The sequence below is a fragment of the Amblyomma mixtum genome, chromosome 2, assembly GCF_055824585.1.
Source record: "Amblyomma mixtum isolate Tamu chromosome 2, ASM5582458v1, whole genome shotgun sequence".
In the NCBI taxonomy this organism is placed as follows: Eukaryota; Metazoa; Arthropoda; class Arachnida; order Ixodida; family Ixodidae; genus Amblyomma; species Amblyomma mixtum.
In genome coordinates, this window is record NC_143013.1 from 111910331 (window position 1) to 111982419 (window position 72089).

Consider the following 72089-nt stretch of genomic DNA (forward strand, 5'->3'; position numbering starts at 1 on the left):
TCCCCTTGTACCAAATTCCACGTATCTACCAGCAACTGATCGTTGTGCTTGACTTGTTTAAGAATGAATTCGCCCAATTCAAGTTTGGTTAATTTGCTAGGCACTTCAACCGACAGTTCCTCGCATATCAACAGCAAGTCCGACTTGTACAACCTCATTAGGTCCATGACAACGCTTTCTCCGCTCTGGCTCTGCTAACCCAACAATGCCTTGAGAATAACCCCTCTCAAACGACAAAGCCCTGATTCCCAGTCAAGATTATTCTCTGAATCTTAAAGCCTGGCGAATCCCATAGCAAAAGCCAAAACGCTCACCCGTGGAGAAAGTAAGATGTCGCACGGTTCATCCCAGCTGCTGCCAACCAGTGTTGGGACCGGGGCCACAGGCCCACCGCTGGAACCAGTGTTAAAGATGGGGCTTCTATCCCACCGCTGGAACCAGTGTCGGAGACGGAGGGTTCCTGGAGAAGACTAACTCGTTTAGCCTCGCCGGTACCGGCTCCGAATGACGATGTCGGACTGCGTTATCGAGGAAACTGTACAGAAGGGTTTATTCTACATATTTACAGATGAGAATCGAATCGAATGCGAATGCAATGCTATGCTCCGATCACACAACAACATCCCGTTAAATACGGTTCGCGTTCCCCAAATCCCTGACTAGGGAACTTAGGTCGAATAACGCTGTCCAATCGGATGGGCCATTGATGACGCTGGCGGTACCACCCCCGGCACGGGGCGGTGCTGAAGCTCTCTCGCTCTGTCACAGCTTGGGGGATGAGAAGGGGAAGACAGTCATCAAACACAGATGCGTCACCTTGACCACTGCCGCAAGTGTTCTGTGCGTTGCCTCCGTGGGAAAGCAGAATCCCGCAGTCTCCTCGCAGGTGGTTTAACCTTCTCGAACTCCCCCGCCGGATGGCCGAAGCACGAGACCCCTTCGACACAGCGTCTTTCAATTAGCAGCCTCGCTCAGCGTGACCTTGCGTACCATCATCCCGTTCGGTGAGCCGAAGGCCGACTCGGCCAACGTATACCGCTGCTTCCGCCGTGCTTCATGTGCATCTCTGCTTCCAGCGTTGTTGCTGCTGTGCCAAGTTCTCGCCACATCGTTGCCTAACGACGACACTCGTTTGACAGTAATTTCTCCCAGGCCCGTGGGAGACAGCGTCCTTCGATCGGTTCGGAGGTTCGGTGATTTGGAGAGCAACAACCCCCGTCCGTCGTCGTCTATGCTTCTGCCGCCGGCGCCAGGTCTCGTTGTCCACTCTTAACAATGTATATTTTGTTGCGCGCTCAAACAAACATCAGTTTGTAAGCCCCGTTTTGAGTTTCTTTTCTTTTCTACCACTTTATTTTCGGGTGAGAATATAAATAGGGGAAGGAAGAAATCCCTTCTTTTTCACCGTGGTGTAAAGTAGCGACAGATATAACACGACCCCCTTGTTCTCCCCTGATCTCGAGAGAGTGCACCCCCATGAACACTTCTGGAAGGTAACCTCATGCCACTTTAAAAAAGCATGTTAAACGAGCATTTTCTGGGTACACAGTCCGCATTTGCTGATGAAGATCTCAATGAATCTCCTGGAGGCATGTGCGGGAATTATCGTTTAGTAGAATAGGTGAATATCTCGGATGTGCTCTGCATTTCTCTCCTTATTGTTTGAATTAATTTATGAAAGTTTAAGGAAAACAACTGCTGGCGGTTGAGCAAAGCTGGACATGAAATTTTGTGCGAAATTACGGTTTATGCAGGTGAACACCACCGCTACGCACCTCAAAGCGCGACTGAGGTGTCCACTGACCAGTGAGCCAGTTGTGCTTGCTACTCAGAGGCTGCACACACGCGGCACACATCCGTGCATCCTAAGAGTGCTGCTACAAATGTTTTCACACTAAAAGAGGTGACGAACGTATTGATTAGCGTATTAATTTATTGCTTCCGTATCAAAATGAACAGCACTATAACCCCCGAAATACAAACAGGCTTTGAAACTTCCAAACTCCCAGGAAAAATATATGAATAAACGCTTTGCAGCTAATAGTCGCCTTCACCGTCGGGGCACAGATCCCGGCTGTGGGTTGGAACAATGACACCACAAGTGTCGACAAAGTGGTCGATGCAGTCTTGCGGCACGTTGTCCTTCACTTCCAGTCGAGCCCATAGAGTGCACACTGCAAAAAAGAGGTAGGGTTTTATCACATAGGGTTTTATCGCGGTGATAGCAAATTTCTCTCCTGCACTGGCTGAAAAAGCTGATTCGTTAGCGCCGCCGCGGGTTAGAAACACAGTTGCGGCAATATTTACTTAACTCTGCATCCTGAAAGTCAGGCACGCCATACGATTCTTGCTTGGGTTTTACCCCGTAAAGTTGTGTTTTCATACTAAACGGGCAGTAGCTAAACGTATTGCGTCGTGCTTCCTCAGATGTGTTATTAGCAAAACGTTTCTGATGCGTATTTTTTTATTCATTTTTTGTATATGAATATTTCACCCTTACTTCTGATCAATGTGTCAGTACACTTAGTTCTGTTTAAGCCCAATTTTTTCAATGCCGCCTCCTCAATGTTATGTTTGTGAGAGCAACATGGGCTCTCATTTGAAGGAGAATGAATACAAATACACTGGTTCTTCAATTCGACGGCTGGATGAAACTGCGTGGAAGCGTTAATGAATCATGCGTGCATAGATCTGTGTTTTTGTGTTCCCATTTTCGTAACCCTGCGAGCATAGTTTCACGCCATAAACAGTACGTGACAGAAAACATTATTTTATGTACGCATATTTGACAAAAAAACTACCGCGACTGTCTGCAAGACGTTGAAGTAACGAGTGTAAGCTGTTTGGTTTACTAGAATTGATATGAATGAGATTAAAGGTAGGTACACCAATGTAAATGCGAATTTGTACGCTTATTTCCCCATATGATAAACGCACTCAGAAACATTTCACTTGTACATATTGCACGCGGCAGGTAGTTGTTTTTACAATGGTATTGTAGAAGGCGCTACAAGTCTCAAGGACGGGCGCTGACTACCAACTGTTTATTGCGTGAAAAAACCAGCAGAGATTTATACTATTTCCTGGACCACGTGATACACTGTCAGCCACGGGACACAGCGAAGGAACGCCTCACACGTTTGGCGAGTCATAACACAGCTCGACAGAACTCATGAAAAGTGCATGCACTATCAAACTATAGCATTACCAAACTAATGATAAAAGGACTAACAGATACAAAGATGTGCATGACCCAGCTACAGCCTATGACAACTACAGCTCAGATAGGCAAGAAAATGAGTACTTCAAAGCAAAGCGGAATTTTTGGGCTACATAAAAACATTTAATAGAGCGAGAAGGCGTAAAAGCATGAGAAAAGCATGAGAAAAAATGGCGATGAAAAAAACGGGCATGAAAAATAAAAGTTGGTAGGCAATAGGCACAGTCAGCAGACTAAAAGCGAAAACAAGAAACCGACACCAACAAATAACACGGTAAAAGTAACAATCGTTAAAAAGAGAAACTAAAAGAAAAAAGAAAAAACATGAACCACCACCGGCCAAGCAATTAAGACGGTAAAACCACTAAAAGTCTTTAAAAGACAGAGAAGCAAAGTTCCGCATAAGGTCAACAAACAAAACAACGCAAAATAAAACACAATAAGGTGAGGTGCGGGGACAAACGTTTGTCAGGGTGTCTAGCAGTTAAAACGGAAGAATCGCGTCCGTTCCAGAAAGGACCTTTCTTTCTCCTCTAAACAGACAGAAGAGCTGCTGATGCACGCGTCCCCAGCCTTTTCAATCAAAAAACCTTCAATAACCTCCCTTTCTATTCTACTCCTTGCGGTCGCCAGAAACTTGGTGTCTAAAAACATAGGTCGACAATCGCGACGGGGTTGATTACAGTGTAGTGCCATGTGGCTCCCAGACTTGTTTTTTACGTTGAGGAAGTGTTCGCTTGCTCTGTCATTGAAGCAGCATCCAGTCTGGCCGATGTATACTTTACCGCAAGTGAGGGGAATCTGGTAGACAACTGCGGATCGAAATTCGGTGTACTGACGGGAATGTTTTACGGTGCAGGTCGCCCGCTTCTTCCGGTTTACCATCGGACACACTCTTGCCAACTTACATGGGGCAGAAAACACAACGTTCTCATCGTACCTGGCTGCAACCTTTTTAACATTGTGCGATAGCTTACGGATATAAGGAATTACGGCAACACGTTTCCTTTCCCTGGGCTCCCTCCCTCCTTCTCCTAGCTTCATTTTCTGGAGTAAGGCTTCGCACAGGCCTGCTATGATTAAAGGTGAGTAGCCAGCTAAAAGAAGGCGCTCAATCTGGTTATCAAAGCTGTATTCAGCCATGTGCTCGCAACGTTTTGTTAGTGACGCATGAAGTGCGCTAGTTGCGACTGCCCGCTTGACAAGTTTGGAATGCGCACTGTCGAAGGGGAGTAAGCCTTCCTTCGATCTAACGTTGTACGACCAACACACTCGCTCACCACTAAAAGCCAGCAACAGATCTAAAAACTGGATCCTGTTCTCTTTTGGCATTTCCCACGTGAAGTTCATTCGACCAGAAGAGTCCTTCAACACTCCGACGATGTCCTTGGCGGCTTGAGGCATGTCAATAGCCGCTGCACTGTCTAACACGATGAGGAAATCGTCCACGTAACGATAGATCTTGACGATGTGCTTGTCATGTAAACATTCTTGAACTGCCCTGTCCATGGTGGACAAGAAAATATCCGAGAGCACCGGGGCAACGGACGAACCAATACAGATTCCCGATTTTTGTATCAGGAGCTGGTCTTTGTACGACACTACTGTGGATTGCAGGTAAAACTGAAGTAGGGTGATGAACCTGTCTTGACCTATTCCGGTTGCATTCTGAAAGCTGACGGCTCTGATCTCGTCTACCCTTTGGATAACAGCTGTGAAAAGTCCTTCATGGGGAATGGAGTAAAAAAGGTCGTCTGCGTCAATTGAAAAGGCCGTAGCAGCATCTTGCAATCCTTGGCGCAGGTCCTCGACAACTTCCAAAGAGCAGCGTACTTGAAACGGGTCAGCTCCAGTCAAACGGTTCAAGCTCTCGCGAAGAAAATGTCCAAGGTGTTCCTGCCAGGTGCCTTTTTCCGAAACTATAGTTCGTAGCGGACAATCAGGCTTGTGAGTCTTGCCCGAGAAGAACATTTCAAGGCATCCACTTTTTGCGTTTTCCACTTTTTTCGCTACTGTTTCCAAATGAAATAATTCTTTTAAAAGACGGATCGCAGCTGATTTCTTCCTTGCCACTCGAGACTTTACGGTCTTAAAATTCTTTGCTATGGCAGCCAGTGCCTTCTCATTAAAAACACTACTCGGCATTACAACAAATCTGCCTTCTTTGTCTGACTGCATCCAATTTAGGTTGTTTTCTTCCATAAATTTCGTGACTTTTACAGCCATGACTCACGTTTTTGATGACGCATTCCACACCGACTCCGATGAGCCGTTTCTTGTCCTGGGTGTGCGTTCAGTCTGCCACCTCCCTAACCATTGCCAACAACCGGGAAGGAGTAGCAGTAGGTTTGGTTTGGTTTATGGGGTTTAACGTCCCAAAGCAACTAAGGCTATGAGAGACGCCGTAGTGGAGGGCTCCGGAAATTTCGACCACCTGGGGTTGGAGTAGCAGTAGGTTGATAGGAGTACTTAGGCCCTTTCTGTAGATAATTCCTGATGTCCTCTGGAAGTCTGGAATATCCGATAACGGTGACTTCATTTCGTTGGACGATCTTCTCTTTGCGCCGAGCAGGGAGGCTGAGGCGTGCTCGCTGCCACAGAAGCTCTGTGCTTTGGGCTGCGAGCCTCTTGTAGTCCTGCAATTTCCTGGCTCCGCCACGGAAATTGTTCATGCCCCTTTTTTTCATCGCCATTTTCTCATGCGTTTCTCATGCTTTTGCGCCTTCTCGCTCTCTTAAATGTTTTTATGTAGCCCAAAAATTCCGCTTTGCTTTGAAGTACTCATTTTCTTGCCTATCTGAGCTGTAGTTGTCATAGGCTGTAGCTGGGTCATGCACATCTTTGTATCTGTTAGTCCTTTTATCATTAGTTTGGTAATGCTATAGTTTGATAGTGCATGCACTTTTCATGAGTTCTGTCGAGCTGTGTTATGACTCGCCAAACGTGTGAGGCGTTCTTTCGCTGTGTCCCGTGGCTGACATTGTATCACGTGGTCCAGGAAATAGTATAAGTCTGTGCTGGTTTTTTCACGCAATACACAGTTGGTAGTCAGCGCCCGTCCTGTGCTTTTCGTGTTCCTTCTGTCCTCGTTCTGTAGCGCTGTTGTGAATCTGTTTATCAAGCATGAGCCAACTAGCCACACCAGAATCCTCTGTGATTTCAGGATGGTAGGGGACCTCACGAATCGCGAAACGTGATGTGCAAAAGCTAAGGCTCCTCAAATACCAATAGAGAAATGCCACCACAAATGCGTATGAAACTCACTTAAAATGTTTACTTTTTGGGAGAGCGCAAAGTAGCACATAAAAATATCTAGGTGCTCATTATTATGCCTCCAAACCAGCCGGACAGGTCAAATGCATTAATGACGAACGCCTTCATGTGTGCCAATATTTGTTCCCAAATTCTTGTATCTGAGGCTATATTTCGTTGTAAATTAAACAATAAAGAGGAAACTAGCACTGTTTCTTTTTAGCTGCGTACAGCAAGCGTCGAAAACAACTACAAATGTATAATGTGGTGGCAACCTTATATTTATACACTGAAGTCTAAGCTCAGGGTGACGTCTCGAGTTACTGTTGCGTTCGCTGTTGCCGTCAGAACGCGAAAATGCCGTTGTCTGTGTGTCGTAAGCCTCCACCCTAAAGAGCGTCCACCCGCCCGTCCGCATAACTGCAGTCTCCTGAAGGCTTCCTAGTAGCGCCCTCTCGCCAAGCCCGCCGTGAGACCTCTTCACACGCCAGACGCCAATGCGGTCTGGACGCAATGAGGAAACAATCCTTTTAAAAGCGAAAATTTTAAAACGAAATGTACAGCCAGTAGTGATAACGCAGGTTTATCGCGTGATATTGTATGATCTCCCGTCATTATCGTTTCACGCATCAACCTTTACTCATAATTTCAGCTGTATCAACAGGGTAAGTACGCATGGATAATAGCGTGAAGACTGTATGTAATTTGGTCGGCTTTAAAGATGGAACTTGAGGTTTCTTTATCATTTCCTCTGGATAACTGGTGAAATAAACGTTCTTGGTCGCATTTTTCTGGAAGGTGATTTTTTGAACAATAAGCACATCTTACGATATTTCTCCTCTTGCAACTCCAGGTTCGCCACAACGCAGTTCTGATAGTCAGTGTAGTAGTAAATAACCTCCCTCGGAGTGGGATCTGAAAGATTCCAAAGTGCCACACAGTTTAGATATTACCATCCGAGCGGTTTCTATTCATCATGTTCACAGAGAAACTTTATGAGAAGTTGAACTGTTTTTTTTTTTTACAGAAGCAAAGTCCGGAACCAACGTCACGCTGCGACTTTCCAAAGGTGGATCACTTTCCACTCGTCTTTTTTACAGAAGGCTATGTTTTCAAGGCGTCGGTCGACAGAATATTCTTAGGTAGTGTTGAGAGAAGAATCGCACGCAATTTGCAGCATTTCTCCAGCGAATTACAAAAATTGTGTATTATAGTTCCACAGAGGCACCGCCAGTATTGATAACTGCGCAACCATCGACGCTCCCGCTAAAAATTTGTTCTGGCCCTCAAGCACTGCATCGGATAAACAGAACTGTTTGGGAGTCATATGTATCACAGTATTGGTAGAGCACAAATTCACTTCACTTCAATTCACTTTATTCACCTTTTGTTGCATCAGGGGTGGGTAAATATATGCATCAACAAGTACAAGTCGTTCTCTTGAAATATAAGTGCATGCAGTCTGTGTAAATACAGATGGGAATGTGATGGCAGCAGTATCGGTGGCAAGGACATTCCAGTCCACAACAGTTCGCAAAAAAAAACGAGCTTGAGAAAGTTGCAGTACGGGACACAGGCCAGGCAGTCTGAAACGGGCGAGCAGTGCGGTGAGATATGCGGTTCGGATGAGTAATATAGGGTGGATGATTTAGAGAGCTATGAAAAAACTTACGTAGCAAACAGAGGCTTGCAATACGGCAACGGGTTGCGATGCTTTCAAGACCGGAATGCGTTTTCAGAGCTGAAACGCTGCTTGTATATCAATATGCAGAGTGAACGAAACGAATGGCGCGGTTTTGAACTGATTCGAGTGCATTTGTTAGGTACACATGGTGTGAGTTCCAGATAGGACTTGTGTACTTCACTTGTGGCGGCGCATGACGAGGATGACGTTTCATGAATCCTAGACTTCTGTTAGCAGATGATATGAATGCGGTGATGCGGGTCCGCCAAGAGAGATCGCTCCAGAATGTGACACCAAGATACCTAAACGTTTAAACGCTGTCTATAAATGAGTTAGTAACTGCATAGGAAAAAATAAGAAAGAACTGCTGACGATGAAAGGAGTCGAGTTTTCAATTGTTAGCATTTAGCAACATTAACCAGAGGTCACACCATTTATGGACGCTGTTAAGGTCAATTTCAAGGGCCATTTGATCGGAAACGTTAGTAACAGTGCGATTGCTTACGCAGTCATCGGCAAAGATGCGAATTATAGATGACACCTGTGAAGCTAGATCATTAATGTATATCATATAATATAAACAAAAGCGGGCTGAGCACATATCCCTGAGGGACACCAGATTTAACAGCGAGAGCGCTTGAGCGGTGGTTGATAACAGAAACGAACTGAAAGCGGTTAGTTAGAAATTCTTTAACCCATTCCGGGATATTAGGGTGTAAATTTAAAAGGGCGAGTTTTAATTTTAGGCGCGGGTGAGGTACCTTGTCAAATGCTTTCGCGATATCTAAAAATAATGCATCGGTCGGTAGATTACGGCCAGGACAGCAAGCACATCGTGATTGAAGATCGCCAGTTGGGTTTCGCAGGAGAGCCCTCTACGAAACCCGTGGTGAGCCGGATAAAGGAAGCTGTTCGAAGGTAGAAAGTTTGATATGGGAAAAGATGGCATGTTCCATGGCTTAACAAGGCACGCTGGTCAAGGAGATGCGACGATAATTTAGCGGAGAATCCTTTTGACCTGACGTCACCACATCACCCACTTTAGCGTGCGTTCCCAGACACCGTTAGAGTGTGCGTGTGTGTGTGTGTGGGGGGGGGGGGGGGTGTAACGGTCTCCGACACAAAGGAGATGCCCTCGGCTCAGCGTGGCAAGCTCAGCGGAGACCAGCTACCAAGTGACAAGGAGGTAGGTCGCTTGTTGCCCAGCTTTCGACGGTTGCGAGCAAGAGATGCGAATTATACATGGACCCAAACAAAGCAAAGTTTATGCAGCAAAGAGACGATACAAATGATTTCGCAGTCGCTCGTACGAGTACACACAAAGTGATTAATAGAACAATGCCACTCGTGCAAAGTTGCACTCGAGAGAGGTTACAATAGAAATGAATTATTGCACGCAAAGTGCGCTAACAAAAAAGAGAGGCAGACAAACAAAACACAATGTTCACATTGTTCACGCGAATCACGGGTTACTGTTGGGGACCCGGTAGCAGATTCCGACTGGAACGGTTGCCTGTGGAGCTCAACATTTTAACCACAGTATTTATAGACGTGAAGTAATGTTAACAAGGGAGCATGAAATATGATACAGAAATTCAGAAATAGTTAAACCATTTTTAACGAAACGAATGTTCAATCCTTTGTATAAAGGCGACCTGTCTAAATATCTTGTCCGTAAAAAATTTCCAGTTAAACTTTGTGTTTACTCACTTTCTGAATTTAAAAGCATTAGCATATTTCACCTAACTACGCTTGAAAAATCTGTTCAGAAAGATTGCACTTTGAGAACAGCTGCTTCTCACAGCTTGAAACCTACTGCTTAGCTATTAGGAAGTAGGCGGAGCTCTCTAGCTACAAAAGATTACTATGAATGCAGTTGCTGACATTGCTGTTTGCTGTTAGCCTGAATCTGCCCTATTACCTCTTCCGGTCGGCTTTTCCCCAAGTGGTATGGGCATCGAACGCTGCACATAGTGTGATCGACTTCTACTTGGAATACTACCGGAGAATGACTCTTGTGTCGGAACGAGCGCTAAAGACATACTGAAAACATACTAAAAAAGCAGGTTCGTGGGCCGACTTTATGCACTTCTAGGTTATGGATATGTAGCGTTTCCGCTCGTTGCAACGGGATGCTAACCATTGCATTCGAGTGTTGCGAAATAGCGTAAACCCTACACTTATAATCTTCTTTCGCTAGCCAGGGTATTTACGCTGTGGCTGCACAGGTAGCCCATAGGGAATTTGGGTTGTGCTTTGCAGCTGACATTAACAAAATGCAAAATTCTCAGAAAACACCGCTTTACCACGACGCTGCGCTTGTGTCGTCTAAATCTCTGGGTCATTTAGTTGTGTATTTGAGCTGTGTATTATTTAGCAGTAAAAACTTCCCCTGTTTTCTTGCTCTTTATATTTTCATAAAGGAGACGAGCGGAGTCATGCCAAGCGCCTCAGTAGACGGATAAGTTTGGAGGAACTGGCCTTGCAGTTTGGCGGTTGCAGAAAAAATGAAGCTATGCACAAGCATGCTCATTCAGCCGGTGCCTTCATGATGGATACCTAACGTCCGTGGTCCCCGCAGGAATTTCAGAAAATGGGCTCAATGACCTTGGCGAACTTGTACGCTACAAGTTGCTCCCACAAGGCAGCCGTGAAGGGGCACAGGATTTCTTCACGTGCTAACAAAAGTTCAGTAGCATGAATTTGGAATACCTGCCTTGTCGGGTCGGGTGCAACATAACACCTTCGTGCTTGCACCCTCTTGTAGTTGGCCAACGTACCGTCTGTTGTTTCCGGTGAACGCAAACATTACTCAATGCATCAGCACTGCTGCAGCGGGGAAGTACATTATATACACCTCAATCAGCACGAATTATGGTATAAATTGCTGCCTTCGCCTTTTAAACTAATTTTCATAAGACAATAATGCAGTAATAATGATAAAAACAAGAAATTCCGTCTCTTTTATTTTTCTTTCGTATTGTCAGCAAATCAGGAATTAAAAGAGAGTGTTCATTTTGTTTTATTCCTCTTCAGCACGGCAATATGTCGGCAGTCAGTCATTGATAAAACTTTAATATCGGTACTGGGAGTGATGGGTTCTTTCGACGCCACCAGGGGGCCCTCAGTCGGTGCTGAAGGCGACCTGGCCTGAACTTGTACTTCCGTTTGAGAGCTGCGCAGCAGCGTCTCCCACTTTAGCCAACCTACATGCATCTGCTGTTCTCAGGCCGGTGGGTCTGCGGGGCAGTCCTGAAAGATTTGTTTCATAGTGGCTCTCGCAACATTTTGGACAGTCGGGTTTGAATTCGTCTGGGTCGATGTGGTGCATTCTTACCATGTTTGGGAGAGCATTGGTTTGCAGTTGTCTCCATCTAACCTGTTGAGCTTTGGGGAAACTCTCTGTGGCAAGAATACTTCTCCAGGCTCTAAGGCGTTTTAAAACCAATTTCTTGAAACCTACCCATGCCTGGCGGCAGCTAGCGGTACACCACGCCAAGAGGCCACTTCGCAGCCTTCCTCGTCGCAGGTGCATCTCTCTGCGTCAAGGCTTTTGATGTTCACGCGCCAGTCATCGTAAAGACGGGAATTTTTTTCCATTCTCTTGTCTGCTGAATCGTACACGACAGCTGACTACAAGCGCTTTGCGCTGCCGAATGCAGTTCAGACTTTGTCTCTGAAGCCGGTAAGCTCGTTAACGGATCGCTTGGAGTTGATTTGTATACGCTGCAAGGAAACCTGGGGCTTAACTTTTTCGGAGAAACATGGTGGGGTGTCACTTATCGGCCTCCCTATCACCGCCAGCTAGCCGTCAGTTCCTATACCTGTTGTCTTTAATAAAAATTCTAGACATCACCGACCATAAAACAAAATGCTGCATTCAACCGTCCCACTGAAGTAACCAGTAGGCACTGAAGAAACACCTGGACATTCATAGTCTGTGCAGCAGACGAATGTTGGAGGCGACAGGCGGAATCCATTTCTTGGTTGCTGGGGACAGCGTCGTTTCGTCCTGGGCGCCTGCATGATTTCATGTAGCACCTGGAGTGGGGGGGTTTTACCTACGAGGGAGAGGCTGCAGCGATGAGGTGTTGTGCGGTCTGCCCTAACTGCCCGCTACAGGAGTGAAACCGACACACAGTAAAGAAATGTGTGGTCACCTATGTTTTTGGGAGAGCGGTGCATGTGGGCTTTCGAGGCCTTGGAGTTAACCGGCTTATAGGAAACAGCCGTTGCCGTCATGGCGGCTTTGCCCGACTCTACGTACTCGCGGGAGCTTTCGTGCTCTGGCGCAACCGCTGTGCGGCTGTTGCCTCAGGTCACCGTTCGCTTGCGTTATTTCCAATCATAGAGAACCATCGTGGAGAGCTTCTGTACTTCCTTACCGATGGGCTCTTTTTTCCTTGGGGAAGAAGAATTTCTCCGAAATTGGTCGTGGCCTTTCTTGTTCGCATTGGATTGTCATGTCGGTTTCTTTTTCAGCCGAAGTGGTTTGTTTAACCTGGCAAATTGTTTGGCGCGAAGTAGGGATAGTCTCAACTCACTGTACCCCGTTCTCATAGTCGAAGCATGTGCCAACATAAATGTGCAGAATATACGCATCACAATGATAGTACAATGCATCACTGTAAATATGTCTTTAAGTTAAAAGACACGTTGTTATGCATGCCATCATTGTAGATATGGATGTATTTTCAGTTCATTATATCTCCGATCCCACTGTATATAATTTTCATGTTTCTGTCATCTCTCTACATTAGGAATACAGTGGTCCATTTTCGGTTCTACAAGTGTGTTTTTGTTATGGTGGCAGTTGCGATATGCGTCCTGTCTAGTGCTCGATATGTTTCCCGTCGTGTCTCCTGGGGCTCCTTGTGAACGTCAGATAAACTTTTTTTAACGAGTCTCTCTTATGCGCCGGAGCTTGCGGTGCGTCTTTTAAACATGCGGCTACCTGTTTACGCGCGTAGGGAGTCACTACGAATTAGCCGGTGCAAATTGAGCTGCACCCTTCTTGTTTCCATCACCTTACTCTCCTTCTCTACTTCCCACCTTGCACTTCCGCCTTTTTGCCTTTGAACGCAAGCCTCTCCTCTGCCTTTTCCTCCTCACCCGCCCTTCGCTTTCATCCTACTTTCAAGCAACGCCACGTACTTCGTTTTGCTATAGACCAGAGCACGAAATATATTTAAGCGCTGCCATTAAAAAAGCGCAGTGACGTCATCTGTTGAAAGCGGATTTCCGTGCTGCCATGAGATGCGACATGGCACCGGGCCACACGGGAGCGGCGGCTAAACGTCACTGTAGACGCTCTAAGACGCCCATCCTATGAAGTTCGTCAAAGACATAATTGTCAGCGTTCGAGTTTATTATTATGCTACTTTCAGCCAAGCTGTTGTGTCCACTGGTGATTGATGTTTAAGGCCCCTTGTCCCCCACTGGGGTAAATACCTCCGGTAAGTGCAAGAACTCGCGTGCTATTTTCTCAAACTATGTGTACGTAGAAGTCCGCTGAACGATGAGGCGCCCCTCATAGGTCGAGTCGTTTCGGGTCGTTAAATCCCTTAAAAACAAGCCAAACGATGAGACAGGGTTCAAGAATGCAGCGAGCATTGCTACGAACTGTTAATCTGCATGCCTGCCGTTTGCGCGATAATGCGGGCATACGCGAAAAAAGAGAAGATCTGACATAGATTTGTCGACCCACTATCTCAAACCCTAGCTTCGAGGTTAGCACTTATTGCGCGCTATCAATTACGAACGCGCTTAGCCGCTATATTACGCCGCCAAGCTTCGCATCTAGGCATTTGCGGCAATCTTTTATCGGCGTTATTATAACGCTGATAGACGGAAGTGATTTCTCGACTTTCCACGATACCTACGTCCCCATATCTACACCTCTTTTCACGCTGACACGCGAAGCGGTCACGCAGGAGCATTCAAGACGTACACTCGCGTCGAGTTAAGATATTACTGTAGCGGTAACTTTATCCTCATGTAAGCCCGCTCGTGTCTGGCCTGCCAACGCCGTCAGTAAGTACCTCATCAAGCCACAGGCGAGTTGCAGCCTCGACCGTCTCAGCTTCCCGTGTTAGAGCGCATTGAAATCGATTTATACGCCCGTTTTTCGTACACCGATGCTGACAAACGTTGGGTCATTGTTGGCGTTGATCACCTGTCAAGGTGTGCTGACACCGCCGCGTTCCAGGCTGCTACAGCTTCAGATGTGGCGTCCTGCATTTGCAGCGCTTCATTCTTCGACGCAGCAATTTTCGTCAACTACCCGGTGGCAAGTGACGCGTGTTCTTGTCTGACGTCGTTAGAGCTCTGGTAACGAGTGCAATATAATTAATCAGACTTTTACCGCCTTCCGTCTTAAACTGGCTGAAAGTAACGATTTAATCGCACTCTGTTTGACATAGTGGCCATGTACTATCGGGGACAAAAGTGGTATACCTCACACGGCAGAAACCGGAGCAACAGAAAACTGTGTTGCAACGCCATCTGCAGGCTGCATCTGGGATCGAGACAGCCAATGCGTTACCTTTATTATCAGCAGGCATGTCGCTTGGCTCGTTTCAATGTGACGTGCTGTAGCTCGCCGATAGAACATCAATGCCAGTCGCCAGAACTGGGACCTCGTTCTCCCCTGTGTTACTTACGCCTTCAACTCTCTTTCCTAATCACCCACGGTTTCTCTTCGTTTTTCCCGCTTTACGACCGGCATCCATGTGTTCCCATCGAAACAGTTCTTCCATACCACCCAGCCGCGTCTACGTGTACAGCGTTGCCTGAAGCTACCCATCACGCAGATGTCTGCCGCCGGATTGGACGGTTGCGCCGTGACAGCGCCATGATTACGATCAGCATGAACTCCTTTATGTCCTATAATTAGGTGAATAGAAAATATATGCATGGAAACGCTGCGCCAATGTTTTCTTTATAGTAAGGCGGCCAGCTCAAAAGGTTACCGATTATTTCCACGAACCTTTGTATTGTTTTCTTTGCTGATTCCTCCAAGCTGCCGGCACGCCGCCTTATCACTTTGTAGTGCAAGATGCTACCATATTTATCTCGATTGATCGCATCGAGGCGGAGCCGATTCTACGTTCTTCCAAAGTGTTCTAGTAACTTTGCACGCCGAATCTGGAAACTACGATATCAGCTTTAAATCTTTAAATAGAGCACGGCCGATAGCGGCGGGCATTCTGTTCGACGATCGCCGAGCACGCATGTTGCTACAACATCGCCGAGTCATTCAGTGCACGTTAAATAACTTCAGGCGGTCTATGTGGGTGCAAGTCAGCCTAATAAATAGTTTCGTTTGAAAGCCATTTCTATCTCTCTTCCTGCACGCCGGACTGCCGTCACCAATACGCGACAATATTTTCAAATAATATTAGGGACAGCGCAGCTATCTATGGATCGAAAAATGATTTGTGAAGTTTTAGGAGAGAGAAAACAGTAGCTATAGATTGCAGTACGGCTCTAGCGATTGGTGTCACAGCGTAAAGCGCAAGGAGGACATTGATAAAGGCACGACTAGAAATTCGACCATCAGAATCATCGATGGTCGGCTAATAGAGGCAGGAACTGATGTTTCTAAGAAATTCAAACGTAGAAGATTTCAGAGAACGAGATTTCTTGGCATAGATGGAGCATGGCTGCTGCATGCCTCTGCTCAGCAGAAGTCCCGAGGGTAGGCTATAACCCAGGAGTGAAAGTAACCTCGATGGTGCGGGTGAGAAAACAGTGCTAAGGTTTTTCTTTCTTCTCGGTCATAAATCAGCGCTGATTCAAGTACATCGCGCAGCAAAAAGAATGCAGCACTCACCAACTTCAGATGTAAGCATCATCGTGCCAGGTTCATCTTCAGCCTTGACATGGATGGAAATCTGTTTCCTGCACAAACATGACCCAAGTTTTTTTGCGCAGGAAAACTGGCGTTTTCGACGAACATTCAGAAAAATGCAGGAGCATGCTACGTATGCAATATTAAAAAAAGGTGGAATGGTCTGTAGGTAAATAAAAGGTCTCTGCGTTTGTTACAAGAAAATAAAACGTATTTATATTATCTCCTGTTGTCACATGCGTCATATCACGAAAAAAGAGCATTGGGTTTAACGTACCGTTATCACATTCCGGAGCCTTTTGCTTCAAAGTTAAATTTTCAAAAGTTCAAAGTTAAGTTAAAGTTTTCTATATATGGCAGTAACCTGCTAATGCTAAACCACCGCATTGAGCTCTCAATTTCTATGTCTGTTGAGAATGCTTATTTGTGCATAGCAGTGTCTACTTATTCTTACTCATAAAAGGTAAGCCCTTACTGTACTTTTGTCCTCGTTCTAGTTGCTGTCCCTAGCAATTACCTTTTTATCATCAACAACAAGGTGTCACTTAAAGCGCTTTGCCTAGTCAATGTGCGAAATATTCATTTGCAGTAGCACTTTCGTTGTGTCAAACTACCATGTCCAGGGAATTTCGGGGCCTATTACACCACTAGGGCAAAATTTACTGGCTTCCAATTCAAGGCAACAATTATTACCCTGATGTCGGCAACAGGAAGGTGTAGTTCACCGTCTTTGAGTCCGGGTCAATAAACGTCCTTTTAGCTGCGAGGCACTCGAGGATGGTGTCGTTGTCTGAATCCGATATGGCAACCACGTAGTCAAAAATACGCCATACCTGCAATGCACAACATATTCCCGCTATTTCAACATGCTACGTGTTGGGCATCATTGTCCACTGAAGCTTGTTGCTGAAAAAGCTGTTGCTGCCTGCCGCATGTTTTAAGCACACAATGAACATACTATGAGATTAGAAAGAACCATCCTATATAAACGTTTAAATTCAGCTAAGACAGAAGATTACTAGTCGGCTTCACAGCAGGTCTGCCAGCCGACACCTGCTGTAGAGCGCAGTGTGGGACACGGCAGGTACGGTTAAATTGATTTTTAAGAGCGTTAACTTTTACTGATCACGTTTCGAGATTTCGTAGGGTCGGCTACCAACCCGAGATCACAGCGCCATCTGTAGCAACAACTACTCATCATGTTTCGAGATTTTCTGGGGTCTGCTACCCGTTTGAGATCGCAGTGAGGTCTGCTACCGCCCTGAGATCACAGCGCCATCTGTGGAAGCAAATAGAAAACTGCACATCTCGCTTTGAGACTTGTATAGCGCCAACCACAATAGCATTGTAGAAACAACCACCTCCTGCGTGCCGGTGATGACGTCATGGTCCAATATGGTGGATAGATGGTTTGGTTTATGGGGTTTAACATCCCAAAGCGACTCAGGCTATGAAAGACGCCGTAGTGAAGGGCTCCGAAAATTTCGACCACCTGAGGTTCTTTAACGTGCGCTGACATCCCACAGTACACGGGCCTCTAGAATTTCGCCTCCATAGAAATTCGACCGCCGCGGCCGGGATCGAACCAGCGTCTTTCGGGTCAGACGCGGATTCGATCCCGGCCGCGGCGGTCGAATTTCTTTGGACGCGAAATTGTAGAGGCGCGTGAACTGTGCGATGTCAGTGCTGGATAGAGGTAGAACTATATGACGATGGAAGGGTTATGGAAGAAGACAGTACTCCTAACCAATCAAGTGAAGAATTTGATGAAGGTGCCTTTGAAGATGTTAATCAGTGATCTGTGCAATAGCTGGCTGCAATAGGTAAAAGTGAAATGTTTGTGGGCGTGTTTATCACATGGGAAATAAACGTACAAATTCTCATTTCCAGGCGTGTAACTCCCTTTAATCTCTTCCATATCTATTCTAGGAAACCAAACAGCTAACGCTCGCTACTTCAACTTCTTCCAGACCGCGGTGACCTTTTCAGATGGTTAAAGGATATGCTATGAACAAACAGCTGCGTTGTGAATTTTGATAGGAATGACAGTAATGAGTTCAGAAGATCACCATTTCTACAACAGAGGCAAATGTATTGGCCGCCACTATCACTATGTGAAAGTGACGCATCCGGGAGAGCTAAATTAAACAGCATGTTCCGTGCGTATCTCGTGGACAGTGAAGCAGGGAAAGTGAAAGCTGTTTTAATGCGCGGAGCATTGGATGGCTATGTATCCGGTTTCATGTCATCACGAGCTTGTCTGCACGATTACATCCGAAAGGATGGATTTAAACGAAAAAAAGCGGAACCACCAAATAGAGCATCAAAAAATCTCGTACGTGAAAAAGAGGGATCGAAGTGGATTAATCAATTATTTAATAAGAGCCAGAAATGTAAAAAACGTGGACCGAGCTTGTCCGTACGATTACTTCCGAACGAATGGGCTTAAGCGAAACATAATGGTACCATCAGATAGAGCCTCAAAAAATGAACGTACGGGAAATAGGGAGGCGTTAAGACGGGTAAGTTAGTTAATTAATTAGAGCCAAAAATGTAAAAAAACTGGGCTGATCCTGTCCGCACAATCACGTCCAAATGAATGTGTTTAAACGAAAAAGAATATTGGTACCATGGGAGAGAGCATCAAAACGTTTGGCAGGAGAAATTGGGGGGGGGGGGGGGTTGACGTGGGTTGATTAGTTAATTAATTAGAGCCAGAAATGTCCAAGAATTGGGCCGAGCTTGTTCGCACAATTATGTTCGAACGAATGGGTTTATGCGATAAGAATGATGCCATCTGATAGAACATCAAAAAATCTTTTACGGGATATCGGAGGTTCAGGTGGGTTAATTAGTTAATTAGAGCAAAAAATGTCCCAAAAGTGCGCAGGGTGTGAGCAAAAGCGGCGCCGAATTTGAAAACGCCGGAACTTTGGCACCGCGTGGCCGGAAGTATGGGCGGAGCCAACGCGTGACACCAAATTTGAAAACGAAGCGTGGCGCGAAGTTTGAAAACTCAGATGGGCCATTGATGGGTCTTGATTTAGTAAGACAACGAATTTTGTTATCGATACCCTATCGATAAGATATTGATAAGTGATCGATAAGTGATCGACTTCTGGTTTAAGGGCATCGACTTTTGTTAACAAGTCTCAATAGATGTGAAAAGCGTGGAAGTCTTAAGTCGACGTCTTGCTCTGACGTCTTGCTGTGGTGTATAAGGTGTGTTGTAATAAGGTGTGTTGTAATAAGGTGTAACGTCATGCTTACGCATTTCTCCAATGCGGTTGTCGCAGTGATCTCTAACGTTTGTTATTCAATATACTTTATTGCGGAACTAAGAAGGGTAGCATTCTCGGCAAAGTGCGCCAAAACGACACAGGCTATTGTTAAAGAGCGGAAATCGCTGTAGATCTTGGAAAGTACAGGGAAGGATGGAATCACCAGGAAAAACTGGTAGCGCTTTAGCGTAGTTAAACCGAGTGGAGGTGGAAAAGAATTTATTTAGCTTTATGGGCTCAAGGCTTTGCTTTGCTAGAGATCGGCACGTCTGGCGGCGATATCAGACTAACGTTAAGCTGTGATCCAGGTTAAGCGAATGTTATCGGTTCGCGCCGCACATGGAAGTTGAAGAAGACGACGATGTGCAATGCAGAGGACGACAGTGTGTTGTAGTTTAGTATGAGTTATGGTTGGCGGCGGCGATAGCATTATGCTCGCATGCAGTGGCCAGCTAAGCTGATCGGTCCGCGCCGCAGCGGGTTCCAATACTAGTTGCTGTAATATTTATTTTATTTCTTTATTTTCTCAAGGGTAAGGTTTCAGACATGAATCCGCTTTTGCAACTTACGTCGCGAAGTAGAGTTTTCGTTCTTGAAGCCATGCCATTTTACCCACTCGCCTTCAAAACTGTTCCATATGCACGTGACCATTATTCATGGTCAGCCATGGAAGAAACGTTGCGTAATGCCCGCAACGGAAAGGCTACGCTCCCAGCTGCCCAACGAGACAACCCTTGAAGAAGTTGAATTCCAATGTTAGGCTACAAACATGAGCTGCCACTAACGTTAACTCCTTTTGAAGTCCTCTTCGCATGAATGCAAACCTGAGGTAGTGTCCTCAGATTAGAAGTACATTCATGAACTCGGCACGGTGCGAGGAGAAGACTGCCCGGGCCCGCCGCTGAATATATGAGAACCACAGAAAGATCCTCCGAAGGCCGGTCGAGGACCCATACATTTACGGGAGTTTATTGATGCTGTCCCAAATTTTGCTCCGAAGCGGCGGTAGGTGACCTGAGACGAAACGGTTCCGACCATGCACAGACCTTCCCATAGGAGAAGAGCAATTAGGTGGAGGTCATGGCGTCACTTTTTGAGAAGCAGCCGGGGAGCCGGAAGTTGGGGCACTTGTCCTTCTCCGCTTTGTCCTTCGCCTTTTCAACACCGCGCGTCCTTATTCCTCCGCGCGGCGCTCGGGTGAAGCGAGTTGATGGTTCAGTTCAAGCCGCTGCAGTGGCTTAGTAACGGGACGCTCGGCTGCTGAGCCGGAGTACCCGAGTCCAAACCCGGCCCCTCTAGACGCTTTTCGATGGAGGCGAAACGCAAAGACGCCTGCGTGATGTGCGATGTCTCTGCTCGTTAAAGATGTCGAGGTAGCCTAAATTGTTCCAGGGCCCTCCACTACGACACAACTTTCCCTCTTCTTTCATTCCCACCAATCTCCCTTCCGCGACGGCACCGCTGAGGTATCCACCGAGAAGCGAAACCGTCAGCAAACCTTTCATTTCATCAGAACCTAATTCATTTTGCTCACTTTACAGCGTATCACGACAAAGAGGAACTTTTCTTGACATGAAAGGAAGAGTCTTGCGCCTGTAGCTTTGTTCGACGGCGGCGACTGGGCGTTCGAGCGTTATCATGCTCTACTTCGGTATTTAGGCTGCAAATCGCGCACGCGATCTATGGATCCGGACCACTTTATAGCAGCAATTACTTCCGCTTGCTTCCTGCTATATGCCAAGGGTACCATGATATAGGGCCAAAAATATCATGTTCTCGTTCTCTTTAAAGGTTTTCCAAGATAAGCTGACGGCAGCAGTAAGGCAGCGATGACACCAGTACTGTAACATAATCCTGACTCTACGGAGCAGCCGGAGCTGACGGACCTACCGCATGAAATGTCTGACACTTCTGTCTGAGCCCACATCGGCAAACAGCTGGGCCTGTCATCTCTCGCTTGTAGCAATTAATCTTCTAAGATTGTTCATGCGCTGGGGCCGGAAGACCAGCTGCATAGGTGTCGCCTCATGCGGACGATTTCACTTGGCGGGAGCAGTGTGGCGGTTGCAAAACCGCTAACTCTACAACATCTTGGCTTTACAGGTTTCAGCACGCAGCTTCCCTCAGTATTGCTTTCCTTCTTTTTTCCGGCCGTCACTGCAGCTTCTTCTCGTTTTACGGAGCCAACTGTTGTGGAAGCGGCAAAATGGGTTGACCTTTTTGAATATGACTTTAAATGTGGTTCGGGCAGTGTTATTGAGAAAGTAACAAACGGTGCTCTATCTGAGGTGAATGCCCAGTCTGATTTCTTTATCAGTACATTAAAGAAGGGCGTCGATGACCTGGAGGATAGGCTTAGCTTTTTGAATAATTCAGTTGAGGATGTATAAAACTGTAATGAGCAATACAAAATAGCAAACGAAACTGTAGCTGGTTTTATGAGGCCTTGGAAGAACGAGTGGCTGACTTGGAACAGCATTTACCCAACAGCAGCGCCGGAATCAAGGGGGTTCCCGTCACTCTAGGCGAAGACTGCATGGTAATTATTTTGCCCATTTCTTCTAAAATTGAGTGTCTTGTCTCTGTCGCTGATGTTTGTGTTTTCCATCGTGTTTCATGTAAACAGGATTCAAAAATTCCGATAGCACAACTTTATTCCCGAACCCTTAAAAATGAATTCTTTCCTAAGGCGCATAAAGTTAAACTGCAGATAGCAGACATCGGCTTCGGCAGTACAAATAGCGAGCCTTACTGTGTTAATGACCCCCAAACTCTTGGAAACAAGCAGTTGTTCGGAAAAACATTAAAACTAATGAAAGGAGAGGAGTGTAAACTTCTCTGGAGTGAGAAATGTATGATAATACGAAGGCAGTCCCTAGCCGATGTGTTTATCGTATTTTGAGTGAAGCTGGCTTGAGTGCTTTTGGTTAGGTTGCTCTACAACTTCATCGCTCATTATGAATAACAATTCTGCTAATAAAATTAGCTCTCTCTTTGAAACTCTTATCATTCTGCAATGCATTTTAATAGAGTTGCCGGAAGAAATTTTAAGACTTTGAGTCGCTGTTATGAACAAGTACTATGTGCATTTGAATCTAGGCCTATAGGCTTTTCTTTAAACACGAGATATGGAACATTTAGGTTGGCTTGGATTCGAGGATTTAGTCGGTTTCATAAAATACGCCACCGGGACATAAAAATGAACAAAAAATCTTTGGCTTAGCGTGGTTAAGCCCGGTAATTGCAAAAGCAATATCCGTACGTACGCCATGGTACAACTCGTAGTGTAGCTGGTGCTTGTGGTTAGACTTGTAGTGATGCATCGGTTATACAATGCAATCCAAATCAATCCAATGCAATCCAATCCAATGCTATCCAAACCAATCCAATCCAATCCAATCCATTCCAATCAAATTCAATCCACTCAAATCCAATCCAATGCAATCCAATCCAATCGAATCTAAACCAATCCAATTCATTCCACTGCACTCCACTCCAAACCAATCCAATGCCATCAAATCAATTCCAATCCAATCCAATTCATTCCACTCCACTCCAGTCCAATCCCATCCAATCCAATCCAATGCAGTCCATTCCAATCCAATTCAATCCACTCCAATCCAATTCAATCCACTCCAATCCAATGCAATCCAATGCAAACCAATCCAATCTCATCGAATCCAATGCAATCCATTCCAATTCAATCCACTGCAATCCAATCCAATCCACTCCAATCCAATCCAATGCAATCCAATCCAATCCAATCCCATCCCATCCAATCCAATCCAATCCAATCCAATTCATTCCAATCCAATCCAGTCCAGTCCAATCCAGTCCAATCCAATCCAATGCAATCTAATCTAATCCAATCTAATCAAATGTAATGCAATCAAGGTCAAATGAAGGTCAATGATAGCTCCACCGCCGCGCTCGACGGGCTGTAGTGTAGCTCTAGTAATATGCTTCGCATAAAAAGAGCACGCAAGTGGCGGCCATATGAAACACCAGCAGGAGACGGCGCTCTAGTCGTTACTATCCGTAGCCGATTATGTACACACGATCATTAACTGCCCTTTCGACCTCATTTTCTCCTCGTGTGGCAGCGGGGACACGTTCCGCGGCAATGCAAATTTTTCATGTTTTTCACCGACACTATGGCACCAAGTTGACGGTATCATTATAGTGCCGTCTTCAAGCAAAAAGTTGCATTCGCTGCAGAGCAGTCTCCAAACCTGCAGGCAGGACGGGACTTCGGCGTGGACGGAAAGAATGTTCGCCGTTGCGGTGGCGTTGGAGTGGGGGGAAAGAAGAGGGAAGCGTGAACTTTTTGCTTCCGCCGCAACGAGGAAGACTACTTTCACGGCCCCGAATAAAGGTCAAAATCTCGAAGTTGAATAAGAACTGGTAGAGTTCATGAAATCGTGGTGGTGAGCGGTACTTCCAGTGGCCACAGAAGTGCCTGAGGCCAAAGCGAGAGAAGCTGGCAAGACAGCGATACATTCAATGGGACCAGTGAAACGCTCGAGCTAACTCCAAACAGGCCGCATCAAGCGCTTGTGGCTAGCAGTTGTACCTGTTCTCGGGGACAGCATACCGTGGCCATGCAGGGGATGCTACGAGCGCGCGCCGCAAGCGTAACACCTGTCTCTTTCCTTCGTGGCTGTGCGATAACTGATAAGAGCGCACCAGTAGAAGCCTCGCACCTCGCTCTCGTGGTTTCCGCCCCATAGCTACAGAAGGATTTGCCCGAATATCGCTGGATCACTGCAGCCCGGCATGACACACCAAAAAGCTTGATGACACAGATTGCACAGAAGATTAAGCGCTGTAACAAAAGGACAGTGATAAGAAGGTCAGCAATGGCGAGGCCACGTAAGAGTGAGCAGGCTCGTGGAAACTGCGCGTTGTCCCTACTCTCTCTTAATAATTTTTTTCGGCCGGCTTACTTTAGGGGAATGTTTTTTTTTTACTTCACCGTCAACTTTCTGTGTCGGCTTAGAATGGTGGCCGGCCTAGATTCGAGTACATACGGTATATAGCCATTCTACATTATTTGTACCTCCGCAACCTGGCGTGGTGATGCAGATGAAAATCTTTACTGCTCCTGTTCACGCAGTCCAGAATATCGTCGACGTGCTTCATCTCAATATGGTGGATCAGCCACCTCCATTATGCAAGGAATGAACTATAAAAACAGGATAGATTTGATATGAATGCCCTTGACTGTGAGGGAGTATGGACTGCAGTTAGGCAATCTGCTAACAATAGTCAAACCAAAAATATTGAAATCGGCTTCATTAATCGATCCCCACACTTCCCATTTTCTGCGCTCTGTGAACAATCATTATTTACGACATTCCTACTACTGATCAAAATTTCGCTTGATTCACATTAATATTGTTACGTGGCAGGTGGCGTTCATACCACGCAGAACACACTCGTGCACTCACGCTGAACACAACACAAGCACAGGGCGCACCGGATGCCAAAACACAGGCCACTGCACAGGATTCGGAGCCCGAGCACGCGCCAAGCGCCCTCTCTCTTCGTCTGCCTCATCTTCTCTGAGTCGACCCGCAGCAATATGAATTTACAGACCCTACATCAAACACTGCAAAGCCAATATGTTGACTACTACCAAGAATATAGGCTGGAACTTTTAATTCACCCCACCACCGCGGCGCTGCTAATGGTTCAGGACTGCTTATCGATCATGTTTTAATAATCTTGTCTCTTCTCCTTTAGCTTTTATTCTCCATACTGATACTACTAAGCACTTGGCTTTCATAACTGTCCATGCATTACTTAGAGTTCATTAATTAAAAGTGTTTTCTTGGTCCCATGAAACTCATTAAGTCAATATCAGATACATACTGGTCAAGTGCAAATTCTTTAAATGACGCTCAGGTGGATTACAATGATTTATGTAGTATTGTTACAAACTTCTTATCGTCTTCCATAACGCTTGTTTCATGCCGCAAGAAATACTCTGCCCCACAGAATTCTTGGCTTACACCGGTCTTATTTAACAGCCTACGAAATAAATATATTTTATCAAAAAATAAAAGTTATTCATCATTGGAATGAGAAATCGCTGTAGCTGGTAATGTAAGACGATGAACCCGGTGTTTAAACTTTCAGAACAAAAGACTACGAAAATGAAATTCTCTCCAAGCCTATAACGGGAACAAGCAAGGCTTTAATTCTTTCCTCAAGAAGATTTCAAGTATTCCTATTTCCAATATACCCCATTATGGAACTACCTGCTCTGTAGCCACATCATCCCGAACGCATTCAGGCCATTTTTGTCGCCTTTACAGCAACCTCATCTTGAGCACCTCCTGATTTGCGCCGTCATTGCTAACAATCATCTTAGTGCAAAAGTGCTACTTAACATGGTTGAAACCAAAATTCCTCCGTGAAGCCTCGCAGTAACTCTGGCAAGCTCGGGTCAGTTTGGAAGAGCGTCACGACAGGTCTAACCAATGGGAAAGGACTTTGGGGGTAACCTTGGCCAGTTCAAGATCCCGTGCTTTTGCACCTCTCAAGGAAAGGTGCCGGATGTCTACTCGGTTTAACTAGGTTAAAACCCTGCTTCCTTTTGTAATATCCCATAGCATCACACGGAATAGAAAGCGTGATCACGAACCTCAAACTGCGGGTGTAGGTCCTGATATCGTACATGGTGGTCACATTGAAATAACTGTCAATGTTAGTGCAGGCGTCCTAACATATTCGATAAATTTTTGTTTTCCAAACTGGTGCCTTCTTCTAAGAATTGAATAGAAAAAAAATATTCCCTTATTTAATAAAGGTTAGTCTCTGTTGTCTAACTATCGTCCATTTCATTACTTCCTTTCTTCAGTAAAGGAAGTGATCACCGCAGGATGTCGGATTCCTTTTGAAAACCGTTTGTTTTTTGCACTCGAAACAGTTCGAATTTAGAGGTGGAAAATACTAATTTCGCTTTAATTTTCGGCACTGATAAACCAAAACTAGAAATCCACGAAAGTAGCTGAGGGTTTGGTATGTCTTGCTTTAGAAGAACTGGATGGGTATTCCTTGGTTTTCATACAGCGTTTGACGCGTGTAACCAACTTTCGTATTACGTTAAACAAGGGAACACTTTAAATCTCGTTCGCAGTTACTTATCCGATCGTAAGCTGATTGTTAGTATGTCTGGTATCCTCCCTGAGGAGATTATTATTTTAATGAAATTAAAATTCGTTTATTCTTAATGTTTATCAACGATCTATTTAATTGTCAAGAGGGTTTCAAATTGGGTTAAGTGATAGCTAACAAGGCCACACATAATTGTGTTTTTGAAAAAGACCCAATAAACTATGGCAAGCAGGTAAGCACACCGGCCAGTCGCACGCGCTGCTTTTCTTGTTTGCTTGTTATTGCTTCAAAATGGCGCATTACCCAGAGCGCATTCCGACTTCCTCCTGCCGGTCGCTGTCGATGCCGGCTATGCATATTGCTTGTTCAATTGTTAACTTCTTAACTATCACCGTTACGCTCTGTAATTACTGAGAGGCGTGTGGCCCGCCGTAAATAATACCAATATCAGTTTTTAGAATTTAGATAGCAAGGTTACATTCGGCGCTGTGGCCCAACAAATTTTGGCTACACCGCGCCAAAATACATGCGCTTTCGAGAAGCCTACAGGCAAAGCAACTCCTCCAGCGCACGTAACTTGTGGTAAATGTGATAATGTAAATATTATTTCTTGTGTTCACTGGCTTCCTCTTCGCTGTGTACAGAGCCAGAATAAATGTTTCTGACCGTGAATTAAGTCGTCGATGCACTACTTTCACTACTATAGATTTAGAGTACTAAATGTGATGTAAAACACAAGGTCATCCACACAATTTTGTTTAAACAGGGCGTGCAGGCCACACAGAGTAATGACATGCTTTCAACAAGATGCGGAAAGCTAGGAGAAAGTCGCATCTCGCATAAAAGGAAGACAAAAGTTGCAATTTAATCTTAGTTCCAGCAGCAACAGCCGGCGTTTAACATGGTTGTGGAAGGTGGTGTGTGCTACAAAAGTTAGATGTGCGTACCATGCATTCACGTTTAATCTGAATATGCAGCTGGAGTGAAAAATAAGAATTAGAAATTCTGACAATTAGTCAGAGATGATACCTTAACGCAGTCCACTGGCTCACGAGGCAAATTCAGGAGACCGCCCGGTGGTCCTAGCTTCCCGATAGTTACGCCAGCCAGACTAACCATGATCAAAGCGAATGCCTGTAGCTCTCCCATTGCCGTCGCTGAAGAGGACCCACTCAGCAAATAACCACAAGGCCGCCTCTGGGTTCATAAAAGAACGTCGCGGCGCTTAGTGTAAGTGAAACAAGAACATATTATTCTCTATTCGCTACTCTCATTTTCCATCCCTTCGTCACCGAGGCATGTCAGTACCAAAAAATGACAGCTTGATTTGAATGTGTCTCCTCGTCGGGAAGACCGCAAGTAAAATTAATACATAAATAAATAAAACAGATAAATACCGTAGCGACGTTTATCAGAAGAGGGTACGCATCAGCTGCGACATTCAATTTTTTTTGCCCTTTAGAAGGTATCCTATGTACATTGCAGAGAGATTAAATAGGTAACTTTCCACGTCCCCTTCAACCCCATAGCCCATCGGTAGTGGTGCTTTTCTCATGGAAAAAGGCAGCAAGTATAAAAAAGAAACAGTGTAGCACGACCGTCCCCGGGGCTCATCACTGTTGTGATAGGTGCGTTTCAGGACTGTGCTTTGCATTAGCTGCATGACAGCCGTCATTTTCCTGAGCTCCGCAGGTTCTTTGTGATGATAATAGCTTATATAATGAATTCATGACGTCTGAATAACGCCAGGACCTCGCAGTGCAACTCGACGTGTTGGCGATGGCTTTCGACTGTGCAGAGATTTTTAATGCTTTGGGGTCCCTTTCGCATTAGCGTGACGTCTCTTGTGCAAAGATTGTTAGAAGCAGCACGATCGCTTGAGACAGGTTACTGAAGTAAGATGAAGAGAACACAAAATAAACAGAGTCGGGGGACGCCTCAGGGTGTTAAATTCATGGCTAGCACTCTGAGGCTTCCCCCTTCCTCGGTCAATTCGCCTTAAGAAGAAACCATTCTACAATCTATCTGCCTACCATAAAATAAAGGCAAAGTATTCTGTCGGGAAGAAATCTGAAATTAAGCAGTGTGCTTATGGTCTATCCCTCTGTTTCGGAAAAAAAAACCAGGTATGTTTTTATAGTTTATAAAATAATAAAATCTAGATGTAATTATCCACATTAATAAGAATGCAAGCAGAGCCCTTCCACGCCAAAAAAATAATCTCTGTGAAATATTAAGCGTTTATTTACAAAAACTATACAAAAACGTCTAATAACACATAATAAAAAACTACTTTGATTACCACAACATCATATTAGAACAGATTTCTGGCCATATAATATATTAAAGAACGCGAAAAAAATGCTAACGTTAAAGCTGCCATTCCATCTTCCCAGGGCTACTACTATGAGGACTTTGGGTTTTAAATTTGAAGCTCTGTGAATATCTCGCCCCAAAATGCTGGAACGAATGTACACTCATCATTTCTGATTTTCAGGATTTTTCAACACCTGAAGAACTGTCGAATCACGTTATTTTTGTCCTCGTCTGTATCAAACGAGCCGTTATTTTACCTGCCAAGTGTTAAATGTGTTCTTCAACCATACAATAATTCTCTAGAAGTTACTCCTCGACCCATAAAACTAAAAATTAAACCGCATGGTCAATTGAAAAGTAGTGTTGCAAACAACCGAGTTTTAAGATTTTGCAGCAGATTGTTCGAGCGTGCCTCGGTCCGGTGATATAACTTCTGTCCGGTGATATTAATTTCTGAAAGCATATTTCGCGGTATTTTTTTCTCGCTAGCACTGCATTTATATCTCATTATACCGCGTTTGTTTTTCATTATTGAACACAATTTAAATCTAAAAATTGGCTGTGGCTTAACTCAGTTAAGTCTTGATGTGCGTTGAGAGAGGAACGGTTAATCTTATTGTTTAGCTTGGTACGTGTCAGTGCTTTGGTTTTGTTGTTACCTATCGTTAAGTTATGGTTACAATAAATAATAGACATTCTTAAAGTGTAGCACATTTATTTTCAAAGTCTTCATCTTGTTCTTTCTCAACTGCCACGAAGACGGTCTGATGGTCGGTGATGTAGCAAGCAGCCGTCTGAACGGCCCCGACACAGTGCTTTGAAGTCAATGTTTGGTGTTTTTTCTTTCTTTCCTTGTTTTTTATTTTGCTGTTTGTTCTTGTTCTTCATTGTTTGCTCATTCATCCCCCGTCTCTAAGGCTCGCTGCCTCCTCTTCGTTTCGTTCCGACGACGAAACCTTGTTTCTTTCAGTATCTCCGACTTTATTTCCATACCTGCCGGCGAATCCCACCGAGCCGCACCCCCTTCTAATATACGATGCAACGCCGGCTCGTCGTGTGTTGTAGCAATGCGGTTTCACTGGCTCCTCCTCTGACGGCATGCCAGACGGCGCGCCGATCGGCGCAGCCAGCTGCGGCGGTTGCTGGGCAACGCCTCAACTCGCGGTGCGGCCACCGGCCACAGCGAAACGGCGAGAATACGGTCAATGTAGCTCTCGCTACAATATCACGAGAGCTATGCTGGCGTCATGCTATGCTGGCGCACGTATATTAAGGCGGAAGCCTTCAATGCCTCATCGTTGTAAGCAGGAGTTGTCGCCAGAAATGTCACGCTTTTCAATTGGTGGAAACGGTCGTGACGTCTCGGTGCACGAATTTCAAACGGGGCCAATTGTACTTTGGCTAGTAACCATGCAACCAATTAAAGGGATCGTATAGTGATGCCCCAAGTGGGAATGAGTTTAGTCAAGTGCATGCCCCAAGTGGGAATCAGTTTAGTCAAGTGCTTAATTACCCAATTAGTCTAATTAACCTTTCTACTCAGCCCAGATAAATAAAACCGAGTAGGAAATTGGTCGAGTTCGGGAATCGAACCCCGGTCTCCGGAGTGCGAGACGAGCATGCTAACCACTCAGCCATGCCAGCTCGATGGTTTGGAGTGAACAAAGGCGTGTTTAGTGAACACGGTTTCTTCGTTCACTCCCATATTCCTCCCTTCCCGTTACGGCGAAGTTCACGGGTCCATCGAGGTATGCGAGACAGATACATTTCCTTCCTCAAAAACCAATTTACCGACGAGCAAGGCGTAGAACCGAACGGGCGATGGCGTTCTATGGACTCCCTGGCAGCGTTGCAAGACGCTGTCGCGTTTCACTCTTAGAGGCGAAGCTTAACATCTTAACAAGACAGTGACACAAGCAGTAACACCGCGCTTAAAGCTTTCGCCTCTCCGCACTTTAGGTCAACAAAGTGCCCCCCCCCCCTGAATTTTCCAAGGATAGGCACTTGAAGGCACTCAATTAGCAGAGAAGTTATTACCTAATGTAGTGCAATGAACTTTTATTTTTTGGTTTAGGACTCAAAATTATACCGCGATATTGAAGACGGTCATCCTCAAAGGCGGTCGTACTTTTAATCTTTTGAACAGGCATTGTAGTTGGTATCCTCGTCGGAACGTTCTTCTACACTGTCAAATAAGCAAACTGCGTCTGTATTGGGTGCATAAGAAATGCCACGGGCGCATTTTTATTCTTACGCTGCAAAAGAACGCAACTGGCCTTTAAATGTATATTTTTGCGTGCGAAATTTGCAACAAAGGTGAGGATTCGAGAAATTTGAAAACTGGACTCGCATTTGACGTCGACACCCAGCAAATTTGCCGTGTAATCTCCCGGCACTTCAACAAGAAATAAAAAAAACGATCGGGACGCTTAAATCACCTTAAGAGGGCGGAGTGAGTGAGAGAACAAACGCGGTTTAATGATATCTTAGTTGAAATCAAGAGGAAGAAGTGGGCTTGGGCAGGGCATGTAATGCGAAGGCAAGATAACGGCTGGTCCTTAAGGGTAACGGAGTGGATTCCAAGAGAAAGCAAACGTAGCAGGGGACGGCAGAAAATTAGGTGGGCGGACTAGATTAAGAAATTTGCCGGGATACGGTGGCCGCAAGTGGCGAAAGACAGGGTTAATACAGAGACATGGGAGAGGCCTTTGCCCTGCAGTGGGCGTAGTCAGGCGGATGATGATGATGCTACAGCATTACATTTCAAAATTTGCCGCACCTTCTATTGCAGCTTTTGAGTATGTTGGCATCAGTTCCTATGCAACTGTCGGCACATCTCCCGCCATATTCCAACTGGTAGCTGCTGTAGCCGGTCGCCAATCTGCTTTGACGGCGCAGGTATTTCTATATATAACATGTTTTTTTTTCAATTTTTTTATTTCATTTATCTGCAAAAGGTTGCTGTCTAAAAACTAGGTTGGGCAGGTTTCGATGACGTCACATGGTCACGTTACCTCTCTCGGCCAGCCATTAATCTGTACCTGCCACTGTGGGTTATTCCTCACATTCCGTCGGACAGGTTATAACTTGCCCACCTGGTACGGTGGGCAGGTTATGATTATGTCAAAAGGTCACATGACCTCTCTCGATCATTCAGGGAGGCCCATAAAGGCAGCTTGTGATGAGGTCGCAAGTTGACGTGACCTGTACATCAACAGTGAATTTCGTGACAGCGTACATCAGCGGAATTTTGGTGATACAACTCTAACGATACAAATATAAAAAGCTCGAAAGTAATTTTTCCTGCTTATCTTCGAATATACGCCTTGATGTGCATTCCACGCGCGTGGTCCGCAACGACTTACCTCTCAAGCTTTTTAAAACAAAAATCAAGAATGATTTCAACACGAATCCTGTATGCTCACACTTCTCCATTTCACTCCACCCATCCATGACGCGACAAGAATTTTGCACTGGCATTTGAGTATTCATACGTTTCGGTCGCGCAGCACGGTGTGCAACAGAGTTAGGTATATGGATGATATTAAGAAGTTTGCAGGGATAGGGTGGCTACAGCTGGCGCAGAAAAGGATTGATTGGGACATGGGAGAGGGCTCTGTCCTGCAGTGGGAGTAGTTAGGCTTATGATGATAACGTTTCTGTAGTATTCGCTCTTTGGTTTAACCATACGGTCTATCCAAGCCTCCACTTCGGCCGCATCCATTAATCTGTAAATGAACGGAAATGATCTCAGTACAGAACGGCCTTGAGTTTAGATGGAGGCGAAACGCAAAAGGCACCATTGTTCTGTGCAATTTGAGTGAACGTTAAAGATCCCCAGGTAGTCGAAATTATTCCGAAGCCTGTGTATTTTGGTTGCGGCGTGGTGTCCGGCTTGTCTACGTACGTTTTAATTATTTTCTCTATTAGTTGCCTGTCTGTCCCTTCGAAGCTCCGCCTGGCTTTAATTTCATTCATGTTTGCTTGTGTTTTTTTTTTCATTTTCGGGATCCAGCAGGTGCCTGAGGATATTTCAGGTTTTAGAAAGGCTCATGCCCTTATCCATATCGTAGCATGTGCTGCACCACTTTTCTACATTGAGTTTCATCGCGTATTTTTCTATTTCCTTGTTGTGCCTGGCTAGTTCCCTTCTCATATTGCGGTCCCATCGCTGGACTTTTAGCCTATTTTCTAGGTCATTTTTTCGTTCCATGTGTTTAAAAGTTTGCTGTCTGTATTCGGTGGCGCATCTTCGTCTTTAGGGTGGTTGATGCGTTGCTCGCGTGTTTATTTTATTCCTCACTGCAGTTGTCTATGTCGGTACTGTTGCCGACAGATTCGTTTTCCCTGATCTGTCTGAATTTGTGCCAGTGTGTAGTTTTTGGCTGTTTATTTAATTTGGATTTGATGCCATTCTCTAGTGTATGAGCTGCGATGTAGTGGTCGCTTCCTAAGTTTTGTTCATGTTTTCCAATGTGTTGTCCCCATGTTCCTGCTTAAGGTTAGATCGGGGGCCGTGTCTTTGTGTATGCTGTTACCCTCCCGTGTGGGCGCGTTTGGGTCAGTCTGTAGTCTTAGTGCAAGTTTTTGTATGTCTTGCCACAGTGGTCTGCCTTTGGTATCTTGTCTTTTAGAGCCCCATTCCTAATGGGCGGCTTTAAAGTCCCCCACAGTTATTACCTAGTTTTTGCCGGCTGCCCTGCCGGCTTTGTTGAATAGAGTTTGGAACTTTACTTTGCGTTGTTTCGCTGGGCTGTATAGGTTCAGGAAACCTAGACGCCCCCATTCCGGAAGCGGCGGTGCGAGCGGAGATTTTTGTCCTGAAAAAGAAATCGGCTCCGGGACCAGATGGGATTACATACACGATACTCAAAAGCCTCGACGACGCATCAATCTCGGCGTTAACAGAATACATGAAGCAAGTATGGGAGACCAGTAGCCTCCCGCAAACGTGGAAAAATGTGAACGTGGTTCTCAATCGAAAACTTCGCAAACCGCCCAAGCTAGAAAGCTTAAGAACCATTCCATTAACCTCGTACGTGCGTAAACTTATGGAGCACGTAGTGCAGACGAGATCAACTAAATACCTGGAGAAAGAGGACCTCTGGCCACACGAAATGGTCGGTTTCAGACCGGATCTCAGCACTCAAGATGTCATGCTTAGACTCAAACACGACAACATCGACCATAAAGCCATACTAGGCTTAGACCTAACCAAAGCCTTTGACAATGCAATACACGACGCAGTACTCGCCGGAATCCAAGACATCAGAGTAGGCGAGAAAACATATAACTACGTCGAAGTCTTCGTCTCAAACAGAGAAATAGTTATGAAATCCCAAGACATCGAATCCCCCACTACCAAACTAGGGAGCAAGGGCACCCCTCACCGCTCCGTGCTATCCCCGTTTCTAATTAGCAAAGAGAGCACTGGCCCCATTACTAAATAGAATTCAACAATTAAAGTTCAGCATGCACGTGGACGATACAAACTCTGGATGAACAGTGGAAGCGACGCAGAGACAGAACAAAGCTGCAAGCTGCCGCAGACATAGTAGTCAGGTACGCCGCAGACAGAGGCCTATTATGCTCCCCGGAAAAATTAGAATTTTGCAGAAGTCACTGCGGGGGTTCATAGCGTGCACAGACGGCGGTGAGCAGCGACCCTGTATTATCTTGCTGTGCGTCGCTGCCGGCGATGGATGTTGCTACATAGGGTCCCAGCTAGTGACGGGGTCCAGCGAAAGACAGGAGCCTGAACGATACAGTAGATCGTGCGTTGGAGCAATGGGGGTGGTGTCTGAGAGCGAAATAGATGACAGTGGAGATGGGAGCAATGGCGTGTTTTGGAATTTCAATGGGCAGGGGTGACTGCGATGCTGTCACGTGAGAACACTGAAAATAACGGTTGGGTAAAGAGTGCGGCTTCTCTTTAACACGCCCGCCAAACATGGTCACGACTGATCGGAAAACATCGATACATGTAGTCTTTCAGAACGGGCTTATTCTCCAATGTGTTTTTGTTTGTAAGATTACTTTAGCGATCACAGAACAGTGTTTTCACTCTTCAAATCTGAGCATCTGCTCTGAGAAATGTGAGAAAAAGAGTTGGACACTGAAAAATACCGCGGAGATGTGTGGTCTGCGGATATTCTAGACATTCTATAAGAAGTTCTCAAAAACTGAACAGGGTTCTTCTCAGCCTGACTAGGCTTCATAGGGGCGGAAAAGTGTCACCCCATATCTAAAGCATTTGCAAACAGCGTTAAATTGTCAATGACTTTTTCCGACATGGGGTTTGCAACGCGGTGGCGTTAAAAAAAGCGCTTTAATAATCGTTGAGCTCGCTTATCCTTGCTGAAATTTTTCAACTTGCGCCTGTGTGCATGGAGCCCTCACCGAAATTACAGCTCAAAATACTCAAACTCAGTCGGTATTTCTTTCAATAGAAAATCGACCGACGGCTTTTTATTACACAATGCGGGAAAGCTATGGCAATGAGTTGATAAAACAGTATTTTGGCGCTAGATATTTAATTCATAAACTGCGCACCACTTGAAGTTGACGGCTCAGAATATTGAATTATGGTATTATCACCTGAAAGCAAGAAATAAAATTATAGGGACACTTAGGCCAACTTAAAAGGATACTGCATTAAATTGCGCCATTCTGTCAAATCGCCGAAATTGGATTCAGAAGGGGCAATTATCTAAAGCTGTAGTCTTCATTTCATGAATTTTTGCGCGGACGGCGTTATTTTGTAGGCGTTGTGCGCGTGCCAGTTGCCACCCACCCAGGTGGGACGCGTCCGGTACGTCACACGTCTCGCGGCGGCTTGCTCCCGTCGCATCTTGCTGGCATCGGTTCAGCTGTCGCGAGTGAAAGCTACGAGTTGGCGGCATGGATACGTGAAATACATCGAAATTTAGAACTTAGAAAGTGGCAGTGGAAGTAACGATAATATCATTCAGGTCTCAAAATGACCATGGACTAGAGACACTTCTACGTCCGCGCCGCCTTATCGATCACAGACGAGTAAAATGAGCCTGGAGGACAACATATCACTCAGGCATGCACCACTCGGTGGTAGCTGCGCATATTCTAATCCAGTTTGATATATCCCAGACAAGTTTTCCTGAATTGGGTATTAATATTAGATTTCCTTCGACGAAGGTAAATCAAGGCATCAACTTCATCCATAGCTGCAGCCACACAAAGGGAGCAGCCGCGGAGCTGGGATGGGGCGGGGGTGGGGACATTTAAAATACGACGCATAAATCACGAGTCCATCGGCGCAACGAAAAAGTATCCAGCACACAGTTTTTGCGACTGGGGTTTTTCTGCTGCGCTGCAACACTTGCGCTCTAACTCCCACTGCGGACGGATTCAGGCGCGAGCTTATAGTGGCGATGGCCTCTTAACAAATTGCCAACATTGTTAATTTTGATGGTGTCTGGCATGAGCGAAGAGCCTCTCCGCGCTCAGTTTTTCTTATATTTGCGCATGCTTGAACGAAAACGCTATTACACGGTATATATATATATATATATATATATATATATATATATATATATATATATATATATATATATATATATATATATATATATATATATATATATATGCTGCCTGCTGGCGGTTAGTTTGATTAATGTACTGAATATATAGGTTAAGGAAGACGAGAGCGTTCATAATGTGCATTTCTGTTCCGCGTCGCATCCGATATGATTTTCCGTGGGAAGTTTAATCAGCGGAAAACTGAACCATTGAAAATATCTCGAAACTCTCACCTGACAAAGAAAATACACCTGTAGGAAATGCTGCCACGTTTTTATCCTCCATAATTTCTGTAATGACTGCACTAATATGTGCTACAGTGAGCACATTTTTTGCCGTAAACTGCGCTCTCTATAAGTTATCTGTAATTTTAATGTAGTTTCGGACCTCTTTTAGCTCAAACGCGGCTATCATGCTTTCGGTCTTGCGCTTTCTAGGGAATATTGCCACCTAGTATTGCGAGGCGGCGCAGAGTACACCTGGAAGACAGAAGACAATGGCGTAGCGCTTGCGCTATAGCTTATCGATCGCCATTACCGCTATATCCAGGACAACAAAAACAGCAACCGCTTCCTCCTGCCTGGCTCCAGGACTTCAAGAACATCTCCGACACAAGTGTACACGATATTATATACGGTAATGCATCAGCTTTTGAGGCAGTGTCGTTTCAGTGACATGATGAGGATTCGCAACCGACAAATATTTCGCCGTCACTGTCGCCATCACGGTGGCTCAGTGGTTATGGCACTCGGCTGCTGACCCGAAAGACGCGGGTTCGATCCCGGCCGCGGGGGTCGAATTTCGATGGAAGCGAAATTCTAGAGGTCCTTGTACTGTGCAATGTGAGTGCACGTTAAAGAACCCAAGGTGGTCGAAATTTCCGGAGCCCTTCACTACAGCGTCCGTCATAGCCTGAGTCGCTTTGTGTCGTTAAACCCCCATAAGCGAAACTAGCAGTCACTGTCGATGAAATTGCTGCGATAGAAATTCGGACCCAGAAGGTTCGTCGCGAACGCTAGCTGCGCCACACGGATCCATTCTTGGGAGCTTGGCATCTATTGGGAAGGCATGTCATGCCGAGTCTCTTCCTCCCCCGCACTACTGTCGCAACTTTTATCGGAATGGTACTTTGGCACCCCAACCTTTCGCTGGTCTGGAAGCCATGTGGATCAAAATTCGATCTGAAACGATTCCGGACACAAGCGGAGGCCTTGCAGCGCGTCCCCTACGTGGCGCGTAATGACCACGCCTCTGCAGCAGGCGCAATCCGTGACGCCGAAGTGGTCGGCGTGGCCGGGCACGGAGGCAGGGAGACGCGTGATGTCCCAGCTTCCAAGGGGCAGTAGTTCGGGGCACCACCGCCAGTTGCACCAGTTGAAAGAAAAAATGTGGAGTAACTATACTTTCCTCTTGCTTCGTGAAAAAACGATGAGGTTTCAGTCGACTTAGGAAGGCCAGCTTTCATTCCAGTACAAAATTAGTTTGCCTAAAACTTAATGCAGTATCCCATTGTGTGCGGAATGAGGTAGCGTAATATTTAACGTTTGTCGCAGTTTTTGTTACGTCTTGTGTGTATATTTGCGTAAGTTTTTTTAGCAATTATCTGTTCCTCAACCTCCATATTCAGAATCCTCGCTGCTGCAGCAGGTAGCCGCTATGGACTAACGGTAAACTTTGCATAAATTACGTTTCCCTCAGTTAAGACTCGATCATCTATCTAATATTCTGTCTAGAAGCTCTGCTTGGAAGATCATGATAACGTCGCAACTTCACGCGACATCTCTCGACTAATCTGGTTTGGTTCATTGGGGTTTAACATCCCAAAGCGGCTTAGGCTATGAAAGACGCCGTAGTGAAGGGCTACGGAAATTTCGACCACCTGGAGTTCATTAACGTGCACTGACATCGCACACTACATGGGTCTCTAGAATTGCACTTCCATTGAAATTTGGCCGCCGCGGCAGGGATTGAACCCTGCCGCGGTGGCTGAGTTTCATTGTAGGTGAAATTCTAGAGGCCCGTGTACTGAGTGGCCTATTCTTGTAGATTTCGATCACGTCAGGAGGTCCCGTGATTTCTGGACAAACAGCAAATTTCGTGACACCAAAGATCGGCGTGGCTTTCGTGTGACAACTCTAATAGTATCGCAGTAAAAGCTGTACTGTAATTTGTGCTGTTTATTTTGAAATAATTGGATGTTTTCTCGTATAAAGTGTCAGTTTGCTGTACATTCCACTTGCACAGAGTGCACTGATGTACCTCCCACTATTTTAAAATCAAATTTTTTTAAAGAACAAACAATAATCATGAATAATTTTATCTGCCAATTTCAATAGACGCATCCATTAATGACAAGAATTCTGCATCCGCAGTTGAGTATTCATACTTTTCTGTAGCATTCGCACAGTGCGTTATATTAATGTAGTCCACGCAAGCCTCCATTGTTGTTGTTAGTGGCTCTTTATTGGTAATAAAAAAATAAAAATTGAAGGAAGAGATGTTTTTAGCCGCGGCATCTGCCATCGAAACATGAAGCACCTGAGCTTCGGCTAGCGGGAATAAAAGGAGAGGGAGAGGAGAGGGAGAAGGAAAGTAAGGGGGAGGGATAGAAGGAAGGAGAGGTTTAGGGGTAAGTATCATGCTGCCACAATAGCTCTCTAAAGATACGAAAATGATCGAAGCAAAGTACGCGATTACTGACGTCCGCTCTTAGCCGGTTCGTCATACGGCCTTGAGTGGGCTCACGCCGTAAACCGTACTACGACTCTCGGTGCAAAAAATTCTTTGTGACTTTCTCATAGCAGGTGCATGACGTATGTCTTAGGGAGCCGTTCTTCCAGTCCTCCTCAAGCACATGCGGGCTGTCATTACTGCTGAAGTTGGACACACAGTGTCTTCAGCTCCTTCCAATGACACGTGTGGTTTGCAGAAGCAGCATTCATCCCTCAGATCTTTGCAAACAAGCCGAAAAAATGCGCTTTATTGAGTACCAAGAATAACCAAAAACTAGAAAGGACACCTAAGCTCCGCCTTAAGGGTATGACACGATAGCGGTAACGGGCTGGCCCATTTCTGCAGAAATGGTGATTTTCTAGTTGAGGTCCATAGACCGCTGGGAGTCATCATACTACGCGTGGCGCGGTAGTACAGCGGTCAAGCAATGCGCCGCTGCCCTGCGATGGCAGGCGCTGGCACCCTTGGGGCTTGTGAGAACCACGAGCAATCTCTCGCGACCAATCATTAACTGAACTGCCACGTGCCGCCGCGGTGGGCAGTTAGCTCACAATCAAGTGAGCAGGTTGCGATGACGTCAAAAGGCCATGTTACCTTTGCTGCACTGTACAATTTTCTCAAGGTGCCTCTTGGCATGGCGTTTCAGGACAAACAGAAATGTTCGTTTATAAATGGGTTCTTTTTGCATGAACAAAAACTGATAACCACGGAGGGGGGGTGACATCGGTGGTTACTGATTTATTGTTGAATTTAGAATGGCAGCACCGTGGGCAGTGTATGGAACTGTGAGTAGTACGAACTGATTTCACTAGCGGTCTTCAATAAGACAAGAGACATATCCCACTAAACGAGACCTGTAAGGAAGACCTGAAAAAATGGTGATTCAGTGGCCCCAGAAACGTATGAACAGTTAAGGGTGACGAAATAAAATACTTCGTTGGAGAAATCATAAAACTACAGCCCACAGGCCCGCATATTTATTTCCCCTCAGACAATCATAACAACCTTTTTTCTGTGAAAAATAACAGCCCCCCCCCCCCCCCCCCCCCCACACACACACTCTCCTCAGAGTGCTTCATCACAACCAAAGTCATTCGCTGTTCCCTATGAAATAACACTTAGGCAGTTTACGCCCAATCCTCGAGTCTGTAACCGTTTCCATGTTTTACTTTCTTGAATTCATATATGAGTTTACTATTAAAAGGCCGTCACTGAGTCATCCCCAACTGTAACATGAGAACGCGGGAAAGAAAAGTCACAAGACAAACATTCCGCGTCATCTGTGCCCGCAACCGCCTGGGCTGCCCACTGACGGCTCCCCTGGCTTTCACTGACTACCTGCCACTCCTTGCAGTGCTGTCAGCGTGGCGTCAGGGTTTTTCTCTTTATGCTGATAGCAGTTTTTTGGCGCAACTCTTTTCGCCGGCGGTAAACGTTCTCCGCGGCGTCGCCGACGCCGTCGAATTGCCTTGAAAAGCGCACGTTTCCTTGTGAGGTGCACGTTTTTTTTTGTTTAACTTTCTACACAGTCCTAAGCGAATTCGCTGTCGTACGCAGTTCACGCAGATGTTTAATCAATTTCAATTCAAGAGGCCTGAACTCTACCAAAAATCAGCGGCCGCGTACTTCGCTCTCACGAAAATGCAACGGTGGTAGGAACAGCCTGTACAGTGAATGCTCTTCCCGGTTCCATAGTGCACGCACTCCGACGGACAAATGACCCAAGCTCACCCAAAATCCTTCAGCCACATGATTTGATCATAAACACGTCACCTTCTCGGCGCACATTATCCGGGTGCTGCTAAACACTCATCTAAAGGTGCGGCATGTGATTTAGAGTTCTATGAATTATGCGTCACCAAAATACCGCAGCTGGTTGAAGAAGACGGTAGAAAGGAGGTCGAAATATCAGCAGCGAGCTGCAGATACATCGTGGACACAGGAAAGGAATTTATGAAAAGGAGTAGATACAGAAAAAACAAGAGTCGACGCTAAGGTTTCTTTGCTGCTTTATGGCTTCGAGCTTAAAATGAATATAGTTGTTGCTACAGATACACAGAGAGTGCTTACTTAGTTGCTCGGAGGACATATATACAAATCCGCATCCGCTATTAATAGTCGCCTTCTACATCAGGGCATAGGTCCCTGCTATGGGCTGGAACGTTGGCACCGCATGTGTCGACGAAGCGGTCGATACAGTTTTTCGGCACGTTGTCCTTCAGTTCCTGTCGAGTCCACAGCGCGCACTCTGGAAACAAAAGCGGCAAACAAGCGAATTGTGTGGTTGCACATTAGGTGCCGCTGAACAGAGCAAAATGAGGGGCAAAAAAATTGGCTGGGACTTAGGTAAGGTTAAGCCTGGATATCTCGAAGCGAAAAGCTGTGGTGATGCTTACGGTCAAGCTTTATGATTTAGCCTATGATTATAATTATGGCTTAGCTCAAGGTTATGCTTTATGATTTATGAGTAGTAGCAGCGAGATGATCCGCCATAATCATTTCGATTGTCTTTGCTGCATCGTTTAGCGAGACGTTCTTCTCGTTGTTCGGGTGTCTCGGACGCTCGTTGAGCTTTCAGCCTTTCATTTCTTCGCTCCTTTTCAACCAACTCCCGTGGTAGCACTTCTGTATCAGTAGTATCACTCTCTTCTTCTTCCATGTTGAATGCGCACGCCTATTCTCTGGCAAGCGGTTATATAGCCTGCCTTCGCGATAAACACGCGCTTGCGGCGAACTTCAAACGATGACGCATAGCGCGCGGCAGCGTGCGCCTGTACTATGGGCAAGCGCGCCTTATATACCCCTCCTTTCAAATGCGCACTGCGCACGGCTGCGGCGAAATGTCAAACAGTGGCGAGGAGGGGAAGCGGCGGCGCACATGAGCAGTAGCCTGCGCCGTGCGTGACGTCATGCGTGCTCCGAAATACGCCGTCTCACGCAAAGCGCGGTGTTGACTAGCGTATTAAGCTGTTCGTGTCAAAAGCGTATCTTACACGGGGCCTTGCAGATTTTGATGGCTAATGTTGGGCTAAAGCAGTATAGCTTGCTCGATTTACCTTTGTCGGCCTTTATAAGCATCATCAAAAACCTTACTGCATCCAGTCCAAGTGAGAGCGAGGATAAAGACTTTTTTCATACTTCTCCAGTTAATCCTGTATTTTACCAGCGGCCTTATCCCACCATGATTTATTCCCACCATACTTCTTTGTCTCATCCCCCAACCTAGCTTCCTGCTGCCTCTGCTACGCTTGCTTTCTCTTGGTAACCAGTCGGTCACCCTTAGCGACCATCATTTGTCTAGCCTTCGCATTGGATACCCTGCCCAAGGTCATTTCTCGTTCTTGATTCCGATTAGTATGTCAGTACCCAGCGTTTTTTCTCATACTAGCTCTAGTCAGTTAATGTCCCTTAGTATTATATCTATTACACAACACAAGAAAATATGTTGTTTAAGTGACTGGAGGAATATCTAGTTGAAGTGCCAGCCGATTCATGTAGGCTAATTTAAAAACATTCCGTTTATTTTTATGAGCCTCTGACGTATTCAGAAATATTAATTATGTTGCGACAAACTTCAACGCAAATTTAAGTGCCTCCCCATTAAAGTATTTGTACCGCAGAAAAGATTTTTTTACAGGAATATGTATGTGTCATATGGCTCCGGCATCGAACTGAAACAGCTGACACTTAGATAGATAGATAGATCTTTATTTTAGACAACAAGGTCTCGGATACAGGGTCAAAAGGCAGATGCACTCTGCCTGACGGGGCCCAAGCACCGGACACAATGCTCAGGACAAGCGGCAAAAGAAGCAAGAGCTTCATACACTCTCATTACAAAAAACAACACATAATTATACAAGGTAAAAGTAGGAGGAAGGTGCATACTTTTGCAATGACATAATTAAAGTAAATATTTACAAGGCACATCACAACAAGAAAAACACGAGAATTCACAGAGTTGACGGAAAAACAGGGACATCAAGAATTTCTGAGTGAACAACCCTTTAATCATTCGGGCGAGAAAAGAGGTAAGCTTTAGCATTTCTATTGAAGGACTTTTGGGAAACAGATTGCTGAATAATTTCTATGGCCTGTGTATGTTGTGTATGTTTATTTAGAAGACTGGGAATTAAATATGAAAGCATTTCGCTTCCATAGTTAGTCCTTACGAATGGTATTCTGTAACTGACGTGACTTAATTTATAAGGCGCGTCACTACTAGAGTTTAATTGAACATATTTAGTGGGATGATGTTTGAAATCGTTAAACACATAAGAAAACAGTTTCAACTCAAATAATTCATTGACTTTTAGAATAGAATGCTTAGAGAAGTACAAACCTGTATGATCATTGTATGCAAGGTTTTCGACATATCGTATTGCTTTCTTCTGTAATGTTATCAGCCTCGTGAGGTTAGTTTTCGTTATAGATCCCCAAACAAGTAAACAATAATGAAGATGTGATTGAATTAGGGTATGATATAACTGCCACTTCAGCCATTTCGGAACAAGGTCTCGAAGTTTATATAATACACATAATGACCTTGATATGCTGGCATGAATCTTATTAATATGCAGGGTCCAACTCAAGTGTTCTTCAAAGATTATGCCTAAAAATTTGTAGGAAGAAACACGCTCAATTACGCTATTTTTGAATGTAAGATTAATTTCACTGTTATCAGGCTTGTTACGTGCCTTAAATACAATAAGCTTTGTTTTATTAACATTTAACTCTAGTTTATTTATATTCAACCATAAAGACAATTCTTGTAACCATGCATTTGCCTCAGCCTGAATATTACTAAGATGCTTGCCAGAAAAAAAATACACTGGTATCATCTGCATATAAAATTATTGTGGGAGTTCGAGGGATGGCTATTATATCATTGATATAAAGAATGAAAAATATTGGACCCAAAATAGACCCTTGTGGAACACCGTATATTAATTGACCAGGTTGTGATTGATGAGCATTCAAACATGTATACTGCACATGTATATTGACCTCTTTTAAGCACTAACATGCTTATACCAGTCCGGTATCGAGCCCGAACCGGGCCGGCCAGTCCAGTATGGCCGTGCCTGTTTTGGCGATCAAACAGGACAGACTATGTCTGGGTAGGAGCTCAAAACGGATATCCCAGGGTTCACCGTGGCTCCGTAAAGTGGCCACACAGCTCGATCTCATCGCCAATAGGAAGGACGCGCCCTGGGGTAGTCTCTAGCTCTCTCGCTTCTGAACAAAGCGTACCTCTGTCGCTGGCTGTCCTGGAATAACCTGCAATCTGTCGAGCGCCCAGACTTTCGCTAGCTTCGTAGGAGGGCCGAGGTGCCCGCGCGTCGCACCGATGCCCTTGGGCGTTCTGCTCGCCCTATGTTCCTCGCCGTGCTTATGCACGCCTTCATGCCTCCCCTAGACTACATCACAGGGATGCGATTTTTCCCCGTTTCTCGTCCCATGGACCTCCTGCGCCTGCTGACGCCTTACTCCAGTCCAGCACTCCTTCCAGTCGCTCCAACGAGTGCACGCATGGCTGCGCGCACCTGCCGCCACGCGACTTCCTCTCACAACAAGGAAGGCTCCTCGCCCGTCAGTCGCTTCGGCGGCTTCGTGCCTGCCGCAACCAGTCTTCTCCAGACAGGTGGCCGCTTCGGCGGCCTCGTCCCCTCCTGCCCAAGTAAGAAAGGCTCCTTATGGACTCCCTCCAAGCGGCCGCGCCGCATCTTACCTGGCAGCAGCAGTCCTACTTGCTCAACACCCGCTGGGCCTTTTCCTACGATGGAAGACCGCTCCCTTACTGCACTGCATCAATATACAAGTTAATCAATCCTCTTCATCGAACCTCCCCTAGATGTCCACACCAGGGGATTTTTCCCATCGCCTGAGCTGCGCTTCCCTAGATTGTCTACATTCAAGAATTCATCACATCGACATTCTGCTGCACCTCTCGATTACCTCACGGCACAAATTCTGCACGTGCGGTTCGCTTGGTGCGCGTCATGGCTTCGTCTACAGGCTTCACCCTCCCCCGCCCCACTTCAGACTATGAGCAGTAATTTATACAAGGGGAAACGGAAACTAGAGCCTCAACACATCGCGAACGAAGCCACGGCAGTACGACTCCTGGAGAACACCGCTGGCGCCCAGCTACGGAGATGCGTGGGAGCGCGTGCGAGGCTTCGGGACGGCCGATCGTAAATTTCCACTGGTGGCACTGTTGAAGTGCAACGTAAAGAGATTGCGTTCTGTTTTGTTCACCTCTCTGATATGTTAGTATACTTCGTAGCCAGATCTTTCATTGTATTGTAGCAACTCTAGCCTTACTTTGCATGTATTGCATTGTTTTGTAGATTATCCTCTTTATCATTTCGTTAGAAATTCCTCTGTGTCGGCTCTTTGCTATATAAAACTTGTTTTTTAAGCATGAAATGCTTTTAGCTCCCGTTGTCGGCAGTGTGGTGACGTTACGCCGAGACCGAGAGCCAACATCCGGGTACTGAATTCCACTCATCCGGGCACTGAAACGAGAACATCCGGGCACGGTACGAGATTTAACGAGAATCATACGGGATCTGTTAGGGGCTTCGAAAGAGGACCGCTTAGAGCTAGAGGAGAGCTCAAGGGCGAGAAGGGCTTTTGCGGAAAAACTGCTTCCGCGGCGTCCCCAAGGATGGCGCAGCGGTCTCACACTCACGCATGTAAAAGACCGGCCGCTGGGCCTTCAGCTCATGACTTTTTCCCCCTTTGACAGGTAGAAGTATACACGCTCGCGGAGTATTCGAACGCGCTGCATATACATTCTTGTCAGGCCTGCGTCTCCTCATGTCCGCGTATACGCTTCTGCATCGTCCTGCATTTCAACGCCGCCACCGTCACAGCTGCTTAAGCCGAGCAATGGAGCCTGATAAAAGGAGAGGTAGGAAGCGTCTTGCGGAAAGCGATCGCTTTGCGAGTGATACGCCACAGTTGAAGACTGTTCGCCCCTGCCTACAACGCCATGATTATGCGGCCGCTCCCGAAAGCGACAAGGCCGCCACGATTCGCGGCTGCTTACCTAAGCCCGCACTATTGCGGGCGATCGCTTCTACGCAACAAGAAGAGTGTGGTGTGTTGTGTTGAACACTAGACCTATTTCAAGATTTTTACTAGTACCATCTACAACCAATGTGTTATGCCCGTAAACATTTCATGCATACTCTACTCTCGGTTACGGGAGAGGCAGAGATTTTTTTTTCTCAGCCTTTCACTCGGACCCTTTTATGGCGTGCGAGCGGCGAACGCTCAGCCCCAAATGCCCACCCTTCTTGGTTAATTGGTAGATGTTTTCTCACTTAGCTTACCACCGTATCTCCTGAGAGGCCGAAACCGCTGCCCCTACACAATCTTAGAGAGTCCGGGAGCGCACGCAACTAGTGCGACATTGGAAGCATTTCTGGTTACATTGGTCATACAATAAATAATAGCAGATTACCAGTCTCTGATGCTCTATGTATGAAGCATTTAGCGTGTAGACGTGCTGCGCATGTCAGAGAAAGGCCCTAGCTCTTGTGCAGTTCAGCAATAGTGCGATATAACTGAAGAATGATTTTACTTTTGTCTGCATCCTGCATGGCACAGCGCCGTCCCGTATAAAATAAGGGCATTATGTATACTACAGGGCTATCTTGCATGATACAATGCCATCCCGTGTAATACAGGACACTCCTCTACATACAGGAACATCCCGTATGCGTATCCTTGTATAATAAACGGATAGGCAGTTCCTGTTTACAGCCAATATTTTTTTAATATGATTCTTCAGGGGATTTATCAATGCGTTCTTATTAGAGCGGCCATGCGAACAGAACACACTGTGTCCGTTTGTCGGGGTGGAGGCTCCTAGGAACCAGAAGAAAAGCATACTCGTACCATAGCAGTAGTATCTGGCGGTATCCTAACCCGCAGAGACGCGAACCGTTAAGATTCACTTCCCGCTGCTTTGGACCACTCGGCCATCACCGACAGCTTCTCTCATCGCGTATTAAACTGCCAGCCCCTCACGCTGTGCTCTCGAAGTCGTCGTCTTCATCAACTTTAGTCCATGCGCAATGCAGTTAAAATGCCGCAGCACGCGGCCACTTTCACGTGCCAGCGTAACTTCGAACAGGTGGTCGGTTTTGTTCCACCGTTTACGCGCGCAAGACCACGTGTGCGCCTGTAGGAGACAGGCAGTAAGAAAGCATGCCGAAGCCGATGCTTGATGGCCCTTCGTCAAAGCTGCTGTTGATGTCATGGTTTGCATAGAGTATACGCAATTTGAACGGGTGACAGTAAATTTACCAAATGTCATGCTTTGGTGAGGACAGTTTATTAAGACAGCAAATGGCTTCCAAACTAAACTCTTTGTTGGGTTCACTTGCGCCCAAACAACTCGGAGGCAGCCTCAAGTAACAAGAGGCCTCGTTCGGCGGTCGTCGAACTTCAAAGTCGCGGCCACTCTTAACTGCGCTCAATTATAGCTTACAAAAAACTGTTGTTTCAACGCGCCAAACGCGATTACAACCAGAGGTAGTTGACCACGGCTGCGATAATTAGAGATCAACTTCGTCCCCTTTCGCATCCAAAACGAAGCACGTGCCGGTGATTTTTCGAATGAGAAAGCAAACATTACGAAGCACTGCAGCAATAACTCACGATTTCCTTCACCGTGCAGCTCCATGTTGGACACCACGCAATTTTCATAGTCAGTATAGTAGATAATCCCCTCCCTCAGATTGGAGTCTGCAAGAAACCATTATGGCGCGCAATTTACGCTAAACCGTCTGAGCAGTTTCGATGCAATATAACACAGAGAGCGTAACTAGAATTCTCTCATTCATAAATCGACCACTGGAACAGCAACAAGCGCAATCGCTAACTTTGTATCTCAAAACTGGTGGATTTAGGTTTTTCAGTACACCTTTTTGCACAATGTGGTTTCGCAGAAAGATGTCAAGTATTCTTTAAAAAGGAGTACATCAGTTCATGCGTGATACCACATTCTCGCAAACAGCTGAAAAAAAAAACTGAACAAGCTTCCATTCTCGCAGTCTCAGTAGCTCATCTCAAATCTACTGGCGTCACTGGCGCTCAGACCTAGGTTGTGGGTGGAGAAATGCACAGCGGAAGAAAATTGTCGAGATAGGATAGGTCTGATGCCGCATGGTCAAGATAAATGACAGTAAATGTGAAATTCTTTTCTCTTTTAATGAAAGCGACCTGAATGAATGGCATGGTAAATAATTTCACATGATAATTCCTTTTCGCCCATCAAATAATGGTCAAGTAACTCTGATAGCAGTATAACGACAAAACGACCGTTACCTTCATCTGACGTAAAAATCAGCGTTCCAGGCTCTTCTCCCGGTGCGACATGGAAGGGAAGCTCCATTCTACACAAGTGTGGACAAAATGTAGTTTACAAAACATCACAGTTTCCAAAACTAAAAATGGTGGCTACAAGAAAAATTTACGTTATATAGAGCAAGGTTTCTTGTTGTTAGACTTTGGAAAAAGGTATGAGTGGAATCTGCAAGAAAGGGATGTTGAGGGTAGAAATCGCGGAATTGTAAAAGTTCTCAGGCCTTCTGTGTTGTAGCTTAAAAAACATTGTGCTACTCATGCTACAAGGAGCACAATTTATAGAGGCTAGACATTTTGAAACAAAATGAATTCCTTTCAGCATGCAGTACCTAATAATGGAATGTGTATACTTCGCATTGTCCTGTACGTCTCTTCATATACCTGTCCATCAAAAGGCATGCCCGTGAATGACCAATGTCCGGTGTACATACAATTGCAAAAGGCGAAGCATACGAGGTATGTTCAGACACCGTTACATTGAAGGCGCTTGTTTGAACTCTTACTTCTTATTCATGCTTTGGCGCCCTATGAAAATGGTAAACGCTAATATAATAAACACTGCATTGCCGTGAACACCAACACCGATCATAAAATAAATATGTTTCCTCTTTCAAGGGGGTCATATTCGGAATAAATGCAAGGAGTATTTATCTGTTAATGTATTATTAGGTTGCTTTATACTGAAGGAAGAAAAACACTACCCTGCTGTAGGCAAGTAGAATGTGTAGGTCGCCGTCTTTGACTTCAGGTCGATACCTGTTCTTACTGTTGTCACGCACTCGAATAGGGTGTCATTGCCCCAATTCGATATGGCGACTGCATACTCAAACTTCTGCAAAGCCTGAAACACAAAGTACATTCCGTGATTTAAAATATACTTATTGATGCAGAGAAAGTTTTTAACGTACCGTGCAAAAATGTCAGCGCAAATGGAACAACATGGAGGATTACGAACGATGACTAGAGACTCTACTTCAAAATTAGGAATGAAAAACAAGGAAGGTTTGGTTGGCTTGATGTCAGGGGTTTAAGCCGACAATAAAGAAGAGGTTGAGTTTGCTTTTCGGCAAAGTAAAATCACCGCTTTGTCACGTTATGGTGCGACAGAATGCTATGGACAAAAACTGCATGGAAGATTTCACCTCAGTTATAGCCGAGATAGCGTATGCAGATCAGAATGTTTATTTCAGATGCTAAACAATTTGCCGCTACAATCAATGGCCAGGCGTACAGCGGACCGATCAATTCTGGTCGCCAGCCTCTGCCAGGTAAAGTGTCGTGTAAGTTGCCTGTGGCGACAGCAAAGATACATTTTAATATATGTCTTGTTAGATACGAAACATCGGAAGCAGCATTATTTGCATGCACTCCTGTTAGGCGGACTCCACGCCTACATTTTTAGAGCGCAGCTCTTTGGCGTCCGTTCCTGGGTTTCGCGTCGTCGTCGGCGTCGGCCTCGTAACCAGCTCCGCCCCCAATGTCACGCTTTTCAATTGGTCGAAATGCTCGTGACGTCACAGTGCGCGAATTTCGAATGGGGCCAATTGTACTTTGGCTAGTAACCATGCAACCAATCAAAGGGATCGTATAGTGATGCTGCAACTAAGTTGGACTGAGTTTAGTTAATTGCTTAATTAATCAATTAGCCTAATTAATATAGAGGAGAATGAAGAGGTCAGAACAAAAGAAAAGAAAGACGCGCGCCGCAGCGACAACAGCGTCCGCGGAAGGAGACGCTGCTGAAAAAAAACAGATAACTACGAAGCCGCGTTCCCTCCACCACCACGCACTTCCCCACTAAGTTGTTGTTGTTGTTGTTGTTGTTGTGACTGAGAGAAGGATGAAAAGGAAATTGCACGGGCCTGCTACTGGCTCTAGCCAAGCCACCACCGCTGCCAACGTGCAGATAGAGGAGAGGTAAGAGATCAGAGGAAAGAGAAAAAGGCAAGAAAAGACGCGCGTCGCAGCAACAACTGCATCCGCCGGAGCGGACGCTGCTGAAAAAATCAGATAAGCGGCTGAAGCCGCGCTCGCCGAAGCGGCATCATATACTACGTTGCTCGTTTCATATACGTTGTGTCGAACATCCTAGACAGTTCCAACAATTGACAGGTTAATGACAGAACACGATGGATAGAAGTACAATAATATAAATATGAAATAGCCTAATTAACCTTTCTAGTTAGACCGCATAAATCAATAAAACCGAGAACGAAATTGGTCGAGTTGGGGAATCGAACCAGGGTCTCCGGAGTGCGATACGAGCACGCTAGCCACTCCGTAATGCCAGCTGAATGGTTTGGAATGAACAAAGGCGCGTCTAGCTAATATGGCGTCTTCGTTCACTCCCATCTTCCCCCTTTCCCTTACGGCGAGGTGCAGGTGTCCACCCAGATATGCGAGAGAGATACATTTCCTTTCCTCAAAAAATAAATTTACCGTCCAGCAAGGCGTACAGCCGAATTGGCGATGGCGTTCTGTGGACTCCCTGGCTGCGTTGCAAGACGCTGTCGCGTTCCACTCTTACAGGCGAAGCTTAACATGTTAACCACACATCAGTAACACACGCAGACAGCCAATGGACGCGTCATTCGCTGGCAGCACTTGATTCATCATTCACAACCACATTCTTACCGTACGCTCCCTTGCCGCACATGCCAAGGACGTACACCACGATCACATTCTGCGCCATTCCTCTGTACTTTGCTTTGCTGAAACCTGGATGGATCCCGAAGAGCCTCTAGAAATCATAGATTTCCTATACTGCTGTGGTGCTCGCAGAGACCACAACAGAGCGGCGGGAGTCGCTATCTACTTGCGCACAGGTCTCTCTGCAATACCAGTCGAAATGTTTGGCACGTCACATGAAGTTGGCGAACTGTGCGCCGCAAAGTTGCCCAACGGCTTGCTGGTAGTAGCTGCCTACTTCGCCCCTACCGCACTCACGAAAGACGTCGTGCACTTCCTGCAACTCGCATTAACCGTCCATCGATCCACACCGATGTTAGTAGTGGGGGACTTTAATGTTGACATAAAGACAAACACCAATTTCCTAACACTTATGCGGGAGAACATCCCGTTCCTCTCGCTCGTAACGCGTCCCACGGCTGTGACAACCTCGCGAGGCACTTGTATAGATCTCGTCTTTGAGAATCAAGCATTGGTGTACCAAGTCGAACATATATCAGTCTATTTCTCCGACCACAAAGCTTCCTTCATGACTGTCAAGAACTGTTAGTGGAGTCTTTGTTAAAGGAATACGTGTGAAAAATAAAAAAAAATTCTGTGATAGCGCATACATGTGTTGCTCGATTTCTTTGCCTCAATCTATCGAAAAGGTGAAACAGCTTATTTGCTGCGCTCAAATTTCGCATTAGGAAGTAACGTAATCGTCGGTAAATTTTTTCTGTAGGTAGCGCTAGAAATAGACGGGAACGAGAAATTATCGAAGCTTTCGCAATGCACGTTGCTCCAGGTAAGCGATGCATCAGCTCCCCTTCGGTGTTATTAGGGGGAACTGAATTAACCTACCTCAAGAATAGTAATCTTCGGCTGTTGTAAGCACGCGTAGTTTTTACCTGTTTTTCCTTCATTCGTGTTTTTTCCTTCATTCTTGTCAGCGCGTGCGTTTCATCTCTCTTCTGTTTTTGATATGACGTCAAATGTGTGTATATAGTCATGTATCTTCTTAGATTAAACAGTTGCTAGAAAGCGATTCGTCCTGTGTGTCTGTCCCTTTTTCGTGTTTTTATAGCGTAACTACAAGTAATGCAGAAGAGCCATTTCTCACCTGCATTTCGAGCGAGAAGTGCTGGTGAGTACGCTCGTTTAGTTCACGGAAATTAGACTGGTTGCAGTAAGATTTCAAGTTATAGAAGATTTGAAAGACGGAGACAAAATAATTCTCTTGGGAAGATATAATGTTTCTCCAGATGACGACGTAAAAAGCCAGCCTAAAGCGCAGGTGCAAAAGTGAGTCTGAAATCTGCATCATTTTCTGCCTGAGCTGTATGGCTTATTCCCAGCGTCTGCTGCGTCTGCTATTAAGAGCTGAAAATATTTTCATACGAATTGTGGACCATCACCCGCCGTGGTGGCTGAGTTATAGTTGTTATGATCATACTTCTAGCAACGCGGCTAGAGCATGCGACATCCGTGAACTGTGAACAAAGCAGCACAGTTAGATTTAGCTGTGCTCAACCTTTATAATGCTTGATTTCTTCAGCTTGCTTATTCTTAGTCATGGTCTGCAGAAACAAGCAGACGAGCACATACGGTTTGACATTACATCGTATTTGTTCGATGATGAGACGCGAAGTAGACAAAATTCATCTCTAACTCATTTCACTTCTTGAACGGAAGCTTGTGACCAGGAACTTCCTTTATGTGCATGTGCATGTTTGCCTACACAGGTTCCAGCGTTTGATTCCTGTATTTTCACAGCTGCTTTCTTACGCAAGTCTCAATGATTGTCGAAAGTAGGCTGCCAATGAAAAAGCCAGGGACTTTGTCATGTGGTAGATAACAAAAAAAAGCAAGATTAAGAGCAAAACTGTGCAGAACATTGCACTTGCATGTGTGCATGTGACATTTTTTCGTGGGCCGCTGAGACCGATAAACGCACTTAGACCTCACTTAAACAGGAAGCAACGCACTTCTCTGAAATTTATGTATTGTCCGATTGATGTCATTACGTGAAAAGAACTAGGGCCGCGTCTTCCCTTGTGAGTGCTCTCTAAGCTGCTTGCATTGAAGGGGTATCAACTGCACATGCAGAAAAGGCACTGCGCCGGTGCTTAGCAGTGTTGAGAGCGGTGGCTGCTCACATCCTAGATTATGCGCGGGGGATTACAGCAGCTTTTATACTCAAACCTTCTGCGTCGCTGGAGCGTGAACCGTGTTGAAGAATGGGGGCTAAATATGTTCTAATAACCACGTCCATTCCACAGGCATGGCCACTGTTGTTGAAGAGCAGACAAGGACGTAAATCACAATGAAGAACTAGCGTATGTCACGTGAAATTTATTACAGAGCCTAAGCTCACCGCAACATAATACCGCATTTATTCGCTCATTGCCTGAACGCCCTAAAATTCGGGCATTCTTCTTTGGGAAATGAAAAAAAAAAAGCTTAGGTTGAATGTTGTGCGAGTTCTCTATAAAACCTTGGGCAGCCACGATGCGAATGAAGAACTTGCACAGCGTATTGCATATCACTCATGCAGCTCTTATAGTAACGCGTGGCCGGAGACCGCTCCATGGAAAGACGAGCGTGAAAGCGAGATATATAGGAGGCTGCGAGACAAGGCACGCACCTTTATTTCTTTCCGTTAATGTTTGACCAAAACATGTATGCGTACCGATGTCAGCGATATGGTTACATCAAAGGCACTAATTTATGAAGCCATAAAGCAACAATCCGGCTGGCAACGACATGGTGCGGCTTATTGCTCATCGTAGTATAGGCTTCACCTTGGAATCACTTAGGCGGCTGTATACATTCCACGAAGCGGCAGCGATATAAATTAGCGCACGTCGAAAAGCCTGGAAGGAGCTACAGGAAAAATATTTTTCTGAAGTAGCATCTACCGCACCGTTTGCTTCTTTCTTTTCTGCGTTTGAAGCCACTTTTCGTGAGCCTTCACCATGATTTTTATCCGTAGCTGACAATGCCTCGATATGATACAATTCCCCTTATCTCCTATTTAATTCTGAAACCTTACAGATGCCTTGCTTTATTTTTATATTGTAACTCACGTATAAAATGAAAGTAGCAAGGTGAAAGTGGGCGAAATACACAACACGAGCGTTTTTTCACAACTAAAATTATAATGGCAAAATGACAATAGCCAACAGCCACAGAAACCAAGGGGCACAGGGGATTTATAATTTTTATTTATTTATTTTGTGGTGTTGATCAATTTATAATATTACTGAATATATGATCGCTTAAAGCTAATTGATTAGAAAAGCTGAAGAAAAAACAACCACATGCCGCCGGTGGGATCCGAACCCACGACCTCCGAATTACGCGTCCGGTGCTCTACCGCTGAGCTACGGCGACGGCTGTCAAACCTTCTGCTTTCGGGGGTATTTATGTTTGAAAGTAAATCAGAATAAACATACATGATAGAGTCAAGAAAAATCTTCGGGCGCAATACATCTGAAGAGTGCTGAGTAACATACATGGTGCAAAAGCTGAAATCTTCATGGCCACAATCACGAAGAGCAAAAACAAAAAAAAAACAAAGAAAAGAAACCAAAGAAGAAAGAATAGAAAGAACAGAAAAAGAAACAAAAAATGTCTAAAATGTTTAAAAATTTATAAAATGAAACTCTCTTGAAAAGAGAACATTGTCTGCATGGAACATTTCTGAAGGGACAGAACTGAAACGCGATGTGGCTGCATATAATGGCTGTTCGCGGAAGGAGCCCATGGCGCTTGTCCTTTGCGACGTTCACGTGTGGTTAGACTGGAAATCTACGCAAAGCGGTTTGGCTTCGCACTCGTTGCATTCCAGTCAGTGACCCTACGCTCCCAGCACCTGTGCTTTTACTTACTGAAGTCAATTCACGATGGTAACGTAGTAGGAGCCGTTGGGGTATCGATGGAGCAGCAGAGGCGTGTTAAGTCGCTCTACAACGTATGCATTTCAAAGTCACTCCGTTCCTTTCGGAGAACATATACGCCTTTTATTGATTTTGCTGGTACTATCAAGCCTTTAAATTTCATTAGCCCTAGATTACTCCAAAGTTAAGTGAAGTTGCATGAAATAAAGAAGGCAAAGGTAACGACATGAGAAAAGTAATCATACCAAAAAAGTGTCCACTGTCTGGCTAGGCATCTTCAGTGGACCTCCTGGAGGCCCCATCTTGGCAATGGCTATGCTCGCCAGACAGACCGCTGTCACACCGAAAGACCGCAGAACTTCCATTACCGTGCGTGAACAGCGAAAGAGCACGAATAGCCTCAAGCCACATTTTATTCGTTATTCTGGGCCACTATGTGATGGTGAGCGGAACTAATTAGGCGGGGTTCACGATATTTTATTTTTGTTTCGTACAACATCTGATCCTTGATTCATTGCTGCTGCATGTTGTGCATGGGACAATTCACTTCCTAACAGACAGTTCTACGGTTATCTCTACGTGTCTGCTCTTCTCGAAAATATCAGAATAAACAAAGAGGATTAAACTGGAACAATAACTGACAGAAGGGCCGGAGCATGGTTTCCACAGAACAGCTGCTAATTTTCTCTATAGCTGCTGACGAAATCCTGCGTCTACGGCGTAGCGAGCAATAAGCGAGCAGCATCCGTTATCTTCCTACGTTCCATATATATTCATTGAAAGCATGTGTAGATAAAAAAAGAACGCCGCTTCATGGGACCTCCCATGGCATAGCAGATCAGCTGAAACAGATGTGTTTAAGGGGTGGTATCTACACAGCTCATTTAAAAACAGCACTTCAAAAGAGCTTGGGTGGTGTGGCAATATGGTTGACAGTGAAATTGGGAGCTGAAGTGGTAGCCTCTTTGCTAAAACTCAAAGCTCATTCGGCTTGCAGGCGGTGGTTATTGGACCATGGGAGATATTTTTAGCTATGAAACAAGAAATTTGGGTTACTTGGTGATGTAAAAAATAGCGCATACACTCTAAGAACTGATACTCCTGCATTAAGAGTAAAAGAGCCTCGCTACACTTGCAGGTCTCAATCTACTCTCTCTACAAACGAGAAAGAGTGAAAGGTCCTGTTCACTCCTCTTGACAAAAGAGTAAAATGGCATTTCCACTCCTGCATACCCCAAGGGAGTTCAGTGCTTGTTTTACTCCTCCGCCCTTACGGCCATACAATCGTAAGGGCGCGCTAGCTTCTCGGGGCCGGCCTGCGAGCCTGGATGCCGGCGTCAGAAAAATGCACTGGTATTGTTTGTTCACGACCAAAGCTCTGGGATAGAGTATCATTAGCCAATGTCGAGTTGTTGGTAGAAGCGATAACAGCCATACAAATTTCCTCCCATAGCCGCTTTGCTGCTGCTCTGGAGTTCGCCTGGCCTCTGCTATAGCTCCGCTCCTGAAGGGGTCGCGGAAACCGAGCATATATTTATTTCCCTATGACGCGGGGTTCAGAGTAAAACGGTGCCGAGGGTAGCACCTAAGTTCTGGCCAGTTTCGAAGCGCATTCAGCTACAGCATCTATGTGAAATCGGCTAGGTTTAGCGACGACAAGGGCAGCCAGCGAGCAGAGCACAGTTCGTCGCCCGGCGCGATCGCGGGCGCCGTCGTTGCCGAAAGCTCGGCTCGCTCAATGATTCGCTCCGTAGCTTGCGAATCGCGCACGCAAGGTTGGAAAATCGAGTAGCGACTGGCCTGCGATTGAGCGAGCCTTTATGCCCACGTTTGCAGCACAGGTGAACAAATTTAGCACACATGTACGCATGGAATATCGGCGGCGTTGCGGCGATTCAGGCGCGTTTATAGTCCGACGTGTTCAGCGCGCGGGCGAGCGTCGCTCGCAGTCAGTCGCGCTACGCCGGTTTCGCTGCGCCGGCCGGAGCGCCACCCCCTCTATACTTCGATGCGTCCAGACGCCACGCGCCGCTTCGGAGCATGCGCAGAACGACCGCCGACTCGCGCGCCGATCGTCGACCGGCGGGTAGTTTGAATTCCGTTCGCGCCTTTTTCTAGGTCACTCACTCCAAAGGAGTGCAGGGCCTGGAGGAGGCTTCAGGTCAACAGATTCTTTCCCTACTTTATACTGCACGACGAAGACATGGGGAGCCTGAGCTCTGCAGTAGCTGTCACAGAATCACTTCGCAAAATCACTTAATTTGGGAATGTCAGGATTCTCCTGGGGCTAAAACACAAATCATCCCAGACCTTGCCACCTGGGAAGCGCTGATCCGAAGCCACGACCCGGATCAGCAGAGACTCATCATCCGTCAGGCGGAGACAGCTTACCACAAGACTCTCTCCGCGGTCTCCGGTGCTGAGAGCCGGCTGGGAGGCGCCAACTCCTAATTGCTGCGCCCCGACTGTGAGGCCCCATGATGACGGAAATAAAGTTCATTCATTCATTCATTCATTCATTCATTCATTCATTCATTCATTCATTCATTCATTCATTCATTCATTCATTCATTCATTCATGCGTCGCCTCATCCGTTTCGCTCCATTCACGCCATTGCGGCTACTATATGAAATATGGCTAGGGTGTTATCCGCGCGACAGAAACTTGCTCTCGTGTTACTAGTCCACCGCTTGCGGCGAAAGCGCAGGCGCTCAATGTATGTGCGAAAGATTTTCGCACAGCGGAAAACCACAGGCGAGTACCACCAGCTTGTGCAAGAACTACGGCAAACAGACCCAGAATACCATCTCAAGTACTTCACACGAAATGACTGTAACTCGTGTGTAGCTTTTTAGCGCTTTTTTTTAACTCACTGTGACTGCTCGGCTCGTTTTATTACTATCCACAAATATTTAGCTGCACAGTAACTTGTCACGATGTTCGGGGGGTGTTTTAAACACACTTAGTGCATCCTTGAAAATCATGTAAAACGACTTTCTTTGCTGGATGACCAAGGCCTCATTTGATAAACTTTTGAGCCTTGTCCGCGACCGCATCGTCCATTCACCGAACCACAAGAATCCAATCAGCCCAGGAGAAAGGCTGGCAGTCACTTTACGGTAAATATCCCCCACTTTAGCCACCCTTAATTACACACTCGCTGACATCCGCTTGTCATACGGGATGGAGCCTTGACTCAAAGCTGAAACTGGCCGTATAGCCGCCTGATGAGCTTAGAAACTGTTCTTTCTTTCATTCTTGTTCTTATTCAGTGTAATAGCAGGAAAAACAATTCTATATCGTTTGCCCACTTTTTGCGCTGGTTTTCAAACGTCCATTCACTGTGCGAGCATGGAATTCTCTCGCCAAATATATTTTTTGTCCCCATTTCCCAGTTGTGTTCTATTGATTAATTGCCTTCCGTTATTCACATTGATTTCAACACGTCAGACATGACTCGACCCTTGAACATACCTTTATATAGCTATGTTAATCATCCCCCTCCCCTCGCGACTCTGATTGTAATTAACAATCCTCTTCAACCTAGTTGCGCCTCATAACATGATAATTAAATACAGAAAAAAAATTCTTATAACAAACGATGGCGCTGCAATACAATTAATTTGCTACTTCTACTCTTCACAGGTTTCTGGCCACAGGCGGCTCTATGATGGACGTCGCTGTAAGCTATCGTATGCATGTATCGACAGTCTCTGGCATTCTGAAAGAGACCCTGCCTGCCATCTGGGACTGCCTTTCCTCACTTGTGCTCAGACAGGCGACTTCCGACGAATGGGAGTTCATCAGACAGGAGTTCGCCACGAAGTGGAACTTTCCCAATTGTGTAGGGTGCATAGATGGGAAGCACTTCGCAATTACTTGCCCTACTGACAGTGGTTCAGAGTTCTACAATTATAAGGGTTTCTACTCATTGCTGATGTTGGCAGTGGCAGATGCAAATTATCGCTTTCTGCTAGTGGATATTGGTGCTCAGGGCAGACTTTCTGATGGCTCTTTTTTTCGAGAAAGCCCAATCAGAAAGAGCTTCGAGAACAATACCCTCAGCTTGCCTTCAGGTCATAATGGGTGGCCACTGTGCATTGTGGGCGTTGCAGCATTTCCCCTGCGGCCCTATTTAATGCGCCCTTACCCCGGAAGACAGCTAAACGAGAAAAACGAGTATTTAACTACAGGCTGTCAAGGGCGCTCCGTTGCGTGGAGAACGCTTTCGTAATATTGGTTTCCCGTTGGCGCTGCTTCCTCGGGACAGTGAGTGGTGTTGAGTTGCTCACAGCCATGGTAGGTGCGGCGGTTTGCCTGCACAACTTTCTCCTGACTGACAAGGCATATTGCCCACATGATTACGGCAACCGCGTCACTGGTGACAATGTCCAGGAAGGCGGGTGGAGGCAGACCGTAGCAAATGTAAATCCTCAGAGTACTGCCAGCGGCACCCGCTCAGCTTCAGATGCTAGGCAAATCCGGGATGCCATAGCAGAGTACTTCATGTCCCCAGGTTGTTGTTTACCATGGCAACTGAAAGTTGTATGGCGGTGTTGATGGCTAGCGTGAAGCTGTTGACTCCATTTTTCGGGCAAAACAAGAACATCCGACGCCAGCTAAGATGTATAAAACTTTATTTTGATATCTGGTGACCACTTCGTAAAGGACTTTCGAGTGGATTGTAATTGAACATATCCCGCAGATGTCAAAAAATACACGAAACATTTTGTACTTCTGCTTTTGTGCAAGCACACCACGCTAAGTTTGTTTTGTTTCCATGTTTGTTGTTTTGATGTGAAATATTTTGTTTGAACACACAAAGGTGGTGTACAACTATTGCTCAATATGCTTCATGTATAAATTAGCAATAAATTAGCAATGGTGCAAGTTATAATCATGAAATCGCTTGTAAATGTTGAAAAATCACTTGTGAAAGTTGAAAGACGAATTACCATGACAATGCACACAGCTTGAATTGTGAAACAATGAAGTGGTGAAAGAGGTAGGAGACTATTAACCACATTGAAGCTTACAATACTTGCAATGAAACCATTCAACAGTCTAACAACAGATATATCACAGCTTTGTAGTATACTGAAACAATAGGAACACGAACAAAATGATGTTAGGATACTGCACTGCATGGCAGGCAATGCAAAAAAATGAAATGGCAATGCCCTATAAGTTATCAAACATAGTGCAGATGATATCTTTGCTGTCACCTACACCTCAAAAAGTATATCTTAAAATACAGCCTCAGACTCGTCATATTCAGCTATTAGCTCCGTTATTCTAACCTTCAAGCGAGAGGCGATTCTCTTTGGCATCCTGTCAAGGCTCGTGCCAACTGATTGCGCGAAAGTCTCATTTTCGGTGTTCTTGACAAGCTGGGAAAGGAGCTGCTGCTCGAAGTGATATCAACTGGACGCTTTTTTGGACCGTTTCGAGGGTGGCTCCCTCACTGTGGAGTCTTCCTGCCTGGCAGGCTGACCAGGACTAGCTGCTGCGGGCTCCAGCTCTTCATCAACATTGGCGGTGGGTGATGGTGCTGCCGAATCATCACCTTGCATACTGTTGAAAATTTCTTCTGCTGTTGAGGGGATGTCATCACCTCCTGGCAGGGCCCTTAAGCCCACGCTGCAGGTAGTCCTGAAACAAACAGGGTGTACTCCAGTAAGTTCAGTCTTGTCGTTTCACTTTTTTTTTACTTTACTGCTAACAGAGCACCTGTGCCTTGTCGAGTGTAAGAGCGTTACGCACACGGATGAAGAAAAAGAAAAGGACACGAGCTCTGACTTACACTGATGTTTGAAATTCAGTTGAAATTCAAGGCCCATGCATTTATCATGCCTTCTTATTCATGTCTGTGAGTAGTGCCATTCCAGTAAGCAAAATGCTGAACCAAGTGCTCCAATTATCCACATTAGTGATAATTTCACAGAGCGAAAATGCTGATGTTGCCGGGAAGTTTCGGTGAGCAAATCGTCTACCTTCCAAAAGCAGGAGCTACATCTCCGACCTATATTCTAGGCAGGGGGCTGCCCACTAACCGTTCCCAACCCTCAGCCTACCCTCAGCACAAACAGTAAAGCCATAAAAAATGACAAAAAACCAACGCACATACTAGACCAAAACAAAATACACGCAAGTTCTAAGAATGCAGCTCACCTGAACACATGAGATCACAAACGCTAAAACACATAACACAAATGCACAATCGGAAGCATAAAGACCTACAGAAATTTTTGCTACAGATGTCTGACCACCCGCCAACTTTTTATTGCATGTTTGATATTGCTGTACATTTTGAAGCTGGTAAAAAGTTAATCTCATTTTAATATTTTTATAGCCACACAAAAGCCGTGAAACATTTAAAAAAACACGAAGAATTTTGTACAGGCTCCTCCAGGGTCTTCTTCTAAAGCCATGCTAACGTGATAAAGCGCGGCAGTTCATAGGCAGTTACATGGAAAAAAAACTAATACTAAATCCTCTCTCACAGAAGGGAAACATCACGGTAAAATAGCATAAATTTACGAAGGAGGCTCAGTATGAACAAGGTGTGCCCCCGTACAGAAGGTAAAACGAAGGAGGCTCAGTGAACAACCTGTGAGAGAGAGAGAGAGAGAGACTCTTTAATGAAGAGCAGAGAATTTAGCCGGCGTTTAAAAATCGCTGGCATGCTACTCTGCGTAGGGAGGGGAATTTGGGAGATAAAGACAGAAGGAGAGCAGAGTGGAAGGGGTAAAAAAAAAACGAAGATAAAATGCGGCCATGAAATGGGTACTAAGGATGCAATGGCGAGAATTGATGTAACCTATGGAGTGATGGAGTGCATAGTCCGTCAAATGGGCTGACGAAGTTCACTGCATGAAGAATGCATGAAGGTGACGTGCAAGTGAGTTTAAAGCTTATCAAGATGTCCAATGTCGTTTAAATATGTGAATAGAAAAGTCATTGCAAGTCTCTGTTGCCTAAGGCAGGCTAAGGGACCTAAAACTTTGTCCATTGTAAGGGGCACTGAGCAGAGCTTCTGCATGCAATGTTCATAGTACGCACGCTCGGTAGTATATGCGGGGCACTCAAGCAAGATATGCTCCACAGTTTTTATCGCGGCACAGTTGTCACAGTGCGGACTGTCCATTTGTCTAAAACGGTATCGTAAGCCGTTTGTATATGCAGCATTAAGACGAAGTCGATGATAAAGTGTTTCCAGATGTCGAGGAATTTGGGGTGAGAGTCTTGATCTAAGATGTGGGTCGATTGAGTGAAGAAATTGGTACTGATATGTCGGCAAACTCCAAAGCCGATACATTTCTTCGGAAGCAAAAATTTTGGCCACCTGGGACGCATCAGATTTCGTAAAAAAAGTTCTAATGTATCTCCGATGTTGATGGCCCTCGACCCGCGAAAACAAATATTCCAAAACAAAGCAAAAGAACTCACTTTCTTGGACGACCACAGTTCTTGTAGAAAGACATTGCTTCGGCAAACTGCCATGACTGCCTCGCAACGTAGGCGCTGCCGCTCCTCGTAGCGAGCTCGATCGCTTTTAGCTCCCGGGTGAAGCGGTCCCGGAGCTTCTTCCATAACTTGTGGCATTCTTCGACTACATTGAAAACGAGGGACAAAAAAAAAAATCGGCCACACATTACGATACATGCGGCGAGTGGAATGCTTCGGCTGAGAAGGGTACAAGTGAAGCCGAGCACAGCAGTCGGGAACAACTCACCCGTGGAGAGACCGGTGCTTCACCTTATTTGTTCCCAAGCGTTCTCTTTTCGCTGGTTTTCTCTGAAATCGAGTCGTTTTGTGTCGTATACACAGGGGTGTTGTTTTATGGCTTCAATAAAGCGTTCCACAACGATATCCGGCTCGGTTTCGATGTTTGGGCAGCTCGCTCCACTCACGCCGCTCGCGCTGGCATCCGCCATTTTTCTCCGCGCGATGCATTGTGGGTAGGCGCGGTCGGCGGCGCCGGCGCGCAATTGGAGCAGGAGCCAAATCTGCGCCGGGCCCGTCGGGGCACGCTGGCAGCCGCCGGTTGCGTCGGCCGCTGCAGTGCGTCGAACTATAGACAATTTCATCTAGGGCGCCGCCATTTTGGGGAGGTGGCGCCGTCTATGCGCTGTTCTTGTCCCTAGCGCCATGCTGGTATGCGCGCGCGCATTTGTGCTGCGCCCACGGTGCAGTACGGCGGCGTCGCAAAGTGGCGTTTCGGAGCTTGTGATTTTTTTTTGCGTGTGTGTGCGTATGCTAGAAAAGCGCGTGGGTGACGGGAAAAGCTTGTCGAACAATACTGCCGCCCTTTGGTTGATTGATGGCCGGAACTAAATCGGATTATGGGGCAGGAGGAACTTCCACCGTCGTTCCGATGATTGACCTAGGCAAACGAAATTTGTTTACGAGTTGTTTGTTTGCTCTAGTGCACAGCAACGGTCGCACCGCTATCTACAACGGCGGTCGAAGAAGTGACACAGGCAGCCGCCAAGCTTCTTTTATGCTATCTGATTGAGTTCGATAGACTACGATTACCAGCCAGCATAACAAAGTCACTTCATGAATGTTTACGTTAGCCGCACTTCACTTTGCTTAAGTGTGCGTGGTGCGCAGACGCGTACTGCATTGTTGGACCACTCACGGTGATGAATTTCCTTCGTGAAAGCTGACCCGTATGCACTTGACAATTTCAGGCAGGTACTACAGTGCACTTCTCAGCGAGATACGCGTCGTGCCAGATTCAGGCGCTTGATACCTGGTGTCCTCTCTGCGTTTCAGCTGGTTATCACTTCAAGATAAATGCTCGCCTACGAGCAGGTCTAGGTGCGAGATTGTTTACTAAGCCAGAGCATGCAGGCACCGAACGAAAGCACTGTCTGCATTAGTTGACATCGCGTATGTCACCGAGCGAGCGCGAGCAATGCTCGTTCTCGCTGCCTCGCCACTTTTTTTCGCGTACGTGTCCACTCTTCACTCGTCGAAAGAAAAGTGTTGCGGCCCTAAATAAATGTCCGCACAAAACAGAGAAAGTTAGATGAGAGGTTGCATGGGTATTTGCCACGCGGCAGTAGAAATTCGCCACGCCACCCGCTGCTCGATTGTGCTTTGATGAGCAAGCGCGTTTAAGGTCGTCGTTAAGCACGCTACGTGTCTTCACACAAGTTTTGCAGACTTTGGTATCTTGACGACTGGTGCAGTCAGAACGCTCTTTTGCTTCTGCCAAGGCCCGGTTGTTCGAGGTAACAACACTGCTGCTACAATATTGCTTACTCGGCAGTGCTGTAATATCGCATATCATTTGCTGTCATATTTAGCATGCACCAATAACTTCGCAGAGGTCTTTTTTCTGCTTATCTGAGCTATCTACTTCTATTGCTCTGATTTTGTGACCTTTATACTTGTCTGCAGGTCACAAGCTGTACAGGCATCCAAGTGTTGTCACTGACTGAAGTGGCCACACGTTCGGATGCCACATAACATTTTTTTATTTACTGGAGAAGAAAGCACGTGACATCAAGGAGGCACAAAGTCTTCTCTGTTAACGCTAGGCAGCCAAAGACATCGCTCGTCTTCATCTGACGGAAAGCGATGCAGATGGTCGCAGCCGCACTGACGCTCCGGCTGTTCATGCTGTGCACATGGCTCTGCGACTAGTTTTTTCCGCTTGCGGTAGTTGTTGGTGCAGCCAACAACAGCGCAGTGGTATCCTGATGACCTCGGCTCACGATTCATGTTCACAGTGAGCGTCAAAGCACGTAAAAGCTGTTTTCTCGTGCAAAAGACAGCAGGACACGACGTCACTCAGCGCGTAGCTCGCCGCCCGCGCATACCAGGAGGAGAGGAGGAGGAGAAGCGGCGGCGCGCGCGCGCCGGTTCGAGGCTATTTTTCTCCTCGCGCCGAAAACGGTCTATAGCCGGAGCTGTTTTCACCAACGCAACGCAGCGTGCGCGCGCGCGCTCGCTTGCGTTACGTCGGACTATATTCGCGCCTTTAAGCTCGTCCTCGACGCCATCATCACCGTTCGGGTGGACCCGAACATATCTTTATTTCACTACGAGACATAGTTCACAATAAAACGTACTTACAATGCAAAGAGTAGCACCTCAGCGCTAGCCAGTTTCAAAGCGCTCTCAGCTCTGGCATCGAAGTGAAACCTCCTAGGCTTAGCTACGAATACGGCAGCCAGGGAGCAGGCCGAAGCTCGTCGCGCGGCGCGCTCGCGAGCAGCGTCATAGCTGAAAGCTCGGCTCGCTTAAAGATTGGCCCAGAAACTTGCGAATTGTACTCGCAAGGCTGGCAAATCGAGCAGCTAGCGGCTGGCCTGCGACTGAGCGCACGTTCGCAGTACAGGTGAACAACAATTAGCGCACGAATGCTTGGGATACCGGCTGCGTTGCGGCCACGTTAGCTCGTCCTCGACGCCATCGTCACCGTACGTGACACACAGGCTGAGAACTTGAACTCGAGTACGTGCTAAAGTAAGCTGCTCGTATTTCTCGGAGCAATCTGAACTCGAAAAGACAGTTGCTTCTGTCGGCTTCCATGCATGTGGGCTCTTGCTAGTGAAAGTACACTCGAACAGGATGCGGCGAGTGCGGGCCGCTGTTGCATATAAGCTAAAGTGTGAAGCAAGTATCGTCGTAGTTCCGTAACGCAGTTGATATCACAGTAATCCGCTTGTACGGGTCACATTTAAGCTCTGTTTCATGTAGATCTCCGTCGACCATGCCAGTGTCGCGTAGAGTAATGCATCGCAGCTGCTCTTTGTCCTACCGCTCGCGTCGAACATATCCTTGATATGGACCAGTTTGCGATTTTCTTTGCCTTTTTTTGTCGCATTTAAGGGATTTTCGCTGCCGTTAATCGAAATTGCATTCCGTCAACAGCGTCGTCTGCGCCGTCGTCTGCTAGGACACCCGGGGATGGGATCACAGGATCGCAGCTTCTACAAACGACATGTCAGCAAAAGTATCTAAAAGCGCTTTGGTATTCGCATTTAATAAAGAAATAAAATGAAAAAATATAATTTGTTTTTGTTGCGAACACAATTCAAATATTAGTAATAAAAAAAGCGCATTTGTAGGTTTTTTCAACGAAGCAAAACTGCAGCCGTCGTCACGTTTTGTGTTATTTGGGTTTTCGTAGCATTGTTTGAGTGCTCGTGCGGTGGACGTGTATGAAGAACACAAGTGTGTTTTGGAAACCAACGACGAGAATTACGCCCTGTCAACACTGGTGATTTTGAACGGGTAAAGCCCTGAAGAAAGGTAGCGCTACGACTTCTTGTCATCTGGAGAGGCAACGAAGAAGAATGTGCGGTTTTGCTAAGCCTTGATGAGCCGTTTGAACGGTGAGTCCCGTGTACGTTTCTTTAGTTCTGATCTCTATTCGCACGCGTTATTAGTGTGCGCCTATATAGGGATGGCAGTGCAGGCAGTCTGCGTGCGGTTGCCTGAGCTATAATGCGTTAACGCCGATTCACACGACGGTCCGTTCGCCCGCGGCCCGCGCACTACGTATTCATGCGTCACCACATTGAGAGGCGCGCTGTCGGCCGCGGCAGCGGGCGAACGGAAAATCGTGTGAATCGGCCTTTACCAGAAAAGAACGGGCGTATAGGCCGCATGGTAACTGTTGCTCCATAGTCTCTATCGGCGTTTAGTACTCGGGTGCCGCGGTAAATAAAAATGCCACCAGTTATCACAACAGAGTTATGCGGTCGCTTGCTAGCGCTGCGAAAAACAACAGACAATGTTTACTACATTCCAATAGCATAGATTTGTGCTACATAGGAGAGGATGATGAGCGTGCAGTGCCACGTTAGAGAGCGCTCTTGCTAGGCCAGCTGCGGACAGACAAGGGAACTGACAACGGTCGAGTTGCCTCGCGGCTGGTGCCCGTCGGATTGATTTGTGCTACTTAGAAGATGACGATGAGCGGCAGTGCCGCGCGACAGAGCACTCGCGCTAGGCCAGCTGCCAACAGACAGTGCTCAGTGTGTGTACTCGTGGGATTAGTGCTTACGCCTTAATATTTGTCATACAATTTTTTCGGGGACAATGATCGCGTGTAAAAGGCTGGGGCATATCCCTTGCCTAGTCATTTGTAAATTTTTATCTGTGCTTCCCCATGGAACAGAATTTGACACAGTATTATGTCAAAGTTAGATCGTTCTTGCGTCTGCCCTGAGGTGTAGGTGTCGATGCTTCCTCGCCTTCAGATTTTGAGAACTGTTTGGGATGCAACTGCGCACTTATTTAGGATTTCAAGCTTTTTGCTATATCCCTCGTTTGTGCGGCCCGCTTTCAAGTCGTTCGCTATATCGGTGATGGTTTGTTATTGATTTTCACTTTCTCTTATTTATTCTTGGTTGACTGCCACCAGCTGTGCTGCCGGCGATTCTCCGCGCTCGGAACTATTCCCAGGCACGAGACCCTACCCACAGACCTCCCTGCACCACACTCAGCAGTTTTCTTCGGTATTTTTTTCCCTTGCTCTTACTTGCATTGCCACTAGGCAGTTTTTATTTCTGTGCAGATTTGTTAAATGCAATACCAATTTTCGTTTCATGCTGTGATGTGAGCTATCGTGCTTCTTGCTAATGAATGCATGCCTTTTCCATCCTCTCATCATTTGTGCAAAGCAGACGGGTCTACTGGTCGCTACGTTCAATTTAAAAATACCTTCGGTACTGCTGCAAAGCACCCTAGTAGTAATAAAATCCTGTGCATGCTATATTCGAATAGTTACGCTCTTTTCATCATGCATAAAAATAGTGGTATTCCAGCCTGCTAATCTTTCTATGCGGGTGTGACAGTCATGTAAATCTACTGAAAAAATGTATATCGGTGCATCACATACAATCTGTTCATTTCTTTTGTCATGGGCCCTCTCATTGCTTTTTGTGTTCCTATGTTACTACCTTATTCTAATTTATGAAGCAGTAGACAATTTCTTTTCTTGTCATTCATGACATTGTTACGGCCACTGACAACAGTTGCTCTGACATATTTATTTGCAGTTGCCAGCTGCCAGTATCTACTGGGCCATTCGTGCTTCCAGCTTTTGGCTGTGCTATCTCTCCTCAGCTGTTTGTGGTAGGTATTGTTTTCCAGTGATGCATACCTTACCTGCCTATTTAGAAAAATTTCGTAGACATAGGCTCACAGCCGGGTTTAGAAATGCATGCAGAGCTCTACGTGCACTTAGCAGCAGTACCTCAATGTATAATCACATGAATCTGATCCTGAATTACATGAATGTAATTACATGATCTGTATGAAATAGTCGCTCATGAAGCTTTTGACTGCTGCTGTTAACATAATGGAATTTACACTGCTTCAGGTGCAGAGACTATTTCACACATGCTGCCTCTTATGCATATGTGCCCTCTGAAAGGGCGAACATATTCCTTTATCCCTTTAAAAAACATTGTGTTCTATCATGATGCTTTACCGGTATTTCTGGTGTATAGACCAAAATGTCACTCAGTATTGTAACATGAAGCGGGAACTCAGTTTGTCCAATGTTTTGGAGGTAGCATGAAGCGGGAACTGAGTTTGTCCAATGTTTTAGGGGTCCTAAAACATTGGACCAACACAGTTCCCACTCGAGTTATTGATCACTTCGCTCTCGCCCTACCATAAGCTTGCCGTCCAGGTTGGACAAATTGATAGAGCGACTGCTCCAGTGAAGTGGTGGTTCTGAGTTCGAACACCGGACCAGGACGAATCTTTCTTTAACTACGAAGTTTCTGTGAAAGCTGTATAGCTTTCCTTTGTAGCCATTTGGCTGTGCTCGAGTGGATGTCAATGAGTAATTACTCCTTATTACAGATCTTTTGTCAACGCCAAACTGATTCAGTAGCAACAAATAGCAGAAGGGTAAAAGCATGCTGCTCCCAAAAAATCGTTAAGCATGTTATAAAATGTATGCTGTATTGTTTTAACTGCTGCAAAGAAATAACGGTGATGTTAGATGCCCAGCCCCTATTAGGTAAACATAGCTCGCAATTAACACAGTGGATGGAAAAGAAATATGGACTTCAACCCTCACGACGACCCTCACCCCAGTAAAACAAAAAGTGCCAGTGTTGCCATACTTGAGAGCTTTGCTCTTTAAAATTGCAGTAGACTGCTACTCAAAGTTGACAAAAAAATGCGTCTCGTTTTCTGCATGTGCATTCCACAGTGCTAGTGCCATTTTCACTGGCCATTGACATTCAGTCGCATGATGTGCACCCCGCTCCTCGAGTTGATTTTGTTTGTCTTGTGAACCTGCCGTCAAAATCAGTGCAGGATAATGCTTCCCCAGTTGATCTGCAGTTAACCTTGTCCTTTGCCAGCTGCTGTCACCCTTTCTCCACAGAGAAGGGCGGTGGGAGTCCAAGCCAGGTGGAGTTGAAATATTTGACTAGTAGTGGACAGGGATCCTGCGGTTTGTTGAGTACACAGGCAAATTGGAGACTTATGGAAGAATTTTTTTACCAGCCAAAAAAGACGCATACACAAGAGAGAACCGCACAGGACAAGGGCTGGTAAAAGACGTAGTCCTCTGTGGTTCTCTCTTGTGTGTGCGTGTTCCTTGGCGGGTAAAACAATTCCTCCGTAAGTCTCCAATTTGCCGGTGTCCTCCACAGATTGGAGGATCCCTGTCTGTTACTAGTCAAATTTCACTACTCCACCTGGATTGGACTCCCACTGCCCTTCTCAAACTTTTGAAATCCTGTTGCCCTAGCAGATCATCAGCTGTCGGTTGTATTACTTTCGCTTCAGTGAAATTTGACATGTAGCGGACAGGGATCCTAGAATTTGTGGAGTACACAGGCAAACTGGAGACTTATAGAATTTTTTTACCAGCCAAGGAAGACGCATACACAAGATTCGTTGTCTGTGTTTCACAACTGAAAGTTCTAAATGCGTGCAAAAGTGTATCGTGCATTCGCACGTATTTTGAAAACTCAATTTTTGCAGCATTAGGTTTTCGGAATTGGAGCTGTAGCATTGCCGCCACAGAATCCCGCTCATTAACAAAGCGCACACTTATTTGCTAGGTATATATTCTGTATACCGCAACCAGTACACGTCACTGTTTGGAAGGTTCTGTCGTGAAATTTCTGATTGTGCAAGGTAGCTTTTCTTTTAAATTCAAGCGCTCTCTATTTGCTTTTTCCTGTGCATATTCATCGGTCGTTTCAATTCGGAAGCGTTGGTGCTGCAAGACGTGCATACGGAAGCTACGTTTGTGCACAAAGCTCCTGAATTTTTGACAGCGCAGCTCTGACAGTTCTCGTTGTCATAAATAAGTACAAAGCAGCCTAATCTTTTTGGACACACCATTTCATGCTCTGAGCTGTTTCTGAGAAACAGGCTGCCTTTTTTCTGTTTTTGGTGTGAAACATTCCTAACAACTTCTTTCTTTCTCGATGCACAGATAGCCTACGCATACACGGGCAGCTTGATTGCAATATTTAGGGCAATATTTATAACAGGTGCAGTGAGCCTTGGTGCATGTGGACAGAAATTAAGCTAGGGTGGGGTGGGGTATTTTCGCACAGGGTAATGTTATGCGGAGGGTTTGGCGTATTGAAACCGAGTCTTTCTGAGCTCTTATTAGACGTCCCAGCACCAGGACAGTAGTTGAGGCTTTTCTTCTTTGTTGTCTAGTCAATGGTTTCCATCACATAAAATAGCCTTAATTCTAGCTATCCCGTGGCCGACTAACAGAACGATGCAGATATACTGAAGTGATCAGTGTTGCATAAAAGTAGTGAGAACATTGCAAATGCAAGACAACTTCATTGGTTTGCAGTGCACTAACGTGGCAGTCATAGAGAATTACACATTACATTTGCAAATCTAAATTGTGCATAATAGTATGGACTGGAACGTAATGTGCGAAGTAATCTCAGTTATCTCGTTCATGCCAAATGCTAGTGTCAAACATTGTCAGTATTGCATATTTATAAAGAGCAGGCATGCTGCGCCTAACTTGTCGTTGGATAGATTTTATTACTATGAAAGCAAAAAGTTTACACATGGCTGTCGTGTTCTTGCGTGGGAAGTAGTATTACCTTAAATGAGTATAAACACCAAATTTTTGGTTATGTGTGTTCTTTGTAGTGACGTGCTCGGCATTCGTATACATAGAATTGTTGCATAGTATTCGTCTCCAATCGCTAAATAATTACAACCAGATTTCTTTTCTTCCCTGTTTCAATAGCATAGCAATTGCTATAACATCAGTGTTCAGTATAGGTTATGGAAGGCACAAAAAAGCTACGATATCGCTACTTCATCGTTTTAATTAGTTACAATGCTAAAGCCAGCCTGCCTTAAGAGTCAGAATCACAATGAATGACGAAGCCGCAATTATATTGCAGTTTTCCTCATGCCTCCCCTGGCTTATACTGACCTTTGATGCCATTGCCATTGCTCAGTTTTTAAAAGTGAAGCAGGAGAGAGAAGATATTTAATTACAAATTATTTAGCAGTCATAGGCGAATACTGTGTGGTTATCCGTGCATAGTAATGCCTTATGCATCATTAAAAACAAAAAAAAAATGTGCAACTGAAATTTGCTCGGCTGCTGACCCAAAAGACGCGGGTTCGATCCCGGCCGCGGCGGCTGGAATTTCTTTGGAGGAGAAATTCTAGAGGCCCGTGTACTGTGCGATGTCAGTGCACGTTAAAGAACCCCAGGTGGTCGAAATTTCCGGAGCCCTTCACTACGGCGTCTCTCATAGCCTGGGTCGCTTTGGGACGTTAAACCCCATAAACCAACCCAAACCAAACTGAAATTTGTTGTCTGCCTCTTTGAGATGAAAAATTTTGAATTTTTCCTTCACTATTTTAGAGCATGAAATTCAGTTAATGGTATCTGAGAAACAGGAATTGCAACAGCCATTTCTCTTCAGCAAGAAAACTGTCATTGGTTTAAGTGTTTTCCCGATTCAAGGTTACCCTATATTTTAAACTGCACAATGTATTATGTGACAAGAACCGTCAAGCACAATAGGTGTGGTTTTAGAAATGACTGGAAGTGATAAGGGAATACATTTACTTAGAGCAGGTAGTGACCGCTGATCCGGATCATGAAGAGTAATAACTAGAGTA

At 45.7% G+C, this 72089-nt stretch overlaps 2 protein-coding genes and 1 pseudogene across 2 annotated transcripts; all 3 read right to left on the reverse strand.

Annotated features, from left to right (window-relative positions):
- Positions 1-2037: 2037 nt before the first annotated feature.
- LOC149360588 (uncharacterized) lies at positions 2038-27560 on the reverse strand. Its single transcript, XM_089569334.1, has 5 exons — positions 27441-27560; positions 16702-16841; positions 15991-16058; positions 7301-7387; positions 2038-2174 (listed from the first exon to the last, which is right to left on the reverse strand). The coding sequence occupies exons 1-5, from the start codon at positions 27558-27560 to the stop codon at positions 2038-2040; spliced, it is 552 nt and encodes a 183-aa protein (XP_089425460.1).
- Positions 27561-41128: 13568 nt separating this feature from the next.
- LOC149360589 (uncharacterized) lies at positions 41129-55343 on the reverse strand. Its single transcript, XM_089569335.1, has 5 exons — positions 55216-55343; positions 49103-49242; positions 48363-48430; positions 47694-47780; positions 41129-41265 (listed from the first exon to the last, which is right to left on the reverse strand). Exons 1-5 carry the CDS (start codon positions 55333-55335, stop codon positions 41129-41131), a joined length of 552 nt encoding a protein of 183 aa, XP_089425461.1. The 5' UTR covers positions 55336-55343.
- Positions 55344-60217: 4874 nt separating this feature from the next.
- LOC149360590 (uncharacterized) lies at positions 60218-62908 on the reverse strand (annotated as a pseudogene).
- Between the last annotated feature and the right edge of the window lie 9181 nt (positions 62909-72089).

Excerpts from the sequence above, each read along its gene's own strand:
- LOC149360588 (XM_089569334.1), bottom strand. The coding sequence starts at position 27,560 with ATGGGAGAGCTACAGGCATTCGCTTTGATCATGGTTAGTCTGGCTGGC. Across the intron at positions 16,059-16,701 it reads TTCCTGTTGCCGACATCAGG|GAAACAGATTTCCATCCATG; the intron begins GTAATAATTGTT and ends ATGTTTGTGCAG. Across the intron at positions 2,175-7,300 it reads GTTGCAAGAGGAGAAATATC|TGTGCACTCTATGGGCTCGA; the intron begins GTAAGATGTGCT and ends TCTTTTTTGCAG.
- LOC149360589 (XM_089569335.1), bottom strand. The coding sequence starts at position 55,335 with ATGGAAGTTCTGCGGTCTTTCGGTGTGACAGCGGTCTGTCTGGCGAGC. Across the intron at positions 47,781-48,362 it reads GATTTTTACGTCAGATGAAG|ACTCCAATCTGAGGGAGGGG; the intron begins GTAACGGTCGTT and ends GGTTTCTTGCAG. Across the intron at positions 41,266-47,693 it reads GCTGCACGGTGAAGGAAATC|AGTGCGCGCTGTGGACTCGA; the intron begins GTGAGTTATTGC and ends TTTTGTTTCCAG.